The 72089-nt window shown below is 40.4% G+C and overlaps 1 pseudogene; it reads left to right on the top strand.

Annotated features, from left to right (window-relative positions):
* The first annotated feature begins 30893 nt into the window (after window positions 1-30893).
* Window positions 30894-31255, top strand: LOC102836869 (annotated as a pseudogene).
* Window positions 31256-72089: the final 40834 nt, after the last annotated feature.

Genomic DNA, 72089 nt, shown 5'->3' with positions numbered 1-72089 from the left:
CAAATTCCAGGTAGGACATCAGAGTTCCTCTGTAGCAGATAAGAAAGCACAGATCGCCGTTCACTTTGTCTCAGAACATCTCTCAGGGTCTTTCCCAGTTCACAGTTTGGGATTGCATGCCTGACTCCTAGACCCTTATCCCCCAGCACTGCTCTTTGCAAAATTCAAACTAGCTGCTGAGACATTCTGGGTTTCAGAGATTCACAGGAGGCCCAATTGGTACAAGAGTACCACAGGGATGAAAGTTCTTCCATCAGAGCTAGTCACTGAGACCATGTACAGATGTCAGATTTGGCCTAGGTTTTCTGGGAGTAGCATCTGGTTGGCCTTTCCCCAGCCTGTTACTTCTCTCCACAGCTGGTCTTCATGGAGGATGTGAGCCTGCCAGGGCCAAGGGGCGGGGGAGGGGTGGGAGAGCTGCAGGATTATCTGGATTCTGGGTTGGCTCACCAGTAGGGCTTTCATTTGTCTCTTTACGTCTATCTGATGTGTGATTTAGATGCATGTGGTGCCATGTATCTTTAGCCTTCCTTTCAGAAGGATCTTGCCAATATAATGAGAATCATTGGCTAAAGAGATAAAGATGAACTGACATGATTCAAAATGAATGGAAGCCGAGTAAGTATAAAGGTTTAAAAATTTGCACAGATCTTGAGGCCAAAGATGTGCATCCTGATCAAGGTAAAAAAAAATTAAAAATATGCTCCATTTGCCCAAAACAGTAGCGATTTTCACCTCCTGTCCAAACATAATTTTTAATAGCACCCCCTTTCACTCTCAAAAACTTTCTAGTTTGGATAACAAATTATGTGGATACCCTAACTAAGATATCAGATCAAAGGTCACCAAATTATGGGTTTTATAAACTAAAAGGCATGCCAAAGACCTTTTAAGCTCAACCTCCCTCCAAGGCCTAGAATCCCTTTTAAACATCACCTAAGAATTGAAGTTCTCTGAGGGGCCTTCAAAAAGTCAATGAAAGTATTTCCATTATCTTTTCATTTCATTTTCCACAAACTCTTTGAAACCGTCTCATATTAAGTGCCACATTTGGGCCTGCTTCTTTATAAAGATTCTTAAGTCACTTCATATGTGTCTGGTTTTCTGTGGTAGGACACAGCCTTAGTGAAGGAGAAGACAATGCCAGAATAACTTGATCACACTTGGTACAGAAATACAAGGGTAACTCAGAAAGTATTACTACTAGGGCTCTAGGTCACACATGTGTGGGTTTATCCCTAGCAAGATGTGTATAAACATGTCTCTGCAATCAGTGGACGGCTGCAGACAAGCTCTCTCAGTTATAAATTTGCCTTAGTCTCATTAGAGTGTCTTCAAAAAGAAGGGCTAATTTAAAAAAAAAAAAAAACCTGACTTCTAAGAGAGTTTGCTGAGCCAGTTCAATTCAAAGCAGACAGGTCAGCTCAGAAGGTTATGGTGACTATTTTGGGGGACTGCAAAAGGATAATTTTAATAGATTTTCTCTAAGAACACAGGACGATCACAGGGGCTTATTAGGAAGACATTAAAAGAAATTTAAAAACTGAGTTGGCGAGAAAAAGACTAAGAAAGTTGTAACAAGGAATTTTTTTTCCCATCACAGCAATGCACTTGCTCTTTCTTTGAGGTTAGCAAAGACTATCCTATCAGAATTTCACTAAGAAACATTACCCAACTACCCTACAGCTCTGATCTTGAACCTTCAGACTTGCTTTTGTTCTCCAAATTTAAAGAACATTTCAAAGGAATAAGTTTGGGTCCCTTGAAGAAGGCAAAACTGCCCTTTTGACATCATGTACATTGAAGAACACAAAACGCTTCCGAGAGAGATGTAAACAGCGGCTTCAGAAGTATATAGACCTCGATGTAGGATATGGTAAAAAGCAGTAGCTTCACATTTTAATATTGTTCTTTTATAAAGGTGTCTATGATTGTAGACAAAGCTCTGGTAGTGTAGTGGTTACGAATCGGGCTGCAAACCTCAAAGTCAGCAGTTCGAACCTACCAGCCGCTCCGCAGGAGAAAGATGAAGCTTTCTGCTCCCGTAAAGATTTACAGCCTCGGAAACCCTGTTCAGGGTCGCTATGGGTCGGAACCGATTCTACAGAACTTAACAACAACAACAACAATGATTGTATAGCAATACTTTAGACTTATGCTCTTATTTAGCAAAAAAGTGAGGGGAACTCCCCCCCCAAGTGACTTACTGGGGTCCTGGTGTGGATAATCACTGAATGAAAAGGTCGATTTGAACCAAAAGGTGGGTGGGTCAAACTAACCAGCCGCTCCTAGGAAACCCTATACAGGGTCTTTCTGAGTCAGAGTGGACTCTACGGCACTTAAGAATAACAAAGTAACTTACTATGTGTCCAGACAGACCCTCAGTGAGATGGTCTGACACAACGATTGCAACATTGGGCTCAGACATGGCAACGATGATGAGGATGACACAGGACAGGACAGTGTTTTGTTCTGTCGTGCATACAACGGACATGTGTCATAATGGCTCGACAGTGCCTAACAAGAGCAACAACTATATACCCAACACTGTGATAGTATTGTATCACAGAATACTGTGATACAATAGTATACAAGAAAAAATCGTATTTTTTTCTCTAATATATCCTTGTTGGGAACAATGTCTGAAAATACATATTATTTATTTTTTCTACAGGCGAGAAAATTGAAAAGCAGAAAGATTAAGTAAGTTGTTCAAGATCTTAGAGCTGACATTGAGAAAGCTGGTATTTGAACTTCTGTAGGATAAGCACTGGGCTGCTAACGGCAAGGACAACAATTCAAACCCACAAGCCACTCCTCAGAAACATACAGGGGCGGTATGGTTCAGAACAGACTCGATGGCACTTAACACCAACAACATCTTTGGTAATGAAACCCATGAACGTGGCTCCTATTAGAAGCCCTAGCCTCCCGCCTTGCCTCCCTATACCATATATTCTCCCTTCTCCACTGGTGTTTGATGTGGCTCTCACTTCAAGTCAAGCTACTTATCCCACACTTCTTCAATGAATTTTAGAAACAAAACACTCTACTGAAGAAACCTGTGGCTGACTATACCTCCATTTTATAGATATCTACTTATGTCCTGGTCCAGATCGAAGGCGAAATTACAGAGTGGTGCTTGAATGGTATCAGTTTTCTCTTTCCTTTTGAGAGAAAGGGAACGCCGGGCTGCTCTGGTGCTCTGTGATGATACTGCCACGGACTCATTTCCTGCCTGTGATATGGCTTCAGAGCAATTGTTTTCTTCCTTGGAGACACTTCAGAGATTCTCAGAGACAGATGCTCTTGTGATTGGCCAGAACAAGTATCAAAAGGCCTGGGTGAAATTACGGAGCATGTCTTCTGCACTGTATAAAGTGCCTCACAGCCCTGTGGCAGATGTGAGTGGGCAGAGCAGTTAGAGAACTGCCCCAAAGAAGGTAGCAGGGGCAGCAGCAAAATAGGGGCTGGTTGGCTGGCCTGCCACAGCAGGGCAGCTACAATGGCTGGTTATTAAAGTCCACAGATAAAACCAAAGGCTAGAGGTGATAGAAAATTAGCATCCTGACATTTAATACAGCATGACATAAACATGAGTAATCAGGGCGGAATCCAAACACTGGCTGGGCCACTAACTTCAATCTCAAATGTGTGTACATGTGTGCTTGTATGCCCGAGTTCTACATTGAAGCAACCAATAATTACGACGCAACTACCATCTGCTGAAGAGTCCTGGTGTGGCGCTGTGGGTTAATGGCCAGACTGCAAAGCCATTTGAACTGCAAGATCAACAGTTCAAGCTCACCAGCTGCTCCTCAGAAGCCCTATACAGGGTTGCTATGGGTCAGAAGTGACTCAAAGGCACTTCACAACAACAAAAACTATGTTGGGAGTCCTGGTATGGCGCTACAGGTTAATGTGCTGGACTACAAGGTCAGTTTGAACGGCAAAATCGGCTGGTGTGTTGCTGGAGGATCAGCCCTGGACTGTGAACCACAAGGCCGACAGTTCAAATCCACCAGCAGCTCCTCAGAAACCCTATACGGGGTCAATACGAGTCAGAACAGATTAGACGGTACTTAGCAACACCACCACCACATGTTGGGCACTATAGACACTGGTCACTGTGCGTTGGAACCGACTTGATGGCACTTAACAACAACAGGCATTAGTGATGAGCAAGACAAGTTTGGTTCCTGCCCTGACGCCTTGTCCTCTGTATGGTCCCATGTTTTGAACCATACGGTCAAATGGAAAAGACAGAACAGCTGAGTCTCCTTGTTCAAGTTCCATCAGTTGTCAGGGTCTCAGACAAGGCTTTCCACAGCGCAGTCCTTATGGTACAATGGGGTGAAGGTGTTTTGCTCTCATTGCTTCATTATTATTTAATATGTGCAAGTATTGCATCAACCCAACTGTTGTCATGAATTTTATGGCTTAAGACAAGGCTAAGTAAAAATAATGAGTCTGTTAAAAGCTAAATAATAATAATGGAAGTGTTACAAATAAATATCAAAGATTGTGAAAAGGCAACTCAGACTACTAACATTTGTGGCTCCCAGAGATAAAATCTGAGGAGATAAAAGTGCATGAGAGCTAGCTCTAAAGTGTTAGAGGAATCCAAGAGGTTCTAATGACCCCTCAGTGGGCATTTGCTCCCTCACTCACCCCAACAATGATGTATGAAGCAGCTACCATGAAAATAGCACCATTCTAACTGCATATGCCCATGCTGACACTTAAGTCATCATTTCTAAGACCATAGGGAATCACCACGAGGGAGACCTAGACCCTGGCCTAAAGAAAGTACAATTTAATAGAAAAGAAAAGGCAAGCACACAAATAACTGTAAAATGGGATAAGCCCCACAAAGGAGGTATAAAGTCCCATGAAGGGACTCAGAAGAGGGATAAATCACGCCTGCTGGGTGAGGTCAAAAAAGACTTCATGGGGATTTGAGATGGCATTTGAGATAAACCGAGAAAGATGGATAGAATTTCAACAACTCAAAAAAGGTGGGGGGAATTGGAGACATTCCAAAAAGGGATAAATGCTTGAGCAATAGTACTGCCCATAAAAAAAGTTAAAAGAAAAAAAAAAAAATCCAGGTCAAGTACACTATTCTGTATCTACTTTCCCCATCCACAAAGTCTACAAGTTTACAGCATGTTAGTTCATTAAAGGTACTTAGTTCTACTGTTAATAAACTTACTTGATTTTAATTAACCTCATCTTTTTCAAACTTCCTGGATATTCACTGACACTTTAACATTGGGCAAAAAAAAAAAAATTATTGTCTGTCATAAAGAGCTTTCACATTGTTTCAATGCAAAAGAGATGGTAAGTGCTTAATAATTGTGAAGGTAAAAATAATACCCACCCCAAAGATGCCCATCTCCGCAATCTATAAATACGTTGCCTTACAAGCAAAAGAAACTTTGCAGATGTGATTAAGGTCTTGGACCTCGAGATGGAAATATCCTGGATCAGCCAGTTGAGCCAGTGTCCTCACATGAGTCCTTAAAATTGTAAAACCTTTCCCAGTTGGAGTCAGAGAAAGCGCCTGATACCAGAAGGGTCATAGAGATCTGATGATGTCTCTGAAGATGGAGGAAGGAGGCAAGCAACAAGGTCTAAAGGCAGCCTCTAGCAGTTGGAAAAACAAGAACATAGATTCTCCCCTAGAACCTCTAGAAGGAGCACAGCCAGAAGGCACTCAAATCTTTCTGTTGTGCATAAGGTCGCTATGAGTCGGTACTGACTCGATGGCACCTAACAACAGCAACAACAACCATGCCTACCTTCTCTATTTTCTAGTTGCATCATTAATGGCCTGCAAAAGTTGTTCAAACTCTCTGGGCCTCCTTGTTAAGTTCCTTTGAGTGGGTACCGACTCATAGTGACCCTATGTACAACAGAACAAAACACCACCCGATTCTGCACCATCCTCACAATTGCTGCTATGCTTGAGCCCTATTGTGGTTGCTAGTGTGCCTATCCATCTCATTGGGAGTCTCCCACTTTATTGATGTCCTCCATTTTATCAAGTATGATGTCCTTCTCCAGGAACTGGTCCATCCTGATAATATGGCCAATGTATGAGAGAGAAATTCTGGCCATCTTGGCTTCTGAGGAGCATTCTGGTTATACTTCTTCTAACACAGATTGGTTATTTCTTTTGGCAGTCCATGGTACTTTTAATACTCTTCTCCAACACCATAACTCAAATGCATCAATTCTTCTATGATCTTCCTTATTCATTGTTCAACTTTAGCATGCATATAAAGCTATTAAAAATACCATAGTTAAACACACCTTAGTCCTCAAATTGACATCTTTACTGTTGGACATTTTAAAGAGGTCTTGTGCAACCTCCTTGTTGCCATTGAGTTGGTTCTGACCCATACCGACACTGCATAGGGTTTCCAAGGAGTGGCTGGTGAGCTTGAACTGCCGACTTTGCAGTTCAAACAGCTTTGCAGTCTGGCGCATTAACCCACAGCACCACACCAGGACTCCTTAGCCTCATCTAAAATTGAGTCAATACCGCCATGGATGGTTGGGAGGATCAAATCTCAAATCTATACATCGTTGCCTTTCTTTGCCCAGACGAGTCAGTAGAGGTGTCAGTGCTTCTGCAAAATTAGCTATTTCATCATTTACTTTCTCTGATCAGGTCCCTTCTTAGCTCAGTAGCCTCCAGAAGATTCCATCCCACTCAGAAAACAGCCTAAAAGACTTGTCCTCTTCTCAAGGCTCTCCCTCTGAGCTTGTGTCCTCTCGACTCTATCTCTGTCTCTTCATCCCCTTGCTCACTGTGTTCCCACCACACTGGTCTCCTTGCTGATCCTGGGGCATGCCAGGCAGCTTCCAGCTTCAGGACATTTGCACTTGCTGCTTTCTCTTCCTAGAACTTTCTTCTCTCATATCTACATGACTCGCTCCCTCAAATCTACCAGATCATCACTCAAATATTACCTTCTTCCTGAGACCTTTCCTAACCACCCTGTTTAAAAGTAAAATACCGCCCAACATTCCTTACCCAACACTACTTTCATTTCATCCTTACTAATTTCACCTTCTAATATATTACATATATTACTTGTACTTAATTATTTTTATTGGAATGTAAGCTCCATGAGTCCTGGTGTGGCGCTGTGGGTTAATGTGTCAGACTGCAAAGCCGTTTGTACTGCAAGGTTGGCAGCTCAAGCTTACCAGCTGCTCCTAGGAAACCCTATTGCTATGGGTCGGAACCAACTTGACGGCACTTAACAACAACAACAAAGCTCCATGGGGGTTCCTGGCATATAGTAGGTGCTTAATAAATATTTGTTCGATGAATAAATCAGTGTGTGCACAATTCTAAACAAAAAATAAATTTCAGTATTATCTCCTGCTAAAACATCACCTTCTAGTTACAGGTGGAAACGAGAGTCAAAAGAATAATAAACAACCTCTCATTGAACGATGAAGTTGCAGCTAAGATCAAATTCTTGATTGACTTTGCTGAACCCATCAGCACAAAGGAAGAATGTAAACATGGTAAAGATTTCCAAGACCCAGCTCCCCTCTCTTATACAGAGAGAACCTACAGAAAACTGCCTTCCGGTTTCCAGTCCTTCCTGGTTTCAGCCAGCCTCTAGAAACCATAAAAAAAAAACTATTTGTCTCAGTATTGTAGTACTTCTGCTTCCAGGCCCATGGAAGAGCAGGAAGTGCAGGGGCGTGTGAAAATTGAGAGAAGAAGAATTAAACTCCCTGCACGTAAGAGCTCAGACTTCCTCTGTAGCCTCTCACAGCACATGGGTTTCAATATGCTTTCACTGTGAGTCTAGGGGGACCGTTCTCAGGCAGAGACCAAAGACCAAAATGCTAATGCTCATTTACCCAACACAGATTTATTCAGGGACAACTGTGTTCCAGGCAGAAAGGAGACTTGGTTTCTACTCTGCTTCTCAGTTTGTGGTATCAAGTTAGAAGATTAAACTCATTTCAGTATTCTACCTACCCAATATCCATACTGAGCAGACTGAGATTCCAAGGTCACCAAGGTATGACTAATACTTTGAGTAACTGTTGATGTAGGGTTTAAGGCAAACTTTAGCATCAGATCCTAATCTTGATTATGCCATACTTGTGGTGGTGGTGGTGCACTTTCAAGTGTATTCTGAATGCTAGTGACCCTGTATAGGGTTTCCAAGAGTGGCTGGTGGGTTTGAACTGCTGACCTTGTGATTACCAGTCCAGTGCTTATCCTACACCACCACACTTATTAACTAGATGGAAACTTCCAGAAGTATTCCTTTCTCTTACCACTGTATCTCCAGTACTTAGCACAGAGCCCAATAATCTTCAAAGTTATCAAAAAGTTAAACTCTCAGTCTCAGTCTCATTTGTAAAATGGAATTGTAAAAACCTACCCGATAAAACTTTGATGAGAATTACATGAAATCAAGTATTTAAGGGCTAACACAGTGCCCTGAATGTGATAAGCATTCATGGAACACAAATGGTCATTTTGAGGGTAATGATGGTGTAGCTAGCCTTAGGTAAACTGGGACACTTCCCTATCTTTGGCCTAAGCCTGGGCTTGATGAATTGGGTCTTAGGGTCATCCATTTCTCTTGGAAAAGTCCTGTTATGCTTGAGCCAGAAACTCTGGAAAGGGGAAGGATGTGTTTTACATTCCAGCTACTAGGGTGACTGGCTGCAGAACTGAAACAGCATGACTAAGCACAGCCCCTCTTGATTCACTACAGGGGTGTTGGGCGCTGAGATCACTCCTGTCTGCAGCTGGGGGCTGAAGGAGGAAGGGTACCTGGTTTAATTGCGTCTGATAGATGGACAGTAAAGAGTAAAGAGGAAGCAATTCCAGCATTTTCCCAGCCCTTCTTCTGTATGGACCTCAAAGTTTTAAAAATGCTAAATGTCCTTTTCCCTGATTATACAACAAATGTTAAACCCAGCTCAGCTTCCCTTCTGATTGGCTAGCCCATATCCTCAGTAGATCTACCAGGGGCCCACCTACCAATGTACAGGTTAAATGCAGCCTTTTTCTGAAAAACAAAGCAAAACAGAAACAGTTGCCATCTGACTCATGTAGATCCCAATTCAGAGGGACTCTGTGTTGGAGTAGGTTAATACATTCAACCACCAACCTCAGAAAAAAGTGCTAGGAATGTTATTCCTGCTGTGGCGCCGTGGGTCAATGCGTCAGACTGCACAGCTGTTTGAACTGCAAGGTCGGCGGTTCAAGCTCACCAGCTGCTCCTCGGAAACCCTATACAGGGTCGTTATGGGTCAGAATCAACTCGATGGCACTTAACAACAACAATGTAATTCCGAAACAATCAGTCATTAAAAACCCTAGAGAGTACAGAATCCACTCTGATATAAGTGGGATCACCATGAATCAGAAAAAACTGGGAAGACCTCTCTGGAAGCTAAAGAAAAATCTAGGACTCCCTCAGCACATTGGAGATTCAGCTTAACGTGGACATAGTTAAGAGGCATGGGTCTCCCCACTTCAAGCGGCGCCATCCTTATTTTAACACTGTGCTTTTTCCCAGTATTTATTACTACTGTGGTAATAATATAAATGAGATGTCTTCCAGAAATAAAAGCAAAGAGCCTCGAACAGAGTGCTAACGATGTTTGCCACAATTCTACAGGAATGGGATATTAACAGCCTCATCTGCAGTCATCATTTCGGAAGTGTTGCTGGATTGCTGATACAGGTGGTTTTGCCATCAGCAACCGTGGTGGAAATGAAGAATGTCTTCTCAAAGAAACAGAAAATGCAATGACTCAAATGATTTCAAGCAATTGCCACAATTACTGGATTGAGTCATTTGTGTTACCTTTTCCCTATTTTAAACACTAAATTTAAATTAAGCGTTCTAATAAGCAGCAACACTTTGGTTAGGAATGGGTTCCTTTGATTGTCTTTCTTTTTTTTAGGGGTATGTGGTGAAGGAGACTCCTGAGTTCCCCTTCTCTATTTAACCAGAATATTCCTCACGGTTCTTCTGTAAAGGCACCACAGTGATGGGGGAGCAGCCAGGGCACTGTGACAACTGAAAAACTTCTCATAAGACAAGCAGCATCTTTCCCTCATCCTGTCAGTGAGGGTGAACTATGTATGTGTTAGTCATTGTGTTAGGTATTGCGAATGCGGGAATGGATGAGAAATGGTCCCCAACACCTTGGAGCTCACAGCGCCACACCAGGAATGACATTGCTATGACTTTTTACTGAGGTGTCTCTGGGTGGACTATCAGTTGGCAGTTGAATGGAGAGAGAAAGAGAGAAAGAGGATCTCTGGTAGCATAGTGGTTACGAATCGGGCTGCGAACCTCAAGGTCAGCAGTTCGAAACTACCAGCTGTTGATGAGGCTTTCTGCTCCCATAAAGATTTACAGCCTCAGAAACCCTGTACAGGGTCACTATGAGTCAGAATCGACTCCACAGAACATAACAACAACACACACAGACTGGCAGAGCACACCTGATGTAAACAGTAACATACGCTAAGTGCAGTTAAAGAAACCATGCGTGAGCAAAGTGGCAAGACAGGCAGAATCAGTCAGGAGGGAAGAGCCAGTGCAGGCTTCTTGGAAAGTGACATCCAGACCGTGTCTTAAGGATGACTAGGAATCTACCAGGGGTCTCTGGGTGGTACAAAGAGCTAAACCCCAGCCTGCTAACCAAAAAGTTGGAGGTTCGAGTCTACCTAGAGTTTTCTTGGAATAAATCCCTGATGATCTACTTCTCAAAAACTAGTCACTGAAAACCCCACAGAACATAGTTCTACTCTGACACACATGGGGTCTCCATGAGGCAGAACCGACTTTAGGGTACCTGGTAGGAATCTGCAATTCAGAAAAATGATGTTGCAGCAGGCCAGGTACATGATCTCAGCCTCATTTTGGGCTTTGTTTTACTGCAACATCCTGCCTAAACCACTTTTGGAGATTCATAGTTACCTTTAAAAGTGCAGAATGAATGGTACACATCTCTCTGTGATGTTTCTTTGTAAACTGCTTCGAGAGCCAGAGATTATCTTTTTCTCAGATGCCTCCTATGTAGTCTTTCTAGTCAGTTACTTCTGAGGATATCAATATTGCTACAATCTGACTGAAAGAAAGAAGGGCGTGAAAACATCAGCAAAAACCTTGTTGTAAGCAAGGTGACTTCACCCCCTCCCCCAACCTTAGGTTTGAAATTGAGAAACCCAGAGATGACCACAGCTCTAGACCACTGTGAGCAAAAATGGGAAATGTCACTCAACAGGCCCTCCCCTATGTTTGACCAGAATCAACAGCCTATAGATTCGGGAACTGAATGACTTGGTCATTTTGCACGTAAGCCACATGCATTGGTCCAACGGAGACCAGTGAGCAACAATTCAATTTAGAGTTCACTGAACCCTCTGGTTTGGGAAGGAAATTGCTGGTAATCAATTGCAGCAAGCACACAGGCTTGAGGCCAGGAAGAGAAAAATCACTTTAATAGGCAAAGCAGATGTTGCTAAAGTCATTGCAAAAGTAAGATGGGCACGGAGCCAGACCTTGCATGAGAGATGCTGATCTGGTCTCCTGCATCAAGAAAACAGAGACACTTCAAAAGAGGGAGTCTACCAAGGGAAGCCAGAGGTCTGTGTACACATTAGAGTGAATAAAAGAAAATATGCCGAGTTATTCATGTCTCCATACCATCACAGTACTTAAAGCTGTTGTATCTCATAAAGATTTTCTTCTAAGACAAAAATGAATCCAGAAAACTAGCTAAAAACGGCCTGTTCTGAAGAGAAAATGAGATATCCTAGCTAGAACAGGGACTTTGTCATCATACTTGGTTCTTTGTGTATCACCAAGTAATTGTATGAACTGGTACAAAGTTCTTGATCTCTTGTCTCAGTTTCTTCAGCTGTGAAATGGCAACAATCTCATTTATCCTAGGAGACTAATTGTGAGAACTAGTGATAAAGTCTGTAAAGTACATTTCTCTACTATACTTTAAGCAGTAACAGGTTTTCATAGCCAAGACAAAACTAGTCCCACCAGGACACAGGGAGAATTGGCTAGCGATAGATGAGGAGTTGGGGGTGTGTGCAGGCATAAGGATTTCTGATCCAACACTCATTAGCTTTGCCACTGGCTCTCACTGAAGGGTTCCTTCGTAGGTGACATGTTCCCTTGCATGTATCCATCAAGCATATGAGAGTTCAAAGAATGTGGTATCTAGATCCAAAGAGGATCACAGTGTTCTGTACAAGAATTTCCATGAAGTAACTTCTAATGTAAGCTCCGTATAAAAAAGGTTATTCTGATTCCCCAAATCTGAAATGTTCTCTATTTATCTCATTTCTTCTAGGGCCAATTAGAATCTTGTCTCCTCCAAGAATCATCCCAAATTCCTGTAAGACTTCACCACTTCTATCTACCAGACATTTCCCAGATTTATAGCAGCTGCCTTAAATCCTTCTGGAGCAAAACAGGCTTTCCACTAAACTCATTCATTTAAAACTTTAAATGTTACTTGCTTCATTCTTTGGCCTGTAATTCACTGCTCTCTACCTGAATCATGTGGGTCTCCCCAAAATATTTTGTAACTTCCTACAGTTCAGATATTGATCATAAACTAATTAAAAACTCCGAAGTGGGAGGAAAAAAAAGATCAGAGGGCTTTGTTACTTGACTTGCTGTATGAACCTGAGCCAAGTTACTTACCCTTTTTAAGCCTTAGTTCCCTCATCTGTAAGTTGGAGATAAAAAGTCCAGCCTCCTAGGACTTGTGTGAGGATTACATGAGCTCAGTCGTATAAAGTGCTTAGTACCACTATGTTAGCTGAGTAGTAACAGCCATTCCTTCAAAAGCTTCATCACCCAGATGGACTAGCTCATGCCTAAACACTTGGAATGTCAAGTTGCATTGACACCCCAGAGATTTCCAAACCTCAACCTCTTTCCATAGAGTGGCTACTTTCCAGAAACCTTTCTTTAGTGGGCTATATCCAATGTTTGCAAGTTGCCATCAGCTTTAGGCTGCTCCTGATAAGTTAAGCTAGGCTGCAACCGACTTTGGCAGTGTTTCTGGGGGCTGGTGAGAGGAGGATGTTTACCAAAGCGCAAAGGCCAGGTCCTGAGCAGAGAACATTTTGGCCCAGATAGATCCCAGAGAAGGCATTTTTGCCAAGCACAGACTCCATTCTCAGGTCCTGAAGTCAGCATTACAAACTAAACAAACCTTCCCGGGTTCACATTTGTTTACTTTTGGCAAAATGCAACTTCCTGTTTGAAAGGAAAGGGGCAGTAAAGCTTGCTATAGCACTCTTGGATATAAAGTCTTTCAATGAAACAATTGATTTGCTAAAAGCATAAATGACCCAAACATACACAATGGGGAATCTCCCTTCCCTTCAAAATGTTCACCTTTTAATAGGAAAAGTGTTCAACAAAATCAAAACAAATATGTTTTCAACTGTTGACCCATGAGAATTGTTTAGACCATTTCTTCTCCTGAGAGCAAGAAAAACAGACATCAGGAGAGAGCCAAGTTACATGTGCTGTGTCAGAAAAGTCACTTCAACACACTTGGGGGTTGAGATTTCAGTTGCTCAGAAAGTCAAAAAGTTAAAGTTCCCACAGCCACTCAAACCACATTCCCCAACACAAATACAGAACAACTGGGTCTTTCATTATATGACTATGTTCCCCAGCTACACCCTTCAGGGTCCTAGAAATCTCTTGGATGGCCCATTACCCTGTATCCAGATTTGAAAACTGGCCACTTCTCACCATACAAACAAACACACACACACACACACACACACACACACACCCCTACCATATGCCTTTTACATTGATCCTAAGTAATTTACCCTGTTAGCATGTATGGGGTGTAGAAGCTAGAAGTTTCTGTAACTACTTTTTTGACCATCTAGTAAATTTCACATAATGTGTAGACCTTAACTTTGAGTCTGTTTATAAGTCAAATGATCTCTTAAAATCTTGGATCTTTGTATCATAAAATATTAAATTTGTAAAGGACCTAAGACATCTTCTGATCAACCCTTCCCTATCCATCCATACATACACATTTATACATAAATAGTTAAGAGGAAAGGAATTCTAGTAGTGTAAGAGTTAAGCACTTGGCTGCCAACCAAAAGGTTCTAATCTAAGCAGCGATTAGAACCTACCAGTCTCTTCATGGGAGAAAGCTGTAGCAGTCAGCTTCTGCAAAGATTGCCGCCTTGGAGACTCTATGGGGCAGTTCTGCTCTGTCCTATAGAGACACTATAAGTTGGAATCAACTCAACAGCAATGGAATTTGGTTGTTGTTGTTGTTGTTTTTTATCTTGAGGAGGAGCATAGCAGTCTGGAGAGGTTTACTCCCTAGACTGTTCGATTCTTGCTTCTTAGAGCCTGAACTATTTTGCGTATCCTTGCATCCTCTAATACAGTACAATGCACACAGTAAGGACTCCAAGGAAATGGTGAATGTGGCACAAGTTAAAGACATGCCCTGTGTTGGAAAGTCCAGATCAGCACACAGAACTCCTGACACTCAGCGCTGTGTGTTCCCACAGTGTCTCCACTAGCTTATCTCTTGTGTAATTATAAACTCCTTGAGAGTCAAAGAATCAATTTAAAGTTATTTTTATCCACATACCCTAGAAATTTAGCATTGCAAGCATTCAATAAAAACATTTTGAATGAGTAAAGGAATTAATGAATGACTAAATGTAAACAATTACATAAATGCTAGAATCAAACATATTTCTCTAGTGATTTTAATATAAGTTCACATAATGTGTAGAATTAGAGACACAGAGAGCAGGGTGCGTATACTTCTCCCCAAGCTAAGGCCAGGAAATTTCAAAAGCTACTAATCTTGCCCCTCAGTAAAGCTGTAACCTGGCTGGCTGCATTTATAGCTTGCCTCTTCCATCTTTCTAGCTTTCTCGCCTTAATTCAAATAGTTACTGAATAAATTCATAGAGCACTTGATCAATAGAGAGAACACAGACACACTGGAGAGACAATAAATTAGCCAGATCCCTCTCATGCAAGACTAGAATTGGGAAAAGTGTCCGGGAAGAGCACTATGGAATCAGAGAAGGCTCCCAGAGGAAAGATATTGAAGCTGAGGTCTGAAAGCTGGCTAAGGAGGGAGGAGAGGAACACTCCATGATGAGGAAACAGATCTTTTGGGGTTTTGAAGACATCAACTTGTTCCCACCCACCCTTTACACTTTCAGTTCCTTCTACGTGGAATGGTCTGCTCCCACATCTGACAGTGATGGCTTCTCATCATTTAGGTCTCAGCTCAGAGCTCATCTCCACTGAGAAACCTCTATAGCCATCCAAGGAGTCCAAGCATTCTCTCACATACCATGCCCTAATAATAACAGGAGAGCGTGTTCAAATCCAGATTCTGATTCTGTAGGTCTGGAAAGTCTCACAGGTGATAGGATCCCAATATGGGAGGTTCTATGACCCTGTCCTTCACAGAAGACTCTGGAATAGAATTTGAAATCTGGCTTTGAGGAGCGCTAGCTGTAGCAGATTGCCAGCTCTGATTTTCTTCATAGTTCTATCACTATCTAAAATGATCTTGTTCATTAATTTTTCTAGTTATAGTTCTCATATGCACACTCCCCACCCTCACCAGAATACATATTCCATGAAAATAGGATTATTATGTTGCTGTTATTAAGTGCCATGGAGTCCGTTCTGATACATAGTAGCTTATCCTACAAGACCCAAGCATTGTTTCCCTAGGAGTTGGTAATTGCATATCAAATATAAATAAATGTATGAAGGAATAAATGAAGGGTCAGGGGTTTAGCCTTCTAGCCCAAGGCTACACTGAAGTCCACAATCTAGGCTTCTAGGAAAGTCCACCAACACTTTACATCCAAGACCATGATAGGAAATTTATAGGATCCAGCTATTCCTTGACTGTAAACGTATACACAGCCAGCGTTTTGCAGTTCCTTCCTCTTCATTTCACCACAGTAGTCATCATGAGCTGACCCTAGCCCTGAGAACACTCTTGGCTCTCCTGCTCAGTTTCCCATACAAGCCCTTGGTCATTCTGTCAGCTTTTCCTCTCCACCAGAACAATGACTCACCGGGATCCTCGTTCAATGGAATACTTAGATTCATCACCATCTTTTCCTTAACCTTTTTTGAATTTTTGTAGACCCTTTGACTTAAAGCCCAGCACTTCTCTGTCAGTTTGTTGTACTATGGTGGCTTGGTGTTGCTATGATACTAGAAACCATGCCACCAGTATTTTAAATACCAGCTGGGTTACCTAAAGTGGACAGGTTTCAGCTGAGCTACCAGACTAAGACAGACTAGGAAGAAGAGGAGATGGGGTGTTTCTGAATGTTTAGCCATTGAAAAACTTATAAATAGCAACAGAAAACTATCAGATATAGTCCCATAAAATGAAAATATTAAGAATATCACATGAATACTGTCATACTATAGTGCCAGAAGACATGCACCCAGGTTGGAAGCCACTCAAAATGTAACTAGGGAAAAGCTACCCCCTCAAAGTAGAGTTGACTGTGATGATGCAAATGGAATAAAAATATGCAGAACCTTCCTTTGCAGATGGAGCACAATTCAAAATGAGGAGAAACATCTGTAAACATCAATTAATAATCGGAGCATGAAATGTACAAAGTATGAATCTAAGAACATTGGAAGTTGCCAAAAATAAAATGGAACACACAAAGAACGATACTCTAGGCATTAATGAGCTGAAATGAACTGGTATTGGCCATTTTCAATGTGACGATCATCTGGTTTACTATGCCAGGAATGAAAATTAGAAGAGAAATAACATCACACTCATCATCAAAAAGAACATGTCAAGATCTATCTTGACGTACTATAAGAGTAGTATCAATATGCCTACAAGGAAGGAAAGTAAATTTCCACTATTATTCAAACTTCTGCACCAACCACTAAAACCAATGAGGATGAAATTGAAGAATTCTATCAACTTCTCCAGTCTGAAATTAATCAAACATTCAATCTACATATATTAATAATTACTGGTGACTGAATGTGGAGGGTGGAAACAAAGAGGAAGGATCAGTGGTTGGAAATATGGCCTTCAAATGGAAATAGCTTGGCAGAATTTTGCAAAACCAATGATTTATTCGGTGCAAATATCTTCTTTAAACAACATAAATAATGACTATACACATGGACCTCACCAGACGGAATACACAAAAATCAAACTGATTACATCTGTGCGAAGAAACAGTAGAAAGCTCAATGTTATCAGCAAATCAAGACCAAAGGCATCTGTGTAACAGTACATCATTGCCCATATACAAATTCAGGCTGAAACTGAAAAACTATCAAATAAGTCCATTAAAGCCAAAATATGACCTTGAACATACCCCACCTTAATTTAGAAATCATCTCAAGACCAGATTTGATGTATTAGATACTCATAACCCAGCCTAGAAGAATTGAAGGATGCTATCAAGAGTATCATATAGAAAGAAGGCAGAAGTTCATTAAGAAGACAAGAAAGAAGGAAAAGACCAAAATGGAGATCAGAAGAAACTTTAAAATTTGTTTTCCATTGTTCAGATGCTAAAGCAAATGGAAGAAATGAGGAGTTAGAAAAGTTAAGCAGAAAATTTCAAAGGGCAGCTCGAGAAGATAAAGTCACGTTTTATAAATGAAATGTGCCAATACCGGGAGTTAGAAAACCAAAAGGGAAGAACACTGTCAGCATTTCTCAAGCTGAAAGAATATAAAAACTCCAAGCCTTGATTTGAAATATTGAAGGATTCTACAGACGCAATGTGGACTCCTGGTGTGGTGCTGTGGGTTAATGCACTAGACTGCAAAGTTGGTTTGAACTGCAAGGTCAGCAGTTCAAGCTCACCAGCAACTTTTCTGAAAACCTATACAGGGTTGTTGTGAGTCAGAACTAACTCGACATCACTTGACACCAACAACAATGGACATCACACTGGATGATGCAGAAAGCATCAAAAGAAGATGGAAAGAATACACAGAGTCACTGTACCAAAAAGAAATGGTCGATGTTCAACTATTTCAAGGGAGTTGGTGGTACTGAAGTCGATGATACTGAAGGAGGAGGTTCAAGGTGCACTGAAGGCACTGGCAAAGAACAAGGCTCCAGGACTTAATGGAATACCAATTGAAATCTTTCAAGAGGGTCTGGAGGCCCTCTCACTCATTTATGCCAAAAATTTAGAAGTCAGCTGCCTGGTCAACTAATTGGAAGAAATCCATATCTGTGCCCATTTCAAAGACAGGTAACTCAACGGAATGCAGAAATCATCAGACAATATCATTAATATCATGTGGAAATAAAATTGTGCTAAAGATAATTCAAAAACCACCGCAATAGTGCATAGGCAGGGAACTGCCAGAGGTTCAAGCTGGATTCAGACAAGAATGTGGAATGAGGGATATCATTGATGATGTCAGATGGATCTTGCCTGAAAGCAGAGAATACCAGAAAGATGCTTATCTGTATTTTATAGACTGTGGAAAGGCTGTAGACTGTGTGGAATATGACAAGCTATGGATAACACTTTGAAGAATAGGTATTCCAGAGCACTTAATTGTGTACATGAGGAACCTGTACATAAACAAAGAGGCAGCCCCTTAGAACCGAACAAGAGGACACTGAACGGTGTGTGTCAGGGTTGTATTCTTTCACCACACTTATTCAATATGTATGCTAAGTAAGTAACCCAAGAAACTGGCATCAGGATTGGAGGAAGAATCAATAACAATCTGCAATAAACAGTTTACACAACCATGCTTGCTGAAAATGAAGAGGACTTAAAATACTTACTGATGAAGATCAAAAAACACAGCCTTCAGTATGGGTTGCACCTCAATGTAAAGAAAACAAAAATTCTCATCACTGGATCAATAAATAACATCGTGATAAATAGAGAGGAGACTGAAATTGTCAAAGACTTCGTTTTGCTTGGATCCACTATCAACACTCATAGAAGTAGCAGTCAAGAAATCAAATGACTTATTAGGCAAATCTGCCACACAAAGTGTTGAAGAACAAAGATGTCAGATTGAGGAGTAAGCTGCGTCTGACCCAAGCCATGGTATTTTCAGTAGCCTCACATGCACATGAAAGCTGGACAATGAATAAGGAAGATTGTGGGGAAATTGATACATTTGAGTTATAGTGTTCAGAAGAATATTAAAAGTACCATGGACTGCCAAAAATAAATAAATAAATAAATCTGTGTTGGAAGAAGCACAGTCAGGATGCTCCTTAGAAGTCAGTATGGTGAGTCTTCATCTCTCATACTTCAGACATGTTAACAGGAGAGACCAGTCCCTGGAGAAGGACATCATACTTGATAAAGTGGAGGGTCCACAAAAAAGAGGAAGACTTCTAATGAAATGAATTCCTGTGGTGGCAGTAGCAATGGGCTCAAGCATAGCCACAATTGTGAGGATGACCATGCAGTGTTGATTTTGTTGTGCATCAGGTCACTATGAAGGAGCTCTGGTAGCATAGTGGTTACAAACCAGGCTGCGAACCGCAAGGTCAGCAGTTTGAAACTACCAACTGTCCCCCGGGAGAAAGATGGGGCTTTCTGTTCCTGTAAAGATTTACAGCCTTGGAAACCCTGTACAGGGTCGTTATGAGTTGGAACCAACTCCACGGCACATAACAACAACAAGAGGATCACTACAAGTCAGAATCCACTCAATGGCACCTAACAACAACCATAACATGACACAGAGCTGATCCGTGCTCTTAAAAAAATCATTCTTCAAAGGCTTCCCTCTGCTTAGTGTATCTCATTATGCTGATCAATGGAGCACACCGCCCAATTGTCCTTGTTTTTTCAAACCATCTTTTTTTTCTATATATCCTCTTTTTCCCCTTGACCCTAGTGAGTACAGATTATTATTGTCAAGAACTTAATGAAGCATCACCTCTGAGTAAAGTGCTGGGCCTGGTATGGGGAATTCTAGCAACTGGACCTCTAGAGATCCCAGTTCCTGAAGATCAATGGTCTCATCACAGTAGGAAAGGGGGCTGTACACCTGAAGATAAATAGCCTCTCAAGGCAGGATATGTAAAGTCCAAGTGGGTGCTACAGAACACAAATGTGCTGTGGGAAAGGGGGATGAGCTCAAGAAGTTGTAGTCACTTACTTGACATCCTTTTCCCTCTTGATGCTTCCCCGCCCCGCCCCCCCCATACTCTCTCTCTCAGTCTCTTCCCAACTCCTCCTTCTCCTCTACTCCCCTCTAAATGTCATTGTGTTCTGAGGTTAGCCCTGGGCCTTTTTCTCTTCCAAATCTACTTTATTGCTCTAAATCTCTTCCATTTACATGACTTTAGATCCCACCACATTGCTGACAACTGCCAGATTTCTATCTCTATTCAAACTCTTCTTTGAAAGACAGGGTCCTATAACCATCTACTAGGATGTCTTACAGATAACTAGAGCTTAACCTATCTAAACTGAAGTCTTAGACACTTGGGTTCCGTCTCTCTCTTTCACATACATACAGACTTGAACACACCAACACATATACATACACACACCACCCCCATTTAAAAATCATTTCTCATACAGTCTTTTATTTAAATAGCTGTTCTGATGTGGTAGTTGGGGTGTGGTCAGGATAATCATAATTCCTCTCTTGAAACAATTAGAGATAAATTTGGTGGGATATAACCACAATTTCAGGCAAAAAGAAGGGGATGAGCAAAGGCAAAAAAGGCCTTCCTCCATTGAATCCACTTCCTTTTAAAAAGCTTCCCAGAAGCACAGCTCAGAAATTCCTTCTTACATCACATTGGCCAAAAAGGTGTACCCCAGGGTCATCCTTAGTTGCTAAGGAAAGGGAAAAAGGGAAATATAGATTTGGGGTGGTGGTGGCACATTGTTGCCCACAAATTGCATTTATGTTATAAATTTTATGTAATTCATATTACAGAGTTGTGTATTAGGAGCCCTGGTGGTGCTGTAGGATAAACACTGGACTGCTAACCTCAAGGTTGGCAGTTCAAACCCACCAGCCTCTTCTCACGAAAATGATGAGTCTGTCTGCTGCTGTAAAGATTCAGTCTCGGAAACCCTATAGAAGGGTCACTATCGACTCAGTGGTAGTGGGGTTGGGTTATATATTAATGAAGAAGAGAATGAAATATGGGAGAGCAATTTGAAGTACCTGCCACCAAATCCAGGAGCGAGTCCTATTATTTATACCTCCAAAATATAGCATGAATTCATCCATTTCTCTCCATCTACATTGTCACCTGATGTGGCGCTGTAGGATCAATACTGGACTACAAACCACAAAGTCGGGAGTTTAAACCCACCAGCTGCTCCTTGGAAACCCTATACCAGGTCACTATGAGTCAGAACTGACTTAACAGCACTTAACAACAACAACACTGTCACCTGTGCCCCTGGGTACTGCAAACAGTAACACTAAGCTGTAACTGAAAGGTTAAAAGTTTGAGAAGTGCTTCAGAAGAAAGACCTGGTGATCTATGTCCAAAACATCTTCGAAAATTCTATAAAGCACAGTTCTACCCTTACACATATAAGGTCACCATGAGCTCAAGCTGACTTCATGGTAACAGGTTTTTACACTGTCACCAGTCCTGCTCTCCCTGTGTTGTTCTTGCTGTTAAGTGCCGTCAAGTTGGTTCCAACTCATAACCACCCTGTATAGAGTTTTCAAGGAGTAGCTAGTGGGTTTGAAATGCCAACCTTATGGTTATCAATCCACTGCTTATCCTACAGAGCCACACCAGAACTCCAATAACCCTTTAAATTAACTTGATTCCCCAATTGTTGACCCCACTACTTTCTTCACCTTAAAGTCAGAGTGATCTTCAAAAGCATTCATCAGATCATTTCTGGTAAAAATTCTGTCATTTCCCTCTATGTAAAAAATACAATCCAAGCACCCATCATAACCCACCCAAAACCCACTGTCATTGAGTAGATTCCAAATCATAATACACCAACAGAACAGATTAAAACTTCTTGACAAGGCTTCCAAGACGGAAAATCTTTATGGGAGCAAGCAGCCTCATCTTTCTCTCACAGAGCAACTGGTGGATTTAAATCTCTGACCTTGTGGTTAGCAGTTCAATGCTTAGTGCACTGCATCACTAGAGCTCCTTTCATGAACTACACAGGCCTTGTGTAATCTCATCTCTTCCTTCTTCTCTAATCTCCTTTCATTGCACTGTTTATTCATTCATTCATGTTCATTCACTCACCAATATTCAGAGTGCCTACTATGCTTGTTGCATTGTTTCAGGCACAAGGGATCAAGTGGTGAACAAACTAGCAAAAATTCCTTCTTTTATGAAGTTTGCATTCCAATGGAGGGAAGCAGAAAATATGTAAGTGAAATAGTATGTTGAGTGGTCATTAGTCATTCATTCTGTTCATGTCTCACTGAACTTCATTCAGTTCCTTCAACTTTTCTAACTTAGGACCTCCTCTGCCTCAAATGCTCTACACTCATCATTTCTACAGTCCTCTACTTACAGCCTTTAGAGATCAGATTGAGATTACTTCCCTGAGTCCCCATTCTAAACTTGGACCATCTTAGTATTCTGTTTCCCAACACTTACCTACGTTTGCAATAGCTAGCTAGATAACACAGGAATGAATAAATTGTTTATTACGTATGATTCTGTCTCACTGAAGATTGACCTACTGAAGTGCAGATATCATATCCACTTGGGGCACCATTCTACCCCTAGGCTAGTTCAGTGTTGTGCCTGTCACATAGAGGCATTTCATAAAGATTTGTTGATGGATGAGCGAATCTGTGACTGAATGAAGTGAATGTGACCTAGGCCTCTGAAAGACAATATCATACTTTCATAACAGAAAAAAGAAAGGAAAAAAGATTTCCTGGGCAGAATAAACAAAAACCAGAGATGTAGGAATTGGCTTTTCTGTGTTGACTAACAATATTCTCACATTACTATTTCTGAGTATAAAAGCAATACAAGTTTAGCATGTGTTGATTATAGAAAAAGTGGAAAGTACAGAAAACTATGAAGGAAACACTAAGTACCAATACAGTGACCGTGAAAGCAGACTTTTCAGCAATACACAAACCCTTTACTCACATCTGGGGCTCTGCATATAGAGGGGAAGCAACCATCCTAAAGTCACATCAACAGCTGGGGTTACTACAGGAAAATAAGGGCTCTTGCGCTCGAATGAGTCCCTGGCATGTGACCTTGGAAAGTCACTTTACTTCAAACCCTGAGTCTCCTTATTGGTCAAAGGGGAAACCTTCTGATCAGTGGTTTTCATCAGTGGTTCCTTGGGGCTTCATCAGCAGACCCATTTTAGTGGAAACAAGACTTCAAGGTCCCCCAATTCTTCTCTAGGCAACAAAGATTTTCCATATTAGGTTTTAGTCTAAATCATGCTGTTTGCTTTTTTTTTTTTTTGCTTGCCTTATTTGTTTAGCTTTTAACAGCAGAAGGTGGAACTAAGAAAAGACTGCAATTCATTTTCCTATATGTTCAATAAAGTTACTTCCAACTCTAACTTTTAATGACAATTCTAACTCCCTTCTGTATAGTTATAGCCTGTGACTGTAAACTCCTTTTCCTATGAGCCTAAATGAATTTTCCTAAAGTTTCTAAAGGTGTTAAGGCATCCTAAATGGAATAACTGCAAAAGTGAAGGTGATAAACACATAATTTGGTCATTCCAATTCTGTTAGAGATTTTACCTAGGTAAAATCCATAGAGCATGGAGCTTAGAGACAGACAGCCTGGGCCCAGTGCCCGAGTCATTAGCTAAATTACAAAACCTTTCTATACTTCAGTTTCCTCATCTGTAAAGGGGTAGGATGAAAGGGTAACTATAGCACCTGTCTTAAAAACTTATTGCAAAGGCTAAATGATTTAACCCACAGAAAGTCTCTCCCACGGTGTCTGGCGCAAAGGAAACTCTCAATAAGTGTCATCTGTGGGGAGTTTTCCATCTGAGTGCAAAGAGAGTAGGTAAAAAGAAAGCATCATCCTTTGAATCTAGACAGTCTCAGCTTAGTCTGACAAAAGAGGCACCATGAGGTGTCACGCTATTCAAAATGAGGCAAGACCTCCTGTGGGACAACAAGTGACACCTTGAGGCAGGAGTTTAACTGCCATTTCCAAGAGTCTCCTTTACAGCAGTCTTTATCATCTGCACTGCCTTTCAACCAGACATTCCCTCAAGGATGACAAAGCATGGCAAAGAAGTGCCCAAGTAAGGGGCAGAAGAAGAGTAGTGTGTCAAGGGCATTTGAGGTAGAGCAGGGGGCACACCTTCACAGACCCTCTCACCCCTATCGCCACTTCCTGCCTTTATGGCCTGTGTTCACTCCACTTGGAACTCCTCTCCCTTCTTTCTGCATGTAGCCAACCCTTGTTCTTCATCCTTTAATTATCACGTTAGGCCATGTATCCCTCCTCCCAGCTCCCAATGAACCCCACATTTATAGAACATGCAATTCAATGTATCTGTTTATATGAAGGATGTTCAAGAAGTTTGTGGAAAAAGAGAATTGAAAGATCATAGAAATTTTCCACAAACTTCTTGAAGCCCCGGCATATGTATGTATAAAGAGCCCTTGTGGTGTAAAGGCTAAGCATTCAATTGCTAACTGAAAAGTCATCTGGTTCAAACTCATCCAGCAGCTGTGTAGGAGAAAAGATCTTGCCATCTGCTCCTATAAAGATTTGTTGTCGTTGTCGTTAAATGCTATAGAGTGGTTCCAACTCATAGCAATCCGAATAGAGTTTCTGAGGAGCGGCTGGTAGGTTTGAACCGCCGACTTTGTGGTTAGCAGTTCATTGTTGGACCTTCAATGCCACTCACTCCAGGACTTCTGGAAAACCCTATGGAGCTGGTCGACTTTGTCTTAGAGGGTTACAGCAAGTCAGAATCAACTCAAGAGCCCGACAAATCTACCAAATCCTCAGGGCAGGAGAAACCGGGGTTCTATTATTGTCTGTATCCACAAGCCCGGGAGTGCAGTGGCTCCATAGGATAACCACTGAACACAAGATTGGCTGTTCAAGCCCACCAAGATGAGGCTTTCTGCTCTCACAGAAATGGCTCAGAAACCCTATACAGGCTCAATATGTGTCCAAACCGACTTGACAACACTTAACAGCAACAACATCCATGACCCTTAGAATAGTGTATGACAGATAATAAGCACTCAATAAATACTTGTAAAAGGCTCCAACCACAGCCAGTATGTGCACTTTTAGCATGCTGGTAACTATTATTAGCCCTCAGCGAACTCTCTGGAGCTGGAATGATTATATGAAGCAGCTAACATTAAACATTTGCTCTTCTAAGCACTTTACCCAATTTAATCTTCACAACAGCCCTATAAATTAAGTGCTTTCACTGATCCCATTTTAGAGATGGAAATACTGAGAGAAATTGGACAACTTTTCCAGGTGCACAGATCAAGTAAGCACCAGAGCTGTGGTTTGACTCTGACCTCCAACACTGGCTGTCAGTAGACAAGCATATGTTATACAATGGCAGCCAGAGATGCTGGTGCTATATACCTAGAGGCAAAACTAAGGGCCTAACCCAGGCCTGGGCTTTTATCAGTCTACGTGGTCAAAGTTTTCATAGCTACTGTCCGGAAGAGAAAGACACAAAGAAAGACACAAAGAAAGACTTAGGTGGTGGTGGTGGTGTTTGTATGCCATCAAGTCAGCTCCGACTCAAAGTGACCCAGTACAGGATTTCTGAGGCTATAAATCTTTACAGGAGCAGAAACTGCATACTCTCCCAAGGAGCAGACAGTGGATTCCAACTGCTGACCTTGCAGTTAGGAACTGGCTATGCTACCAGAGTTCCTCATGTACTTAAATAAGGAATTAAAAAAAAAAAAAATTCACTGCCATCCCATAATGCTGAAGGCAGAATTTGTTTTACTAGTTAAGCTAAATTATTGTTTGGTTTTAAGAAGACTTCAGGAATGCTTTTGGTTTAAGGTTTAAAGATTATCCCAGGGCAATAATTTCAGGGGTTCATTCAACCTCTGTGGCTCCATGACAATTGGAATTTCTGTTCTGCATTGCCCCACTTTTTATTAGGATTTCTCTGTAGAGTCCTTGATCAAAATGTTCGGTGAGTGCAGCCAGGCACCGTCAGTTCTGGTCTCAGAGTTCATGAAGGCAGTTAGTCATACTGTCCATTTCCTTGTATGGAAAAATGACTTGCGCTCTACAGTCGTTGTTAAACGCTGTCAAGTTAGTGTCAACTCATAATGACCCTGTACAGAGTTTCCGAGGAGCAGCTGGTAGTTTTGAAGCATCACTTTGCAGATAGCAGTCCAGTTGTCTCTCCATCCCTTATCCCTTTATAATTTCTCTTTCACGTTTTCAGTTACCCACATGGTCTGAACATATTTAAATTGTGTGTTATTCTGAGTAAGGAGCCCTGGCCGCGCTGTAGGTCAGGCGTTGGGCTGTAAACTGCTCCCGTAAAGATTCGCAGCCTCAAAAACCCTACATCCGGTGGCTCTGAGGGGGAACAACTCCATGGCAGTGGGTGGGATGCGCTGTCCCAGAGCCGGCTTTCTCCTGAAAAACACAGCTGAGCGAGTAGCGGTGCTGCACACAGCGTCCGACTGGTCAACACTGCCCACCTACCATATGCACATAGAGGAAAAAGCAGGGTGTGTAATACCGCCATTATTTGAAGCTTCAGGCATCCACGGGGGTCTTGAAAAGTATTCCCCATGGATAAAGGGGGATTACTGTACTCAAGAATGTAAGATTTGCAAAGGTCAAGGATTATATACGCACCTCCTTGACTCAAATGTAATAATAAAAATCGCTAAAATTTCTTGAGAATTTATTATGTTCCAGGTTCTATGCTAAGAGCATTTTACATATGCTATTTTATTTAGTCCTTTAAAACCCTGTGAGGTAGGTAAAATTATTATAACCATTTTATAAGCAAGGAAATGGAACCTGAAAGAGGTTAGGTAACTCATCCAAAGTCACACAACTAGTAGGAGGAAAAGGTAAGTTTTAAATTGGAATGTTTTGAAATCCACTCTAGTACTCTTAACCTAGAATTTTCTACTATAATCAACTGAAAATTTTCTACTATAATTTACTGTCTTATAAAAAGAGATTGACGTCAAACTAGGTGATTATATCTAAGTGCCAATATCTTTCAGATAGGTTCTAAAGTTAAAAGTCTACCCAGGAGGCTTTCTGTCTTACAAAATCTGCACCCACAGACTGAAATGTGCAGAGGTGTGTGGCCTGAACGCCCACCAGAAGCCTGCCCTGGAGTCGGGGAGGCGGCACTGCATTTGGTCTCAAAGACTGCTCAGCCCGAGATCTGTTCTGCCCTGTCTGTGCATTCCTGCCATCAGAAGCTGCCCCTTGCAGTTCGGTGATGTGGCAAGATGGAGATAGATACCAGATGTAAGTTTCTGTCCTAGCACCGTTTTTTCAGTTTGTTTTGAGCTTTTCAGCTTAAGCATAGGAACATAATTTTAGTAAATGACAGTGCCAAGACAGGTGGTGGGCTCTGAGTTGTAAACAACACTCTTATCCAGCTTCAGGCTCTTGTGGTGTGTGGGGTCAAGCTGATCCTGACTCACAGTGACCCTATAGGACAGAACAGAACTGCCCCATGTGGCGCTGTAGGATCAGCACTAGACGGCGAACCACCACAAGGTTGGGGGTTCAAACCCACCAGCTGCTTCTCAGAAACCCTAAACAGGGTCTCTATGAGTCCGAACCTATTTAAAGGCACTTAACAACAACAACATAGGGTTTCCTAAGCTATAACATTATGGGAGCAGATCACCAGGTCTTTTTTCCCTCGGACCTTGGAGCTGCGGGTGGGTGCAAACTATCGACCTTTGGTTAGCAGTCAAGCACTTAAGCATCGCCCCACCAGAACTCCTTAGCTTTCGGGCAGCATTAGTACAATTCAAACCACTGAATAATGAATCAGAGTAATTCCACATGCTCTTTCCCTAGAACCAAACAATACTACAGTGGGTTCTTCTCACCAGTGGCCAACGAGTCAATTCTGACTCACAGTGACCCCATGTGTGTTAAGAGTACAACTGTGCTCCATAAGATTTTCAAATGCTCATTTTTTAGAAGTAGATTATCAGGCCTTTCTTACAAGGCACCTAGGTTGTTGTTGTTGTTGTTAAGTGCCATTGGGTCAGTTCTAACTCAAAGTGATTCTGTATAGGGTTTCTGAGGAGTGGTTGGTGGGTTTGAACTGACAACCTTGTGGTTAGCAGTCTAGCACTTATCCTACAGTACTAAAACAGATCTCCAAGTCACCTTAAGCAGATTAAAGCCTCCAAATTTTCTGTTAGCAGCAGAGCTTGCTAACTATTTGCACCACCTAGAGTTCTGGTAGCGTAGTGGTTATGAATCGGCCTGCTAACCTCAAGGTCGGCAGTTCAAAACTACCAGCTGTTCCGCAGGAGAAAGATGAGGCTTTCTACTCCCGTAAAGATTTGCAGCCTCGGAAACCCTGTGCAGGGTCGCTATGGGTCGGAACCGACTCCACGGTACTTAACAACAACAAAGTGATCCATCCAGGTGTTTCTTAGTGCTGCTATGATATGCCATGGCACTGTAACATGCCCCATCTCATTTAATCCTCACAACCAGCCTGTGACACCGATGAAAAAGCTGAGGTCTAGAGCAGGTAAGGAGCACACCTGCTTACTGCCAGGATTCTAACCCAGGCAGTCTGACACTCCTGTTCTTCCTATTTTACAATTATTCCATGGCCTGTGAGAAAATGACGTAGCCAATGTCTGAGTCTTGCAACATGGCCCAAAGTAGTTATTTTCATCAAATGCCCACTGGGCTTCCTGGTGGCAGCTGTGTTCTAATTGATTCCATTTATGAATTTGCCCTGTTTGCTGTGGTTCCATTTTCGCTTCTTTTTAAGAAGCTCTTGCTGGAGGAAGACCCTACAAAAGGGATTGAACAGTGCAGCGGTGGGTGTCAGAGGTCAGCTACTAAGGATTTGTTGGGTGGACAGTCCTGGCCCTCCATTTAGAAGAGTTGTCAGAATGAGTGATCCTTTCCATGCATAACTGGACATGCAATAGTGAAGTGACCAGAACACTGGGAACTAACAGAATATTTTAGTAAGTCAATGAGGAAATTCCTTCCTCACATATCTCTGGAAATTTATGGGTTTTTAAAAAAATTACAAATACCACAGAAAAATCAGTGAAGAAATTGGAGAAATGGAAAACAGTATTTTCATTTACCTGAAAGAAAGCGTAGCAATCAGCACAGACATTGTTGGTATGAAGGAATCCATTGATAGCAAGTAGAAACCACATGAGATATGCAGTCAAAGACTGAGGTCCACGCTTCCAGGAATTGGAACAGGAACATACAGAAGAGACGAGGTCCTGATGTAAGGAGGCGATCTGACTTGTAGATATTATGCTATGTGTATCTATGGTCCTGTCATTTCTGAAAAAATAATAATAATAATATTGATTAATTTTTAGAAAAATGAGGCTTTCTGCTCCCATAAAGATTTACAGTCTCAGAAACTCTATGCAGGGTTGCTATGAGTCAGAACCGACTCCGTAGCACATAACCAACCACCACCATATACATCATAAAAATCCTACGAGTGATATTCCAAATATAAAAAGTTTGAGAGCAAAAAAGTATTAACTTGACAGTTTTCAATGTGTGATTCTGTATTGAGCTATTAACTTTGCTAGGAGACGCAATGTTATGCTACAAAAATACTGCTCAATAACATTTGCTAGATTTTCAAAGATTTAAATATTTTCTACAGACAACCAAATGTGGCATCAGGACTGGAGGAAGACTCATTAAAACCTGTGATATGTAGATGATACAACCTTGCTTGCAGAAAGCAAAAAGGACTTCAAATACTTACTGATAAAGATCAACGACCACAGCCTTCAGTATGGGTTATATACTGCATTAGGTTTCTCTGTTGTAAAAACCTCTTCAAAGAGCAAAGATGTCAGTTTGAGGGCTAAGGTATGCCTGACCTAAGTCATGGTATTTTCAATAGCTTCATATGCATGTGAGAGTTGGACAATCAATAATGAAGACCATAGAAGAATTGATGCATTTGAGTTATGGTATTGGAGAAGAATATTAAAGTACCATGGACTGCCAGATGAACAAACAAATCTGTGTTGGAAGAAGTACAGCCAGAATACTCCTTAGAAGCCAGGATGATCAGATTTCATCCCTCATACTTCAAACATATTATCAGGAAGGACCAGTCCCTGGAGAAGAACATCATGTTTGGTAAAGTGGAGAGTCAGCAAAAAAGAGGAAGTCCTCCAATGAGATGGACTGGCACAGTGGCAGCAGCAATGGGCTCAAGTGTACCAATGATTGTGAGGATTGGGCAAGATCAGGAAGTGTTTTCTTCTATTATGCATAGGGTTGCTATGAGCCAGAACCACCTCAACAACACCTAACAACAATGATTTCTTATTTATTAAATACATTTTCATATATAAACATAATAATATGTCAGAAACGTAAAGAATGTTGGAAGTATTTTAAGAATAATCCAAGATTTAGGGAATTTCTAAGAATTCCTGGCAATTTTGATTCTCATTGCCGAATCATAATTTTATCTGTTAGAAATTTAGAAGAACAAGAATTCTTAAATGAGAAGGTTGAAGCAAAATACATCCTTTTACATGCTCGGGAGCTCGCTTTTTTTTGGCTTTTGGAAGCAACATGGACCACCCAAGTCATCTCATTAGCTGATTGCTAACATACTATTATTGATGTGATTTCTCTCAAGCAAGAGATGAGTTATGAACTTCAGAATGCTCACATCAGTGCATGGGACTTAGTCAGAATTTGATGAAGCAATCTGTATGTGTCGATACTATCTATCCACAGATTATTGGTGGCACTTCACAGATCAAGAAAAGCAAGAGAAAACCACCATCCTGAAGTCAAAAAGAAAGCAGAACCAAGCTCTATTTTCCAGGAAAACCTGGTGGGTCTCAAACAAGATTTTCCATTTAAATTTGTGCAGCAGAGGTCTAGAGAAAAGTCTATTCTAGTGGCTCTGGCAAAGAAGAAGTCAGAACCTATACAACAAGGGATGGAAACCACAAAGAACATCCCACAGACAACGAACAATAAGGGCCCTTGAGTAATAGGTAAGACTCCAGTGGATAGAGGAGAAAAGAATCTTACAAGCCTCCTCTTTTCCCTTATCCATTTACCTCCTATTTGTGGCCGACTTTGAGCCTTAAAATACCTGTCATAACCCTCTCACTTGGATGAAAAGTGCCTGTTCTTTAAGAAATGGTATTACTCCCATTATATATTCCACATGAGCTTCTCTTTTGCATCTTTTGTATCCTTTCCCCCATTGGACTTGGGTAGCCCACTAACTCACTTGTATACCTGCATATGCAAATGAAGAAGAAAAAAAGAATACATATATATTGCAAAAGAAGCAAGTAATTTGAGGACAACAATTTACCAAGAAAAGTTAATTATTGCAGAAGGTTAATATTTGGACTGGACATTTTGTCAAGGTTCTTCATTTACAAATGCACCCAACTCACAAAACTAACTTTTAATGTTCTTTTTCATGTCATAAGTAGTCAAGTTATCTTTGTGCAAGACCCTGTGCCAATTTATTTCAATTCATTCAGCATGAGTGTATGCAGCCAAAGTGAGGTCTTGTGCAGTTTCGTTTTATTTATTTTATTTTACTTAAATAAATTCAAGTTTTTCTCCAGAAATGTTGTCACAGTGGCATTTTTTTTTTAAGGCACAAACAAAAGGTTTCCAAGACAATTCCCAATTATAGTAGCAAGCAGAGACTTAATTAGACACAGACCCTCTCCACCAAGAGTGACATGCAGAATAGCCTGGCATGCATAGTCTAGGCAGAGAAATGAGGGCTTTATTCCATGGAAATGAGGGAGTACTTGGAGGGTTGGGTTTGGGGAAGATGCATTTGTCTCCCTTGAATGGGATGATAGAGTCATCTGTCAGTCCACCCATTACCAAAAGTATCTCTCTGGAAATCAGTACTGTTACACAAGTCAGGGTGTTTTCAATAACCTCATATGCATGTGAAAGCTGGACAGTGAATAAGGAAGACCGTAGAAGAATTGATGCATTTGAGTTATGGTGTTAGAGGAGAATATTGAAAGTGCCATGGGCTGCCAAAAGAACCAACAGATCTGTGTTGGAAGAAGTGCAACCATAGATCCCCTTGGAGGCCAAGATGGCCAAACTTCATCTCTCATACTTCAGACATACTGTCAGGAGGGTCCAAGTAGCTGGTGAAGGGTATCATGTTTGGTAAGATGGAGGGTCAGAGAAAAAGAGGAAGACCCACAGCAAGATGGATTGGCAAAATGGCAGCATCAATGGGCTCAAGTGTGGCAACAATAATGAGGTTGGCCCAAGATCGGGCAGTGTTTTGTTCTCTGTGCATAAGGTCGCTATGACTCAATGGCACCTTACAACAAACAACAACATACACTACTTTTATACATTGCTGAGAAGTAAGAGACTAGATGGAAGCCAAGGACTTGGTGGTTAGAAGGATGTAGGGTCACATTACTAAAGTTGTCTGAGCCTCAGTTTCCTTATCTGTAAAATGGGGATAAGATGCCTAGAATTTGAAACTAGGTATAAAGTACTCAACACAAGTGTCTATCACATAAACATTAGCCCTCGAAATGTTTGATCATGGACATCACCACAGTCATCTTCATCAGCCTCGGTTTTCTTAGCTTTGCAGACTGCCCACCCAGGACTTCGAGAACAGGCCTTCTCACAGTCTGTTGAAAGCAGACTCAACAGGCGGCACCTTGCTGCTCATCATGGGAGTCTTCAACGTATTCTTCTCTAGCCCGGGAAAGCTGGTCAAGGACAGGGTCTGAGAAATGATTTGTTTAAAAAGTTTTAAATAATTAAGAAAGCTTAGGGAAGCAAATTGTTAATTCAAGTACAATGGCCATCGCCAAAAAATGTAAATTAGTTGGATATCCTTTGTGTTACTCAAATAGTACTCCTGAGAGAAACAAATTCTCCCAATTTGGACCCCTTTACAAGTGGTAACTGCCAACACCTATCCTGAGTTAAATCCACCTTAAGAGAATTGTTCAGATATTAGCATGCCTTGTGTTCCTCCGAGCACCAAGTTAAGATAATTTGTTCCCTACTCAATTCATTTTTCACCACCACCACCACCACCCCAACACATTCTCTAGGAGTAATCTTCCTCTTTAGAAGTTCCTCTCTTGGGTTTTAGAGAACTTTTTGGCTTGAACTCCTTCTAAAATTAAAGCCAACTGCTGTTGCTTTCAAATGCAGTGATATTTCACTCTGGCTAGAGCTGACTATCACAGACGCCTCCCAAACCACATAAGTTCTTATTGTTTAAACTGACTTAAACAGCTGTTAAAACATACCCTAAGATATCAAAGCCACTCTAATTAACTTCCTGCTTCTCTGGGACTTCAAAGTCTTTCAAAAAGTTTTAAATAGGGTTTTTATAGAGAATTTGACCTAATATTTAAAGAAAATTTTGCAAGCTTACCCAAGGGGTTCTAACTTCTCCTTCCCTACTCCACCCCTACCCTGTCCCCCCACCCCACAGAATCTTAGAATCCTGCAATTAGTTGTGAGAATTGCAGAGAAAACAAAGTATCTGCCAACCAAAAAGGTCAACTTCTATGTGCATGCACACCTTCTCTTGGCAGCTGTTGCCATCCTCACTAACCCAGTTACCATCTTCCCTGCCCCAGTCCTTCTCAATATGGCCACCTCTTCTTGCCCATCCTTCAAGACACACTCAAAAGCACCTTCTCAGCAAAGTGTCCCTGACTCTCCCAGGGGAAGGGTGCCGCTGAGATCTCTGGCGCCCACACAATCCCCACATCTCTACTTAGCTCTAAGCACGTTGAGTTGTAATTTATCCGTTTATGTGTCTGTCTCCCTGTCTAGACTGTGAGGTCCATAGGGCAAGAACTGTTTAGTATTAAGCTTTATGCTCCCACGGCCTAGCACAGGGCTCTGTGTGTCCATGGTAAAGGCTCAATATATGGCTGATAACGAATGAATCCCAACCCTTCTGTACCATTCTGTGGAAGGTAGGCTTGGAGTTTAATTTATGTGCTCCTTATGGGTTCTGATCTCTGTTCCTAGAGTTTCTATGAACTTCTTTTTAAAGATGTTATACCTGGGGATCCTGGCTCTGAGAAGCAGGATTATTAAAAACAAGTTGAAGCATAGAAATAAGACCGGGGGGGTGGGGGGGAAATTAAATGGTGCATCTTTTCAAGGCTACGGCTACCAAAGGATTTTCTAGAAGAATGTACTTAGTCATTCTCACTATCTACTATTGGCAAAGATCCCAGACTTAGTGAACTTACCTGCTAATTTGTAGATTTGTGTCCAGTAGAGATGTAAATAAAGAAGAAATGTATATCTGTAATCCTTCCAAAGGAATGTGATCAAACAGAATGTGGAGATTATCAAACAATATTATTAATATCTCACTCTAGTAAAGTTTGTTGAAAAAACTACTGTTATAGCAATACATCGACATGGAATATTCAGAAATTCAAGGCTGATTCAGAAGATGTAGAATGAGGGGTATTATTACTGATGTTGATGGGTCTTGGTTGAAAGCAGAGAATACATGAAAGATGTTTGCTTGTGTTATATTGACTATGCAAAGACATTCAACTGTGTGGGTCATGACAAATTATGGACAACACTGCAAAGAATGGGAATTCCAAAACACCTAATTGTGCTCATGCAGAACCTATACATAGATCAAGAGGCAGTTGTTCAAACAGAACAAAGAGATACTGTGTGGTTTAAAATCAGAAAAGGTGTGCATTAGGGTTGTACCCTTTCATCATACTTACTCCATTTGTGTGCTTACTTCATATATTACAGCTTTTCAGGTATGCCAAGGAAATAATCTGAGAAGCTGTGATATATGAAGAAGAATGTGGCATCAGGATTGGAGGAAGACTCATCAACAACCTGTGATATGCAGATAACATATCATTGCTTACTGAAAGTGAAGAGGACTTGAAGCCTCCAGTATGGATTGTACCTCATCATAAAGAAGACAAAAATCCTCACAACTGGACCAATAAACAACATCATGATAAACAGAGAAAACATTGAGGTTGTCAAGGATTTCATTTTACTAGGATCCACAATCAATGCCAGTGGAAATAGCAGTCAGGAAATCAAAAGGACATAAATGCATTGGGGAAATCTGCTGCAAAGGCTTCTTAAAGTATTAAAAAGCAAAAATATCACTTTCAGGACTGAGATGCACCTGACCCAAGCCATGGTATTTTTCAATTGCCTTATATGAATGAGAAAGTCTGACAATCAGTAAGAAAGACCAAAGGAGAATAGATTCCTTTGGATTCTGGTATTGGAGAATATTGAATATACCATGAACAGCCAGATGAACAAACAAACCTGTCTTGGAAGATGTAGCACCAGAAAACTCTATAGAAGCAAGGATGGTGAGGCTTCATCTCACTTCCTTTGGATACATGGCCAAAAGGAACCATTGTTTGGAAAAGGGCATCGCCCTTGGTAAAGTAAAAAGTCAGTGAAAAAGAGAAAGACTCTCAAGGTGATGGATTGGCACAGTGGCTGCAACAATGGACTCAAACATAGCAAGAATTGTGCAGATGGCAGAGGACTAAGCAGCGTTTCATCCTGCTGTACATAGGGTAAGTATGACTTGGAACCAACCGGATGGCACCTAACAACAACAGAGGTGCAGATAATTTCTGCTCAGTAGAATAGATAATCCTAGAAATTAATGGCATGTTGGACGTTAACAGCTTATATCTAGCTCACATCTTATCCTAACATGTCTTTGTTAGATTCCTATAACTATCCTGACTTCTTAGATGCTTTTGAACAAGCTAGACATTTTACTGGTTCCTTTATTAATCAATGAGTTAAATAAAATATTTGACATGTGGTGATCTTTCTTTTTTTTTTTCAATTTGTCTTTAGAATCAAGATTTTGCCTTTTTGAAAATATTATAATTTTGCCTTTAGTAAAATTATTCTTCAGTAAATGTGTCAGAGCCAAAGGCTAACAAGGTGGGTAGCATGTAGCAATTTGTCAAATGGGGAGAAGATCCTAATCTCCTTTACAGAGTTATTGAGCTAATGAAATGGGACAGTTTACTTCAAACTTTGGAAACATCTAAAGCATCAATTGGACATGAAGTACTTGCTATAAAGAAAGTTGAGCTTTTCTTCAGAAAACAGGGAAGGTGTAGGGAAGGGGACCCATGGAAGGGAACCCAAGAATAAACACAGACAGGAGGGAGCTGTGCTGCCCCCACTGCCTGGACGTCAGCAAGAGCCTTCCAACGCTTCCATTCTTCCTGGTTCCCATCCATCCTCCACACAGCAGTCGATGTTCTTGCTAAAACATAAGATAGATCATGCATGCCATACCCCTGCCTCAAATCCTTCAATGGTTTTCCAGTTCTCTTAACATGAATTCAGACTTCTTTTTGGGTCTCCAAGGTCCTTCATGATGTAGCTCCGTGGGTACCTTTCCAAATTCATCTCAGGTTTTGCTCTCAACCTCGATCACTTTGTTCCAGCTACACAGGTGTTATTCGGTTCCCTAAACATGTTTATCTTTCTTACCTCAGGGCTGTGGTATTTGATTTTTGTTCTGCCTGAAATCTCATCTTCCCCTCTTTCTTCACACTACTGATACTTTCCTGTAACATAAAATTTCACCCTTATAGAGAGTTGTTTGAACAGAACATGGGAACACTGAATGGTTTAAGATTAGGAAAAGTGTGCAACTGGGTTGTGTTCTTTCATCATACTTATTCAACCTGTATGCTGAGCAAATAATCTGAGAAGCTGAGTTATATGAAGAAAAACATGGCATCAGGATTGGAGAAAGATTCATTAACAACCTGCAATATGCAGATGATACAACCTTGCTTGCTGAAAGTGAAGAGGACTTAAAAACATTTACTGATGAAGATCAAAGACCTCAGCTTTCAGTATGGATTGCATCTCAAAGTAAAGAAAACAAAAATCCTCACCACTGGACCAATAAACAACATTCTTATCAATAGAGAAAAGAAGTGGTCAAGGACTTCATTCTTCTTGGATCGACTATCAACACTCATGAAAGCAGCAGTCAAGAAATCAAACAACATATTGCATTAGGCAAATCTACTGCACAAGACCTTCTTAAAGTGTTGAAGAGCAAAGATGTCAGCTTGAGGACTAAGTTGTGCCTGACCCAAGCCATGGTATTTTCAATAACCTCATATGCATGCGAAAGCTGGAAAGTGAATAAGGAAGACCGTAAAAGAATTGATGCTTTTGAGTTATGGTGTTGGAGAAGAATATTGAAAGTACCATGGGCTGCCAAAAGAACAAACAGATTTGTGTTGGAAGAAGTACAACCAGAGTGTTCTTTGGAGGCCAAGGATGGCCAAACTTCATCTCATACTTCAGACATATTGTCAGGAGGGGCCAGTCACTGGAGAAAGATATCATGTTTGATAAGGTGAAGGGTCAGAGAAACAGAGGAAGACAAAATGGTAGTATCAATGGGCTCAAGCGTGGCAACAATTGTGAGGTTGGCCTAGGACCGGGCAATGTTTTGTTTTGTTGGGCATAGGGTCGCTATGAGTTAGTACTGACTCAATGGCACCTAACAACAACAACAACAACAGAGAGGCCATAGAAGCGGTGGTTATACAACAGTTAAGCCCTCGATGCTAACAGAAATGTTAATGGTTTGAACCAAATCAGCAGCTCCTTGGTGTTCTGCTCCCTTCAAGATTATAACCTAGGCAATCCTACAAGATACTGTCACATGGGATCATTATATGTCTAAGTGGCACCTAATAACAAAAAGAGAGAAGCCATATCTGCCCACTCATTGGAAAATGCATCTGTCATTATTGTCTCTCCTGTTTTTGTTTTGTTTTTGTTTTCCTTCAAAGCATTCCCTAGAATGTGAATATGAATATTTATATATGACTGTTTCCTCCTCTAAAAGTCACATCAGCAAAGTCCACATGTTTTTGTGTTCACCCTGGTGCCTGGAACAGAGTAAGTACTTGTCCGTATTTGTTGAATAAATGAAGGCAAAGTCATAAGAAACCCAGCCATCTCCAAGTAAAGACACTCCGCCTATCTGCTACATTTCTAAACCACGGCAGTGCAAGTTCCTCAATTCTGAGCACATGTTTCAAAACACTGGAGTCAAGAAGAAAAATTCCCAGCCTCACAAGGCATCAACTCAGAGCTTCTTTCAAGAACAGCACTCCTCAGAAATTCTTTGCTTACAGAACAACTAATAACCAGTCCCTCTCACTATTTTGTAACTCCAAAGATACGGAATCTCTTCATGAGACTGGAACAGCCCTTCCAACCAAGAATTAAATGCCACCTTAGAAATCAAATGCATCTGCACCAGAGGTCTAGGTTTGAAGCAAATAAAAGACACAACCAACTGGAAACCAAGAATATTTCAACAGCACAAAGGAGAGAGAGAATCCTAGGCCGCCTCACAGAACTCCACCCAAGTTTGCTTCATGATATAGAATTACAGGGCTCCCTCTAAACAAGTTTGAGTTTCTCAATCAGAGCCCAAGGGCACAGTTTCATTTAGGGGTCTTAGGGTTTTTAGAACTTCTGTGATCACTTTGCAAGCACTCCAACCACTTAAGCACAGCCCTTCAAGATTATCCCATACGCCCCTGGGCTGTGGTTGTTGGCAATTATGCCTCTTCTGACAAGATACCTTCCATTGGTGATGTTCTTTAAGAGTTGCTGCTTGATGGTGTGCTTGTCTATTTTTTCCTTTCTTGTGTCAAAGATATCAAACAGCAGTAAAAGAAGTCTATGGCAATTTAAAAAAAAAAAAAAAAAGCTGTTTCTTGGATAGGAATCTGGTGGGGGCAGGGCCCATAAAAATAAAATTCACTCTGTAGGTGGCTCCAAGAGAGCTCTGGTGCCACGGTGATTAAGTGCTCAGCTGAAAACCGAAAGGTTTTGAACTCACCAGCCACTCAACAAGAGAAAGAAGTGGTGATCTGTTTCTGGAGAAATGTACAGCCTAGAAACCCTAAGGGACACCTCTATTCTGTCCTATAAGGTGACTGTGAGTTGGAATCAACCGCACGCTAATGGGTCTGCTTTGAAGGTCAGATGGTGCTCAACATTTGGCCCTGGAAGATCTTCCCCAAACAGGCTGTGGACAACTGTAACTTTGGACACGGTGCCAATAGGAGTGTCTTGCTTTGGGGGATAATCTGCTACTTTAAAACCCAAGATAGGTTTATCACAGGCAGAAAATACATTATCTTCAACTATTTCTCTTTTTCAGGTGCAAAATGGTTTTGTTTTGTGTTTTCCACAGCAGTCAATTTGCAAATAAAGACCAAGAGACACAAGACGAGTGCTCAGCCTTTCTCTACCCACAACCGATAAGTCCGCAGCCTGAACACAGAACTCCAGATCTAATTTTCCCTATCACACCAAAAACGCGGCATGCAAGAAGCTGCACTCCTTCTCCCAAATGAATTTAACTCTCAAAACTTCTTAAAACTTGGGAAACTACACATATGAACTGTTGCCGTGCTTTGTTTAATTTTTTTCCTCAGAAATATTCTTGTGGCCAAAAATAGAACATTTTCCATTCTGAGGAACAGGCAGCATCCATGGGAATTAAAGCAGTGCTTCGTGTCTCTCCAGAACATTCCTGCCAAGCACGCACATGGGTACACCCATGAGCTGTTTGCACGTTCTAAGAAGCTGCTTTCTGTAGGCACAGCAGTGGTCAGGAGCCAAAGTCCTCTGTTTATTTTCTAGCCAAGAAAGATACCAGAAAGAGGACTCAAGAGCACTTTATAGGAAAATGCTCAATGAGTTTGAAAATGACCCCACCATCCACCCCATTTCCCACCCACAATCATCCCAGAAGTCTTCTCAGGACTTACTCCTCTAAAATTCCAAAGCTTCCGCAGTACAAAGTTCACGGCCTCTGTTCTAGTGAGCCATTGCTTGTAGATTAGTCGGAAGATCTCCTGTAAAGTTATTTTGATGATAGAATCAGAAGTGGCAAATTTAGGAAAGTAGTCTCAAACTTAAATACTGACCGATGTGCTGGTAAAAAAAAAAAAAACAAAAAAAAACTTGGGTAAAATGTCAGAATAAAAGTAATCGAGAAATCATGCTACTAGCATAAAATACAAGGGCATTTTGTACACTCTTAACTGTTTGAAAGGGACTCCTGGTGGGCACTGTAGGATAAGCACTGGACTGCGAACCACAAGGTTGGCAGTTCAAACCCACCAGCTACTCCTTGGAAACTCTATGCAGCGTTCCTATGAGTTGAAACCAACTTGAGTGTACTTAACAACAAGAACAACAACTGTTTGAAAAGTTCATTATTTTCAGCATTTATATAATCCTCCTCAATGGAATTTCTGTGGCTGCAGTGAGATTTCATATTTTATAGCTCTATTTGAACATGCATTCCACTATATGTCCTATGGAGTCCTGGTGTGGCACTGCAGGTTAATGTACTGGACTGCAAGGTTGGTTTGAACCACAAGTTCTGCAGTTCAAGCTTGGTGGCCACTCCTCAGAAGCCCTATACAGGGTTGCAATGAGTCAGAACCAACTCAACAGCACTTAATATACGTCTAATAGCTCTTCCCTTCAGCACTCCCTTCCAGTCACCACCCCCCAAAACAAAGAGATTGGGTTCGTTATAAGGTCTACTATAAGGTCTTTTATATGAAGCAAGTGATAATTTAATTACTGTAAGAAAAAATTAAGAGTCATATAAAATAATTGGATTCATGAAGGAAATACCACCACACCAGAGAGAGGTTGAAAAGACCCAGGAGTAAAGCTAGAGGGAGTGAAGGTGAAGCTTTCTGCTCCCGTAAAGATTTACAGCATCAGAAACCCTGTGCAGGGTCGCTATGAGTCAGAACTGACTCATACCACACAACCACCACCAAGGGGAGAAGAGAGGAAGTTAGAGATAGAGATTAACCAGGAGGAGTGGTGGAGAGACACACAAGAGAGAACAAGGGGAAAGGGAGTGGGCGGCAGTATAGTCTACTGGTTAAAGGTCAGTAATTTACCAGTCAGATTATGTTGGCTCAAGTCTTCACTCCAGCCTCAATTAACTCATGTTGTAAATGGAGATCATAAACTTTCATCGTGCACAGATTAAGTGAGTTAATACATAAAGTGCTTAGAACTGTGCCTTGTGCTGAGTAAACATTCAACAAACACTGGCTATTATTATGATGGAAAGACTAACACAATGCATATTTCCCTCAGAGAACATTTGCTTATGAGTTAGAGAGCCAGTTATGCTGTCCTTGAGTTCTTCTGGTACACACAGAAGCACAGAAATTATGAGATGGCCAGGAGCCCAAGTAAGTGTTGGTGAAAGGAGGAACTGCAGGGTAGCAGTCTGATGTTGGTGACTACTTGGAACATAGAACAACTATGGAGCCCCTGAACGGTGAAGGAGAAGCAGTACATAACTGCCAATTAGTCCCAACCATTCGTTTCAACTTCATTAGCTCATGTCTTCAGTAAACATGCTTCAAGCTACTCTTTTTAAAGCACCACACATTTAGTCTTTCCCAGCATATCTTTCTAACACCAACTTGAGCATCTTCCACCCCATTTTGAAGATGCATTAGGATAATCATTTAATATATATACCTTGCCCTTAGGATCTTGCCTTCTGCCTTTGCTCAAACATTTCACAGTGTGGAACTTTCTTTCCTAGTTCTTCAGCCTAACAAGATACTACTCATCCTTTCAGCCCAAATGTTATCATGTTGGTTTTTGTGCCCTCTTTCCATCTCCCTCATCATCCAGCAGGCTGCATCTCCCTCTCCTACTCAGTCCCCTTGGCATGCACACAGTAAATACCCCTCTATCACAGCATGTGGAATAATAGTCTCTTATTCCTCCAGGTTTCCTAGGAGTTCCCAGAGGTCAGGAACTGAACCCTATGTGCATTTGGATCCTCAGGCCTTCTATAGCATTTGGCAAGTGAAGGGCTATCTAAACTTTAAATTTTTGCCAAGGAGCTCTGGTAGCGTAGTGGTTACGAATCGGGCTGCGAACTGCAAGGTCAGCAGTTCGAAACTACCAGCTGTTCCGCGGGAGAAAGATGAGGCTTTCTGCTCCCGTAAAGATTTACAGCCTCGGAAACCCTGTACAGGGTCGCTATGAGTCGGAATCGACTCCACGGCACATAACAACAACAACAACAACCCTTTAGGAATCCATGGTTTACAACAGGGGTTGGTAAACCATGGCTCATGGGTCAGATCTAGCCTGCTACCTATCTTGGTAAATAAAATTGTATTTGAACAAAGCCACACTCATTCATTTATGTTTTGTCTATGGCTGCTCTCTTGCTATAGCCACAAAGTTGAATAGTTGCAACAGACACCATATGGCCTGAAAAGTCTAAAATATTTACTCTCTGGCCCTCTGCCAAAAAAGTTTGTTGACGCTTGGTCTAGAAGAAAAGAGCTATAAACCAAGCATATAAAAATAATTGGTAAAGAGAGGCATTGGTTAAATAAGTCTTCATAGAGAAGGTGACATTTTAAAAATGAGAGATATGTGACACAAAAAAGGCATAAGACTTAATTTCTTCACTCTACTATGCCCCCTATACTGATAACTGTTGTACTAGATCACAGTGCTTAAAGATTGGAGTTGTAGGACTTGTTTTGTGGTTGTTGTTGTTGTTGTTAAGTGCCTTCGAGTCAGTTCCGACCCATAGCGACCCTGTACAGGGTTTCCGAGGTGCCATCAAATTGGTATATATATATATATACTATATATCTGGAGTCCTGCTGTAGCGCTGTGCGGTAATGCACTGGACAGCAAAGTCCATTTGAACCACAAGGTTGACAGTTGAAGCTCACCAGCTGCACCTCGGAAACCCTATACAGGGTTACTATGGATCGGAACCAACTGAACGGCACTGAACCACAACAGCAACATTCTATATCTAAATTCAACAGGGCTGACATTTAATCAAGTATTTATGATCCAGTCATTCCTTAGACAGCCCAAGCAATGAAACAACGAACTTAAAAGTGACAGGTTTTAAAGCGATCACAGCTACACATTTTTACTATTTGCTCTATGCCAGTTGCTGTGCTAATTACTTTACACAAATTCCTTCTTTTGATCCTTACTAAAACCAGCACTGGACTGTGAATCACAAGGTTGGCAGTTCAAACCCACTATCTGCTTCTCAAAAACCCTATACAGAGTCACTATGAGTTGGAACCAAATCTATGGCACTTAACAACAACAAAACCTTATGTAGTGAACACATCATACAGTATAATCTATGTTTTTTCACATGAGGAAAGTCAGACTCAGAGAGGTTAAGTATATGCCCAAGGTCTTACAACTATTCTTGTTGTTGTTGTTGTTGTTGTTGCTGTTGTTAGGTGCCATTAAATTGGTAACAACTCACAGAGACCCTATGCACAACAGAATGAAACACTGCCCGGTCCTGGGCCAACCTTACAACCATTGCTACATTCAAGTCCACTGCTGCTGCCACTGTGCTAATCCATCTCATTGGGGGTCTTCCTCTTTTTCTCCAATGCTCCACTTTACCCAGCATGATATCCTTCTCAAGGGACTGGTCCCTCCCAATAATATGTCCAAAGTATGAGAGATAAAGTCTGGCCATCCTGGCTTCCAGGTAATACTTTGGCTGTACATCTTCCAACACAGATTTGTTTGTTCTTTTAGCAGTCCATGGTACTTTCAGTATTCTCCTCCAACACCACAACTAAAATTCATCAATTTTTCTATGGTCCTCCTTATTCACTGTCCAACTTTCACATGCATATGAGGTTATTGAAAATACCATGGTTTGGATCAGGCATATCTTAATTCTCAAACAGACATCTTTGCTCTTGAACACTTGAGAGAGTAAAAGAAGGGATCATGGAAGAGGGAAGAGAAGGGAAAAGGAATCAAAGTCCATCTTTGCTAAGTGTGTACTCCGCCAACTGTTATACTAAGAACTTTACATACTTTGTTTCATTTAAGATTCACAACAGCTGGGTGTGGAAGAGAATACATAAAAGAAATGAGCTTGAAGAGGTTCCATATGATGCCCCAAATCAGAATGCAGTGAAAAACTTCTTGAAGTTTGACATAGAAGTAAATGAAACATTGTTGTTATTATTAAGTGCTGTTGAGTTGGTTCTGACTCATAGCTACCCTGTAGAGAATTTCTGAGGAGCAGCAGCTGGTGAGCTTGAACCGCCAACCTTGAGGTTCAAATGACTTTGCAGTCCAGTGCATTAACCCACAACACCACACCAGGACTGCAGTGAAACATTAGGCTATTTGAATGTATGAGAACTCTAACTCAGTACTGATATTATGCAAAATAAGCCCAATGTTTCTAGGACTTGTGGTAAGCACCTCTGACTGTGTAACCTTCATAGCTCCCTGAAGGTAACCTTCCAGTGTTAAAAGTGGATGTTTCGAAGCACACGAAGCAATCTGGAGAGCAAGGTATTCAGTACATGCTTGTTACACAGGCAATGGAACTGAGATTTAACTTCCCATTTTCAAGGATCACCTCCTCGATTTCAGAGCATTGTTCTGCAAGGGTTTTACTAACCTGCTTTATATAGCTCCAGGTGCACTCCCAGGTTGCTCTTTCATACCTTCTCCCTGCCTTCATTCATATATTTATTCCAGAAACAAGAAAGACACCTCAATGAAATGCAGGTGATATATTCTAGCGAGCACGTAGAAGATGATCTTGAAATAACTGAGCGTGCTAAAAACCAAAAGGAAAGCCCTCTGCTTAAAAACAATCATGTCCATAATACCTGATAGAAGGTAAGGAAACAGATTACTTTTCCTATGGTTCTAATTAAGGAATTGAATTCTCTGTTGTTGACTATAAAGAACTAAAACTCTTGAGCCCTGCTAATGGTAGTGCTCATTCCTTCTTGGAAAAAAAAAAAATTATATATAAGGTCATTATCACCATAAGCCAAGTCCTTTGACCTTGGAACTCTTTTTTCTTAGTAGACAGACTAGGAAAATCATCAGAAAAGCTGGTGAAGAGCCTGTATTCCAGTTCTCGTTGCAAAACCATCTATGAGCTACCTAAACCCTCCGGGTCTCAATTTCCTCATCTGCAAAACAGACAGAATAATAAGCTCTGCTTTACAAGGGTTGTTAAAGAGGATTCAATAACTTCATAAGTGTCAAATACTTTGTATATATTTCTCAATTATTTCCCATAAAAAACTCCAGAGGAAGGCAAGAAAAATATCAGCTTCACCTGGTCAGTAATAAGCACTCAATTAAATGTATCCTATCATTACCAGTCAAGGAGCTCTGGTAGCATAGGGGTTACGAATTGGGCTGCTAACCTCCAGGTCGACAGTTCGAAACTACCAGCAGTTCGGCAGGAGAAAGATGAAGCGTTCTGCTCCCATAAAGATTTACAGCCTCAGAAACCCTGTGCGGGGTCACTATGAGAGTCAGAACCGACTCCACGGTACTGAACAACAACAACATCATTAGCAGTCACTCATTAGGAGAAAGCTGTGACAGTCTTCTAGAAGGACAGACAATCTTGGAAGCCTTATGAGGCAGGTTTACTCTGTGCCCTACAGGGTTGCTATAAAGTTGAAATTGACTCAAAGGCAATGGATGGATGTGGGATTTTTGCTATATCATATACATTGCAAAGATAAAGACACACACATTACAAAGATGTTCATTGCAATATTATTTTAGTGAAAATTTAAATGTTCATAAATAAATCAAAAATTAAATGTTCAACTATCTCAGAATAGTTACATAAGTGATAATTCCACATGATGCTTTTAAATATTGAAAATGTTGTTTCCAAACAAAAGTTAATTCATGAAATGGTAAAACTTCCTTAAATAATGCTAAGTATAAAAGTAGGCTACAAAGTTGTGCATAGAGTTTGATTCCAGTTTTGATGTGATGCTGTGGTCACTGCCGGTAATCCCTCTTCAGAAAGGATTGCTGACTCTCCAGTTGCTGGGAATATTGGCTGCTGACAGCTAATAGCTGCATTCCTATTGGAAATTGATTTTGGCCATAGGGAACAGACCCATACAAACTTGCCACCCCACATCACGGACTGGCTGATGCAGGAACTCAAAGGCCCACACACTTACCCTAATTTGGAACACCTCTGAGAGGTTATCCAGTTCCAGAGCTCCCCATGATGAGATGGAGTCGCAATTTCAACATTTGGAGTCAGCGTCTCTCTCTGCCCAATGCTGAAAACTCCCTCCTGGTAAATGTTCTGCAGGCTGCTCTTCATCTCCGAGCCTATCAACAAGGAACACAACCTAAGATATTTTTATATCAAAATACCATGAAGTATTATTTCTGAGTGATGAGATTTCTGGACTTTCTAATTTTTCTATAGTAAGTTTGTATGGCTTATTTTAAATGAATAAAAAGAAACTGTTTAAAAAGAGTCAGGATCCTCCTTGGATTGTCCTAATTAATTAAGCCCATGAATTTAAACACATAGATTTGATTTTCTTCTTTATCACAGACTTGACTGTTCTTAGGAATAAAAAAAGTAAACACTTCAACTTAAACTGTATCTCTAGTAAGTAAATAATAAGCTGAGATCAAATACATAAACACACACACACAACTTCTGAGTCTGTCATGTCACAAACTGACCATCAACTTGGATCCACATGTCCTAGTGTTGCTGTGGTTCAAACTGAAACTCCTCCCTCTTCATGCACCACGTCCTTTACTAGTCATACAAGAAAATCTGTCTCATTGGTCTGTAGAAGTCCATCGGGTTTTCATTTTTTTAATCTTGTCCATCTGCCCACTTACCCTACTGGCAACTCAGATTTCATTTTGAATACAATTAAGAGTCTCAAACAATCCAATTCTTCCTCAAAGAATTAAAACTCTTCTTCATTGAGGATCTTAAAAAGAATATACCACAGACTCTGACAGCAGTTTCAAAAGATGAGGTCTAAAACACACCACTGGAATAACCACCTAGTCATCTAAAGCAGCTGCTTGGCGAGGACAATGCTTTGAATGTATAAGCTTGGGGTATTTACTTAAAATAAAATCCACCACATGACTTTTACAGCCACATTTATGTTCAATTTAATCCTCTAATGCTAATACCATAGGTTGTCTATCAACAGCTTAGATTAAAGGATAACAATAAAACATTGGAAGTAACTGAGTCAGACTTTGTACATGCAGGTTACAATAGTACATCAATCCCTTCGGATAAATGCCAAATTATCATAACAAGACCAAGACCAGGAAACACCATCAAGATTCACAGAAGCTGGAGGTGAAAGAAAGCAGCTTGTGGAAAACCTCCAGTCTCACCTCAGATAAGTGTTACAATCACAGCTAATAAACACAGTCAGAACAGGCAAAGCTTTCATTGAGATTTGCAATATTCTTACATTAGTAACAATTATGTTTTCCCCACCAGAAATGTCAAGTCTAGCCTGATATGACATAGGATATCAGAACAAAGAGTTTCCATAGTTAGCATGAAGTTACTGCAAGGAGTCTAGGTAAATAGCTTAATGGAAAATGCTGGTTATTCTAGTAATCCCAATTGTGGGAGTCTATCTCAAGAAAATAATCAGAAATGTCAGAATCACTTCATACATGAAGACGTAAATCACAGTGTTATTATGAGCACAAACTAAGCGTTCAACCCTAGGGAAATGGTTGATTAAATTCTACTATTATCATTTCACTGATGCTTCTGAAGACATTTAAATAATAAAGTAAAGTAGTTACTCATAATGTTGAATGAACAAAGAAAGAGATACAGTTTATATATATACTGTAATGTCTACTCTGTGAAGAGTACACACAGCTAAGTAAACCGTAAAAAACAACTAGAAGGAAAAGCAATAGGAAGTTACTAATGTCTTAGAGTAGTGAAGTTATAGGTGATTTTTTTTCTTCCTTCTACTTATCTGTATTTTCGTGACTTCCTATGGTTTATAATCTAATAAAATGTATCATCCATGGTCATCTAGTCAATTCCAACTCATGGCAACCCTATTGGACAGAGTAGACCTGTCCCATTGGGTTTCTAAGGCTGTAAACCTTTACAGAAAGTCTGGCACACTTTCTCCTGAAGAGTCGCTCTGGGTTCAAACCACTGACCTTTCAGTTAGAGGTGAGCTTTAACCACTGTACTTCCAAACCCAAACCATTTGCCATCAAGTCGATTCTGACTCATAGCAATTCTATGAAGGGTTCCCAAAACTATAAATCTTTACAGTCAGACAAACTTACCTTTCTCCAGTGGAGTACCTGGTAAGTTTGACCTGCAAATCTTGCTGTTAGTAGCTCAACCCCTAACCCACAGCACCAAGGCTCCTTCATAAATCATATGTTGTTGTTGTTAAATGCCATCTTGTCGGTTCCGACTCATAGCACCCTGTATACGGTTTCTGAGGAGCAGCTGGTGGGTTTGAACCAGTGATTTAACTACAACACTACACCAGGAGTCCAATAAAATGCATAATTGAATGAAAATGAAAACTTTGGGATTATAAAAAGAAAGGAAGAAGTAGGAAGAGAATGGCCAACCTTTCACCCTGACTCCTGGACTGATGAGAGACAGTCAGTGGTAGAAACACGTGGGGAATCATTGAAAGCAAGCAGAAAACCAACAATCTAAGAAATGGAACTAAAAGAACACTTGAAAATAAGTATGGAAAGGTAGCCACAGTGATAACTTGCATTAAGATAATATTTTGAAATAATAACCAATAGGATTTACTTGTCCTCCTTTTCACCTGCACTTTTCTTCCTCGATATTTTGTTAAGAAAGTAGAGAAAACCATGAGTCCCTTCGTAGCCTGAGTTTAAGAGTCCAAAGCCTCTGAGAAGCAGGAAGAATTTGGGAGAGGCTTGGTGCCCTCAAGATTTGCAAACATCCTGCAGATCAGCCTGAAAGGGAGAGGTAGAGAAGTTAGAGGTTGGACACTGAAGGGTCCACAACGTGGCCACCTCCCCCTGGCCATGTGGTGGTGTCTGAGTCCCTTTTCTGGGTAGAGCCAGAGTAGAAAATGTGGTCTCATAGATGTAAACAGTAGGACTCAAAACAACCTGCCTGTTCTCCCCATTCCAAAGTGATGCAGAAGAGAAGTGTGAGGCCTAACGTCTAAGGGTAGTATGGGGAATGAGGCCCTCCTAGCCCCCCATCACCCAACAGAGTATGTAGGAGCAGAATACCCTTTATCTTCCCAAAAGTCTGTTGGGTGTCACAGGTTATGACTAGGATTACAGGGGGTCTTAGTTTCCTAGTGCTGCAGTGTGTGATTTTACAGCTCAGAAATATATTCTCTCATAGCTCTGGAGGTTGAAAGTCCAAATCAGGGTCTCAGTTATGTTGTGAGCCTCTCTCCTAGTTTTTGGTGTCTGCCAGCAATGCTTGGCGTTCCTTTGTTGATGATCTTCACACGGCATCTGTTGTTTATTGGTCCAGTGGTGAGGATTTTTATTTTCTTGACATTGAGATTATTCCATACCGAAGACTGTGCTCTTTGATCTTCATCAGTAAATGTTTTAAGTCTTCTTCACTTTCAGCAAGCAAGGTTGTATCATCTGCATATCGCAGGTTGTTAATGAGTCTTCCTCCAATCCTGATGTCATGTTTTTCTTCATAGAACCCAGCTTCTCGGATTATTTTCTCAGCATACAGGTTGAATAAGTATGGTGAAAGAATACAACCCTGTCGCACACCTTTCTTAATTTTAAATTTAAAACATTTCAAATAGCAACTAAATTCAACTTGAGTATTGCCAACAACACAAGTAACTCAACTGAAGGGACAACAATGTAGATAGTGACTTATGTCCAAGTTTACACATGAGCAGACAACGTCAGCTCTGCCATAACTCCATTCAGCCAACAGCAATTAGACGTTGTCATCAGTTACAAGATCCTGATTTCAGATTATTTCATAGGAAAAAGCATGTATTAGAATTCGTGAAACACGATCATCTGAGTTAAAGAAAAAATTTGAGTACATTTCTTGCATAACTGTGCTTGCAGAATAAAGTATGCCCATTACACAGATGTAAGGTCTTTTCTATACAAGGGGGATTATTGCATGTAGTTTAAAGGCATCCAGTTAATACTTCTATAAGCAGGGGTATCTACAGGGTAAAGTCCAAAGTCCTGAGTCCAATGTGGTCTTGTAATGTCAGGCAGGAATTGGTTAAACAGGAGCAGCCCCCTGGAGCTGCTAACATGAAAAGGGAAGTTTTATGGGAAGTTTAAGGGAAGTTTAAGGGAAGTTTTCACACATAAAATGGAAATGTCGCAGCATCCATTTCTGTGTTCAGTCAAGGAATCTGTCTTCAGCTTGGCTCAATAAGGCCTCCCGACAAAGAACAGATTATTACTCTCTTCCACAGCACGGCTGTATCACGATATGAAGAGAATCTGACAGATAAGGGCTCTAATTTCTCTGCATCTCACCAACATTTGTTATGTTATTTTCCATTTTTAAAAAATCTGAGCCAACCTAGTTGGTGTCAAATGGTATCTCATTGTGATTTTTTTTTTTTTTTTTTTACTGTTACTGTGAATTGAGAGGTTTGCAGAGCAGATCATCAGTTATCATACACTTTATTTCATCTCAACAATTGCAATCCCTGCTATGTAACATCACTTAGACCACTTCCTCCCTCTGTTCCTTGTTTCCATTCCTCCTTCTCTCCCCACCCTTCTAAATGAGGTTAATGTTGCACTTTTGATCTCAAATGGTTGACCATTCTATGATGTGCATACCTTACTGGAGTTGTTTCCCTCACCCTCAACCCAAATACACCTTTCAGTTGCTTGTCTGAAAATTGAGCTACAGGGATGAATTTGGTTTCAAACCTGAAGTGTGACTAAGGGCCATAATCTTGGGATTCCACTAGACTTTGCCCAACCAGTAAGCTTGATTATTCTTATGATTTTGAGTTTTGTTCCACATTTTCTTCCAATTTATCCAGAACCTTCTAATAGGATCTCTTTCAGAGCAGTTGGTAGCAATAGCTGTGCACCACCTGGTTCTTCTGGTTTCCAGGTCATGGAGAATGATGTTCACGTGGTCCATTAGTTCATTAGACTAATTGTTTCCAAGCATCTTCAATTTTCATAACTCTTCTTTCTTCCAGACACAGAGAGACTAATAATTGCACCTTACATGGGCTGTTCATGAGCTTTTAAGATCCCAGTCACTACTCACCAAGGAAGGATGTAAAACATTGGCTTTGGGGACATAATTATGCCAATTAACTATGGTGTCCCCCAAGACCATTTTCCTGAGCCCCCAGACCCAGCAAGTCATTCTCTCAAGGTGTTTGGGGATGTCTAAGAAGCCTCCATCATTTTACCTCCTAAATTTTTCACCACATTCATGGCTATATTTGCAGAAAAGATAAATATTCATGTACAAATATCCTCTGTCAAACCTTTGAATATTTTGTGAGTATCCTCCCACTATCCCTCCTGTACCCATTCATCTTGCTTATCTATCCATGTATATGCCCTTAGATCATGTAGGATTTACCTCTGTTCCCTTTAACTCTTGAATTCCTCCCTGTATCTTCCACCGCCTTCATCATTCTTCTGCCAACTTCCTTCTTGTTATATATTGCCTTTCCCATCACCCAAGTTAACACATCTCTACCCTCTAGTCACTGAATTATTACCCCTCAAATAATATTTCTTTTACTGTGAAAACCTTTTCTTGACTTTTTACATACCCCTCTAGTAACCCTCAAATAATATTTCTTTTAGTGTGAAAACCTTTTCTTGACTTTTTACAATAGTGGGCTCATTTAATAGCTGTCCTTTGGGGATTGACTAATTTAACTCAGCACAATGTCCTGTCCATGGGTTCATCCTTATTATGAGGTATATCACAGATTCATCTTTATTCTTCAGTGTTACTTAGTACTCCATTTGTGTGTATATACCAAAGTTTGTTTACCCTTTCTTCCATGAGCATTTAGGTGCTCTCCATCTTTTTGTTATTGTGAATAGTGTTGCAGTGAACATGCATGTGAATACATATATTCAGATCATGATTCTTATTTCTCTAGATATACACCAAGTAGAGGGACCCAATGTTGCTCACAAAAATTCAAGATGGCTGCACCAAGTTAAGCCAGCCAACAGGTCTCCCATCTGTCTCCTTTCTCGTTGCCTCTGTTCAGCTTCTTCTCCTAGTCAATATTCCATTTACTTCTCTATCCTGTCCTCTGCAGCTCAAGGTTCCAGGATTATCATCTGAATCTGTTTGTTTCATTTGATCTCTTGTGTCTTTATTGTAAAGAGTCTGTTAATGCATCTGCCTAGTCTACCATCTTGTCAGAAGTATTGTGGTTTTGATTTGAATATCTCAGATGTCTAAGGATGTTGAGAATATTTTTCATGTGCTTATTGGCCATTTGAATAGTCTCTGTTTAATAAACTGTCTGTTGAGATCCTTTGCCCACTTTTTTTTTTTTTTTTGGAATTTTTTTATTGTGCATATATTGAAAGTTTACAGTGTTTCTCTCTATCTTTTTCAGCTTTATCTTTTTTTTGGGGGGGGGGGTCTTTTCCTTATTAAATTATTTGAATATTTTATATATTCTGGACCTTAGAACCTGGTTCCTGACTGTCATTACTGATGGTTTTAACAAAAACCTATTCAAATTCTATAGAAGAATCCTGATCAAAAGGAAAAAGAATGGAATATAATTTCAAATTCTCAATGGAATCCAGACTTTATGGAGCCATTGAAACTGGGATGAACCCAAAAAAAAACTATTATTCTAAAGTAACCTTTACATTTTAAACCTTGAGCTAAGCTATGTTCTGATGTTTCTTTTAACCAAAATATGGATGTTGCTATTGTTGTTCTGGTAGCATAGATATTACGAGTCAAGCTCCTAATCTCAGGCCAGCAGTTCAAAACTACCAGTGGTTCTGTGGGAGAAAGATGAGATTTTTCTGCTCCCGTAAAGATTTACAGCCTCAGAAACCCTATACAGGGTCGCTATGAGTAAGAATCAAGTCCACAGCACATAAGCACCACCACCATTGTTGTTAAGTGCCGTCAAGTTGGTTTCAACTCATAGCCACCCTGTATAGCGTTTCCTAGGAGCAACTGGTGGGTTTGAACCACAAATGGAATATGTCTGCCTTGAGCACTGTGTTCTTTTAAAAAATTATCCACATGAGATCAAATTGAGCCAAACTATCTTCTGATGTTTTCTTTAAAGCACTTCTAGGCCTGAACTCTAACACCTGCTGTGATCCTTCACCTTCTCTCTCCTTTCTCTTGTCAGCTACCATTAAGATTCAGAGGATCCAAGGGAAGATTCCAAGGCCCTTGAAGTTGACAATACTTCTATATGGGAACAGCCTGAATCTCTGAATAACTGTGTGGAAGAATTATTCAGAGATTAATTACATGTTCCACACATGGGCAAGAAATAAAAGTTTGCATATTACAGTAATTATCCAACTCTATTTGATCAATTATTTATGCCTGAGCTTCATCATCCAAGGCAAAAATTAAATTAGTTACTTAAAAGGCTCAGCACCATGCCTGTAACACAGCAAGTATCAAATAAACAGTGGCTCTCTTAGTATCATTTTGATATTTTCATTGTTATTACTGTGGCCAAAAAAAATGCAGATTTAGATTTCAGACAGGCAGATTTTTACAATCTATATGAAAGGGAAGTAAAACTATAAATAGCAACTAATGTAGACTGTATTAGAAGTGAAATTTGAGCAATCATATCTTCAGAGACTGAGAATAATCTACAAATAGTATGTAATAAAGACCCCAAAATAAGGAAGTAACTGACTCCCAAGCAGGTTGAGTAGGTGAAGGACCAGCATCAGACTCAGAAGGAAGTCAGCAGAAGCTGGGAGAAGGCAAATCCAGGGCAGACCAGAACAGAAACTGCTCTTCTGATCCACACTGGGCAGTGGTTCTCAGCAGTTCCTCAGAGCAAGTGGTCATTGCCATCACTATTCACTCTACATCCCTAACTAACCCCTCCTCAGATCATGGCTAATATGAAACAAAGCAGATGCGTCTCTTAGTTTAAAGTTCTGATGCTCAACTGCTAATCAACAAGTTGGCTATCTGTACTCACCCAGCAGTTCCATAGGAGAAAAGATCCAGTGATCTCCTCCTGAAAACATTACAGTCTAGGAAACCCTCTTGGACAGTTCTATTCTGGCAAATGGGGTCACTAAGAGTCAAAATCGATTCCATGGCATCTAACAACAATACTTCTTTCTTACCCTCGTGGTTCAATATCCCCAGTTGATTCCTCTATTGGTCCAGTTAGTAGACCCCTTCGAGAACTGCTAGGAACTCATACCCCCTCCTGTCATTTAGAATTGATTCTAGTAAAGCAACTTCTCCTTTGTTAAGTGTTGCTTTAACAAGCTTTCTACAGCATTTGAGACTTTCCACAGTCAGTCCTGTCATTTGTTTATTCATTCATTCATTCATTCATTCAAAAACAAAACAATTCTTGAGCATCTACTATGTACCAGGCAAATAAATCCACAGCATTCATCAGTCAGTCCTCACATGTAATAGGTGCTCGACAAATTCATTGATGAGGTGGCTATCTTCTCCTGTTCCAGAGAGTATCAGTAAGGTGTGAGTTTTGAGCTTGACTATTCCTCTTTTTTTCCCTCCATGTGTTACTTTAGCTTTTATCAGCAGATAAGCAGGTGGCCATAGTTTTCTGTGGTCTTACTCTTTCGTAGGTAGGACTGACTTTTCTGGTTTCAGAAAAGCTGGCACATGTTTGGGAAAAATCCTTTTCTCACACACTGGTCTTTGACCACATCTCAGGGTGGTGTTCAGGATTTTTGCCTCTTGAGGAGAGTGGTCTGTGGCTTATTTCTTTCTTTATCCACTCTCTTAAAGTAAAGAGATGCAAGAGTCAGAGTCATTACTAAAGGGAAAAGTCAAACAGCAAAAATGCTCCAGAGACACCAAAAGTATGAAAAGGAAGTGATTAAGTGGAAAATACCCAGCTATGGAAATAAAACTGCAGGCATCTGAACCTAAGTATGAAAACCAGCTAAAGGATGTGAGAAAGAGTGAGAAGCGCTTTTGTCATTGGGTCAAATCTCTGGCAAATGATCCTTGATGAATCCAAATTTGCACTGGGATTTGAAACTTTCCATGCTCTTGTATTTCATCAGCTGCTTTGAGTTACTTTTAAAAAGAAACACATATTTAATGAGAAATTTTTGACAGGGAATGAAGTACAGATGTAATTCTTTGGAGCAATTATTTCCTCTGTTGCTGGCCTTTCTTTTTTTTTTTCCTTCTTCACAGTATCCAGTTGCAATTAAGCAATAACAATAATTAGAACATTAAATTCTCTCCGAATTATTGTCCCATCAGCCACATCCAGAGATCTTTTAACTGTCATTGTGGAAATAATGTCTTCTCACAGATGCAATGCGCTAAGATACAAAATCTTAGGTTTGGTTTTGTTTACTTTGAAGTCATCAATTGATAACATTCAGGAATCTTTTTAAAAAGAAGAGAAAATTATCACAATGAAATAAAAATCCAAGTCTATAGGTCATATGATTGATAGCTTAGCCCTCTTTAGAAACAAACAAACAAACTGGGTTTCAGAATTTTTTACACAAATTACAAACACATTGACGGATTTAATGACATATATGTCACAGACATAGACTAACACATTTCTCCCTATGTAGACATGAAACATTCACCCTAATTTAGCCATGACATAAATGTATCTTTCTGGGTCCCTCACTAACCAAGATAGGGTGTGTTTAAATTTAAGGATAATGCATCAATTGAGTCTTTGAAGCTTCTTAAAGAGATGCAGGAATGAGCTCTCCTCCTCCATTTCCTCCCCCTCCTCCTCTGACATTCCCGTTATCCTGAAAGGCACCATGACTTTTCCAACCCATCAGCACAAGCCGGCAACTTCCAAGGTCAACTCAAGTTGTTTCTTTTCACGATACACTTGAGTCAGTCATTTGTCATTTCTTTCTCATCTTCACTCTTGTTCTCCCTTTATTAACCCTGCCACTGTTCTCTTACTATCTTATACCAGGTCTCTTGACTTCCACTACCTCCTCACAACACACTGAATCCAGGCTAATACTCCTAAAGGCAATTAATAGTCACTACCTTGTTGGTTAACCTCTGATGTTCACTTTGTCTAAAGAGCATTGCAGAGTTTGCCTTTAGTATGCATTTCCCCACTTCATGAATCCTAACACCCAGCCAAACTGAACTATCCTCATAGTTAAAAAGCCAGTGCTTACCCTATAACACCACACCAGGACTCCCTGTACAAGGGGACTTGGAAAGATTTGTAAACTTTCATTACCTTTCAATTCCATCTTTCCCATGAACTTTTTGTAGCCCCCCTTACTTCAGACTTTATAGCATACTTCACTTCTTAGTTCTCTAGAGTTGCTATAACAGAAATCCCACACGTGGATGACTTTAACAAACAGATAGTTATTTTCTCACAGTTTAGGAAGCTAGACGGATGCATTCAGAGCACCAAGCTCTAGGGGAAGACTTTCTTTCTGTGTCGGCTCTGGGGAAGGTCCTTGTTTCCTTTTTAACATTTGTGAGCCCAACATTCCTTGGAGATCTCCATGTATCCTAGCACCAATCTTCCCCTGAGTCTAGGCGGTTCTCAGCACAGGGACTATGGCGGCAAGTGATGTGCGCCACTCCCAGCTCTTCTTTCTGGGTGACACTGAGCCTCTTTCACTCAGCTCCCTCTCTCTCCCTTTATCTCTTGTAAGATAAAAAGTGCTGCAGGTCACACCCCAAGGACACCCCCATTGTTACATTAGATCAGAGCCCTGACCTGAATATGGGTGCTGCATCCTACCCTAACCCTGCCCCATTAAATAACAATAATAACTTTGTTCTGATTAGCATAAGCAATTCATGCTTCGTTAACCTGTAGAGTCAAGGATTGGCAACGCATCACAAATAGAGGATGATGACATGAGATCACATCTTAGGGGGGTTATTACATCATTACATAACTGCCAAATTACATTATAACACAACTGCCAAACTACAAAGTCAAGTATTATAATGACGTGTGCAAAGACCTGGAGTTAGAAACCCCAAAGAGAAGAACAGGCTTAGTATTTCTCAAAGCGAAAGAACTGAAACTGAAGAAAAATATTCAAACCTCAACTTACAATATCAAAGGATTCTTTTGAAGGATTCTATGGGCAAAATGGAGTGCAGGTGTGGTGGTGTGGGATAAAGCGCTGGACCTCAAGGTTGGTTTGAACCATAAAGTTTGGAAACCCTATACAAGGTCACTATGAGTCAGAACTGACTTGACAGCACTTAACAACAACAACAACAACATTGGCAAAATATTGAATGATACAGAAACCATCAAAATTTATATACTTGAGTTATGTATGGTGTTGAGAGGAATATTAAAAGTACCATTGACTGCCAGAAGGACAAGCAACTCTGTATTGGGAGAAGTCCAACCAGAGTGCTCAGTAGAAGTCAGGATGGCAAGATTTCTTCTCTCCTACTTGGAACATGTTATCAGGAGTTACCACCAGTCACTGAAGAAGGGCATCGCAATTGGTAAAGTGGAGGGTCAGTGGGAAATAAAATCCCTAGTGAGATGGATGGACGCTGTGGCAGCAGCCATAGACTCAAGCATAGCAATTGTGAGAAGAGTTGGAGCGGGAAGTGTTTCGTTTTGTTGTGCGTGGGATCATCGTGAGTCAGAGTCAACTTGCACCTAACAACAACAATAAGCCAAAATACATTAGGAGTCCTGGTGGTGCTGGTGCTCTTAACCACAGTATCGGCAGTTCAAATCCACCAGCTGATTCCTAGGGGAAAAGATGAGGCTTTCTGCTGCCCCAGAGATTTATAGTCTTGGAAACCCACTCCAGGGTCATTATGAGTCAGAACCGAGTTAATGGCACACAACAGTAACAATCAAACTCCACTACATAACTGCCCAAATCATTGAGGATCCTGGACCAGCCAAGTTGGCCTATAGGAGGGGCCTTCAAAAAGTCCATGGAAAAATGGAATTTAAAAATAATGTAATTTTTCCAACATTTTTTTGAAGCTCTGTTGTATTTTTGGCAACACAATGCAATCTGTGACAACCTTCTCCACAATCTTAGTCCATTCCTTTTGTGTCTGCACATCCAAAGGTTATTATTGTTGTTAAGTGCCCTTGAGTTGGTTCCAAGTCATATATTATCTGTATAGAGTTTCCAAGGAGCAGCTGATGGGTTTGAATCGTCGACCTTTTGGTTAGCAGTTCAGTGCTTATCCTACAACACCACACCAGGACTCCATCCAAATTCCATCCATCTGTTAAATTTCTATGTTAAATAGATTAGGTTATTGTCTTACTTTTCTGACGTTTCTGTAATACATTAGGTTTGTTTTAAAGAACAGAGATTTATTTTCTCTCAGTTCTGGAGGCTAAAAGTTCAAATCAAGATCCCAGTCCTGTAGACTCCCAGGCACTCCTGGGTTCTTTGGTGAGCCTCACATGGCATCTGTCTTGTTCAGTGTTTGCATATGTCTCTGTGTCTAATTGGCTCACTCAGAAGTGATTAAACTTAGGTTTAATCACTACTCAGGTAAGATCTAATTAATATAACAAGGACAACCCTATATTTAAAAAGGATTAATTCTACAGGTATAGGTGTTAGGATTCCAACACACATTTTGAAGGACACAATTTGACCCACAACAGCTATGATGCTTACTTGTTTGGTCAAACACTAGTCTAGATGTTGCTACAAAGGCATTTATACAACGTTCTTATCAGTGGAGAAAAGATTGAAGTTGTCAAGGACTTCATTCTTCTTGGATCAACTATCAACACTCATGGAAGCAGCAATCAAGAAATCAAACGACGTATTGCATTAGACAAATCTGCTGAACAAGACCTTTTTAAAGTGTTTAAGAGCAAAGATGGCAGCGTGAGGACTAAGGTGTGCCTGACTCAAGCCATGAAATTTTCAATAACCTCATATGCATGTGAAAGCTGGACAGTGAATAAGGAAGACCATAGAAGAATTGATGCTTTTGAGTTATGGTGTTGGAGGAGAATATTGAAAGTACCATGGGCTGCCAAAAGAACAAACAGATCTGTTTTGGAAGAAGTGCAGCCAGAGTGCTCCTTGAAGGCCAGGATGGCCAAACTTCATCTCTCATACTTCAGACATATTGTCAGGAGGGACCAGTCGCTGGAAAAGGATATCATGTTTGGTAAAGTGGAGGATCAGAAAAAAAGAGGAAGACCCCCAGCAAGGTGGATTGGCAAAGTGGCAGCATCAATGGGCTGAAGTGTGGCAACAACTGTGAGGTTGGCCCAGGACAGGGCAGTGTTTTGTTCTGTTGTGCATAAGGTCACTATGAGTCAGTACTGACTTGATAGCACCTAACAACAACAACAACAACGTTTACACTCAGTTGACATAAAATAAATTATTCTCCATAATACAGTGTCTCTCATCCAATCAGTCAAAGGCCTTTAAAGGCAAAAATGGAAGTTTCCCAAGGGAAAAGGAATTCTGCCTCAAGACTGTAAAATAAATATCCTGCTGGAGTTTCCACCCTAGCTCCAGGCCCACTGATTTGGGACTCAATGCTGCTAAGGTTTCCAGGGACTTTGTATTTGCCAGACTCCACAATCACATGAGCCAGTTTCTTTTTTAAAAATTAATAAATACAATAATATTTTTTTTTTAATACACACACATATATATTGTAATGTTTCTTTGGAAAACCATGAATAATACACTACTCTTCGAGTCCCAATTCAAGAAAAGTTACTCCATGAATCAGGCCTGGGAGGATGGCTGCAGATTCCACGAGAATCTTGGAATGTTCAGAAAATTCCTGGGCAAACTTATCACTTGGGCTTCTTTATCTCAACTCAGCTGATTACAGAAATATTTCCTAATATATTCACTCCCTACAATTACTCTTCACCTTTTGTTCTTTTGTTTACCAACGGATTGGAGACGTGTCACCAAGAACCCTTCTGGAGGTGCAAGGGGCCTGTGGGAGATAGTCTACTTAGCATAATTTATCAACAGTTGTCACTCATGGCTCTCAAGCATTAGTTTAAACCTCCTGGAGGTGGTAGATCTCCATGCCTCTGAGTGAAGACAAACGTGAAGATGTTTCAGTCCTGCCAGTACATGTTGAATCCTAACACTCTGGACCTTCCTAGCCTGCACCAAGACATGTATGCTCCAATCCTACAGGGTTTTCAATAAGGAGACTAGAAAATAAGGAACAATTGGTTGGAGTTTAAGGTAGACTTTTAAAGTTTCCATTAAGTGCATAAAGGTAAATGTCCACAAATTGGCATTTTTAAAATCAGAGTCTTTTGATTGCAAGAACACTCAGGCTAAGCTTTATAAAGGGTAGGTCAATCTGAGAGTACATGGGGATCTCACAAAAACCAACCACTGGAGTCAGGAGAGAGAGCCTCAGGAGCCAAAGCCATTTTCTTACTCAAGGTTTCTCTGCTTTTCTCAGCACACCTGTTCTGTTCTCTTTTTCTCCACCTACTATTGTCTATTTTCTCATAATTTTACAGCCTTGCTTGATGGAAGTGAAGAGGATTTGAAATACTGATGAAGATCAAAGTAAAGAATGTAATTCTTTACATTCAATGTAAAGAAAACAAAACTCCTCACACTGGACCAATAAATACCATCATGATAAATGGAGAAACGACTGAAGTTGTCAAAGGCTTCATTTTTCTTGGATTTATAATTAACACTCATGGAAGCAGCAGTCAAGAAATCAAATGATGTATTGAATTAGGCAAATCTTCTACAAAATGCCTCCTTAAGGCATTAGCCTGTTAAGACCTCTCTTGTCCCAACTTTAGCTATGATCTGGTTTAGTCTGTGCCTCAAACCCACTTTATAAGAGAGCAATTCATCCAAAAACATGTTGAACAAGGTCACTGACCAGCCGACTAAATTATGTATATTTGCACTGGGGTGGTATATAGATATATAGAACCAGAGCTCTCCGCATTCAGCAGGGCTCTGAACAAGCAAATTCCTGTAGAAGGGAGTTGTGACGAGGGCAGGCAATGAAGGTCATCACTGAATCGATTGGTCAAGGTGCTGGACGTCTTGAGTGTGGGAGCCTGAGAGTAATTTTAGAGCATATTTTTGAGTAGCAAAAAAATTCCTGAATGCTCTTCCACAATTTAGGTACCCACCCTACTAAGCCCATCTTTGGAGCCTTCATTGTTTTATGCTGATATCTGAGCCTATGGTTAATACTAAGAAAGAACTTTGCAATTACACACTCATGGAAAGATGGCTCATTGTTTATGACTCTGCTGACTGTACACTTAATAAAAAAGAAAGCAAGAAAAGAGCTCCCACACATAATTCATTAGCCTCATACTTAGTTAGAAAAGTCCAGAATGTACCTTTTGGAAATAATTGCAACCATAGAAAATTATTGAGCACATTTGTCAAACAGTATTCACAGGAAAAACATTTGTCCATAGTCCTTGGAAATCTTGACTTGAACATTCCAGAAAATCGCCAAGATAAAGGACTTCGGAATCAAATCCCTCAATCCAAAAAACAACTAACAAAATGGGGAGGGGGAACAAAATCTATATTGGAGACAGTCCTTGCATACACTTTTGTTATGTTGAACTCACAGGAAGAAAGCCTGTGAGGTGTGTGACTGGTTATTTTATTGGTTAAGACCCAGGGCTATTTCTATCCTGTTCTCCAGTTGGCTTTCTCTGGTCCAGTGGCTACAGTGTTATCTGGTACCCTAGCCAGGAAGCAGACTCTCAGCAGGCCCTTGTTCTCTTTGGGGATGGATTAGGTTTTTGGAGCTTGATGAGAATTTATAATCATCACTGAAAACAACAACAACAGTAACTGGAGAAGCTGATGTATCCTGACAGGAGACTTGTCAGGGTCTTCCTGCTCATCCTGCTATGCTATGCTAATACAGGATGATAAAAGAAAGCCAAAGAGAAAAGGATGACAGTGGCTTCCCTTGATTTCTTGATGGTGTTAGGTGTCATCAAGTTGGTTCCAACTCATAGTGACCCAATGTACAACAGGATGAAACACTGCCCCGTCCTGTGCCAACATCACAGTTGTTATTGTGTTTAAGCCCATTGCTGCTGCCACTGTGCCAGTTCATCTTGTTGGGGGTTTTAGGAAATTTGTTTATTTTGTTGAATCAAAGTGGGAAAAATGGTCTTCTGAATGAAAATAAATGAGAGATTTGATTAAAAATCCAACACCAATATCTAATTTTTCAAAAAATGTTCTTGGTAATCTAGAACTAGAATTCTGTTATTATTGTTGTTGTTAGGCACTGTTGAGAGAATTTGGACTCACAGTGATCCGATATGACAGAGTGGAATCCCCCCATAGGGTTTTCTTGGCTCCAATCTTTACATAAGCAGATCATTAGGTCTTTCTCCCAAGGGTTCAAATAGCCAACCTTTCCATCAGAGGAGCTGCTTATAAATAGGAAAGAGAGAGATAATTCAAACTAGGTAAGAACGATCTACATAAAACTGATATTACTATACATGCTGGAAGATGAGTCTTATTTACATCAGAAATAAGATAAGGATGCCCTCTCTCACCAGGAGTATGAAATGTCATCTGGAATTTCTAGCCAAGGAAATAAGACAACACAAAGTCAAGAAACATGCAATTTTTGAAAAGAAAACAAAATTAGTATTTGTATATAATATTATGGTCTAGCTAGAAAACTCAAGATCATTAACAAAAATAACTATTGGTATGAAAAAGATAATTTAATACAGCAGAAAATTACAAAATAGGTCAAAAAATTTTTTCCTAAATACAAAAACAGCAACTATATTTGAATTGGATTGAGATGATAGACTAAACACAGATGACTGCTAACTCTCCCACCCAAATCCTTGTATTATAACAGGAAAAAAAATTTTTTTAAGGACAATCCCAATAAGCCCTGGAAAATGGAAGAAAGTCTGATCAGCAACTATAAATCATGTGTAATTCTTTGAAAATAGAAGCACACACAAAGAAAAATACTTCAGTGTGGAATAGAATATAATGACCTCCCCTCAGAGCAATCCCCAAAGAGCAACAGGGAGGCTTGGTATGTTGTTGATAGATGCCTTCGAATTGGTTCCAACACATAGCAACGTTATGCACTACAGAACAAAACATTTCCTGTGCCATCCTCACAACTGTTGCTATGTTTGGGGGCATTGTTGCTGCCACTGTGTCTATCCATCTCACAGGCGGTATGCTCTTTGTCGCTGACTCTTCACCTTACCAAGCATGATGTGCTTCTCCAGGGACTGGCCTTTCCCGACATGTCCAAAGAGTGAGAGGCAAAACCTCACCCTCCTCATTTCTAAAGGATGTTTTGGCTGTACTTCCAGGATGAAATTTGTTTGTTCTCTGGCAGTCCATGGTCCTTTCAATATTCTTTGTCAACACCATAATTCAACTTCATCGATTATCCTCCCAACTTTCACATGCATTTGAGGCGATTAAAAATATTATGGTGTGGCTCATGCACACTTTAGTCCTCAAACTGCTGTCTTTGCTTTTTAATGCTTTAAGTAGGTGTTTTGCAGAAGATTAGCCTAATTCAATACTTTATTTGATTTCTTAACTGCTGCTTCCATGCTGTTAATTGTGAATCCAAGAAAAATGAAGCCTTTGACAACTTCAATCTTTTCTCCATTTATCATGAAGTTATTTATTGGTCCGGTGTGAGGACTTTTGTTTTCTTTACATTGAGGTGCAATCCGTACTGAAGGCTGTAGTCTTTGATCTTCATCAGTATTTCAAATCCTCTTCACTTACAGCAAGCCAGGCTGTATCATCTGCATATAACAGGTAGTTCATAAGTCTTCCTCCAATCCCTATGCCGTGCTCTTCTTCATATAATCCAGCTTCTCAGAATATTTGCTCAACATATAAACTGGATAAATATGGTAAAAGGATTCAACCCTGAAACATACCTTTCCTGATTTTAAACCATTCAGTATGTCCTTGTTCAGGCCATGTTATCTATTGTTTACTATATATAATCCATGCTATCACGTACCTTTGCATTGTCAACAAAACACAAGTAAGCATCTTCCTGATATTTTCTGCTTTCAGTCAAGATATTTCTGACGTCAGCAATGATATTCCTCATTTCATGTCCTCTTCTTAATCCAGCTTGAATTTCTGGCAGCTCCCTGTCAATGTAATGTTGCAACTACTTTTGGTTTATCTTCAGCAAAACTTTATATGCATGTGATATAAATGATATTGTTTGATGGTTTCTACATTCTGTTAGCTCACATTTCTTTGGAATGGGCATAACTATGGGTCTCTTTCAGTCAGTTGGCCAGATCTTCCAAATTTCTTACCATAGAGGAGTGAATGCCTCTAGTGCTGCACCAGTTTGTTGGGACATTTAAATTCTGTCAATTCCAGAAGATTTGTTTTTGCCAGGGTCTTCAGTGCAGCTTAGACTTCGTCTTCCAATACCACTGAATCTTGATCACATGCTATATCTTGAAATTGCTGAATATTGACTAATTTTTTGTGGTACAATGACTCTGTGTATTCATTCCTTCCATCTTCTGTTGATACTTCATGCATCATTCAATATTTTGCCCAGAGAATCCTTCAATATTACAAGTCTAAACTTGAACTTTTTCTTCAGTTATTTCAGCTTGAGAAATGCTGACCATGCTCCTCCCTTTGGTTTTCGAACTCCAGGACTTGGCACATTTCATTACAATACTTGGCTTTGTCTTCTGAAGCTGCCCTTTGAAACTCTCTTTCAGTTCTTTTACTTCATCATTTTTCCCAATCATTTTAGCTTCTCTATGTTCAAGAGCACGTAGCAGAGTCTCTTTAGACATCCAGTTTTGTCTTTTCTTTCCTTCAAGTCTTTTTAATGACCTGTTGCTTTCTTGTATGATGTTCTTGATATCATTTCACAACTCTCCTGGTCATTGGTCATTAGTGTCTAATGCATCAATATGGTCTTGAGTTGGTCTCCGGTGGGATCTACTCAAGGTCATATTTGGCTTTCTTGGACTTGTTTTAATTTTCTCCCACTTCATTCTGACCTTGCATATAGGCAATTGATACCTTGTTACACATTCGTCTCCTGGCCTTGTTTGGGATGATAATACTGAGCCTCTCAGTCATCTCTTTCCACAGATGTAGTTAATTTGATTCTTGTGTATTTCATCTAGTGAGGGTCACATGTATAGATACCATTTATGTTGTTGATAACAGATATTTACAATGAATAAGTCGCTGGTCTTGCAAAATTCTATCATGTGATCTCCAGCATCTTTCTATTACAAAGGCTTTATTTTCTAACAATAGCTTTTTCCTCTTTGTTTCCAACTTTTCATTCCAGTCATCAGTAACCATCAATGCATCTTGATTGCATGTTTGATCAGTTTAAGACTGAATCAATTGATAGAATTCCTCGGTTTCATCATCACTGGCTTTAGTGGTTGGTTCATCCATACGAATGATGGTGGTATTAACAGGTCTTCCTTGCAGGCAGATAGATATGATCCTATCACAGACAGCATTATACTTCAAGATAGATCTTGAAATGTTCATTTTGACGATGAATGCAATACCATTCCTCTTCAATTTGTCATTCCTGAAACAGTAAACCATATGATTATCTGATTCAAAATAGTCAATATCAGTCCACTTCAGTTCATTAATGCCCAGTAAATCGATCTTTATGTGTTACACTTCATTTTTTATAACTTTCGATTTTCCTAAATTCATAGTTCACACATTCTGTGTTCCGATTACGAATGGATATTTGCAGCGGTTTCTCCTCATTTTGAGTTGTGCCCCATCAGCAAATAAAGGTCCTCAAACTTTGTTCCATTTATGTCATAAAGTTAACTCTGCTTTGAGGAGGTAGCTCTTCTCCAGTCATATCATGAGTGCCTTCCAACCCGAGGGGCTCATCTTTAGTCACTGTATCTAACAATATCACACTGCTCTTCATAAGGTTTTCAGTGACTGGCCAATCTTCTTCAGGTCTGCCTCTCCTTCTTCCTAGTTTGTCTTTTTCTGGAAATGCAAATGAAACCTGTCCACCATGGCTGACCCTGCTGAACTTAAAATACTGGTGGTACAGCTTCCAGCATCCTAGCAGCACACAAGTCACCAGAGTAAGACAAATGGCGTAATGTTGTTATGTGTCGTCGAGTCGGTTCCAACTCATAGTAACCCTGTATAGTGTTTCCAAGGAGTGGTTGGTGGGTTTGAACCATGAACCTTTCTGTTAGCTGTCCAGTGCTTATCCTACAGTACCCACCAGGACTCCACTGGCACAATTGTTGTTGTTGTTGTTGTTACATGCCTATGAGTCAGTTCCGACCCATAGTTACCCTGCATAGGGTTTCTGAAGAGCAGCTGGTGAGCTTGAACCAGCGACCTTGCAGTTCAAACCGACTTTGCAGTCCAGAGCATTCATTCACAGCGCCACACCAAGATTCCAACTGGCATAATAGTGGTGCTATAATAGTCATTCTATGGGAATGTGATTATCTACATAAAACCTAGAGGAATAAAACTCAAAATATCTGGAATTCATATGACAGTAAAGTAGCTAGTACAAAATCAATACATACTATGTAACAGAATCTCCAAATGCTGGTAATAATCCACTAGAAAAGTAAAAGAATAAAACGTAAGAGCAGCAACTGAGTAAATCCAGTAAGAAACATTCACGAATAATTTAACATAAAAAGAAAACCTAAATAAAGGGAGACATGCTATTGTTTTAAATTGAAATATATATATATATAAAGAAATTAAGTTCATCAAAATCACAGTAAAAACTTATCTGAAACATGACAAACTGAAAATACATGAGAGAAGCAGACATTTTCTTAAGTCAGTAAGCTAACAAAATGACTAACCTAAAATGTTATAGTTCTAGTTAATCCACAGAAAGCTCACTGAAAAAATGTTTAAAACACACTATGTGTATATAGGAATTTTACATATAAATAAAGGTGGCATTTTCAAATGGAAAGAGGTTATTACCCCATAATATTGTTAAAAATGGATATTCACTAGATCATTATCTCAGCCCTACTGAAAATAAATTCCAGATGGATTAAAGAACAAAACATATAGAAGTTAAAGTGTCTTTTTATAATCTTATGAATGTTTAGTGTGAGACAGAAAACTCAAAAGCCAAAAAGCACATGGTTACATAAGAATTGTAAACATGTACATACTAACATGCTGTTGTTGTGTTAGGTGTAGGTGCATTCGAATTGATTTAGACTCATAACAACCACGTGTGACAGAATAGACCATCCCCCAGAAGATGTTTTTAGGCTGAAATATTTCCTAGAGCAGACTGCCTGGTCTTCCTTGCATAGACCCTCTGGGTCAGTTTGGACCACCACTCTTTTGGTTAGCAGTTAAACACTTAACCATTGGGCAATAAACATGAGATTTGCTTAACCTCACTAGGAGTCAAGAAAATGCAACTTAAAACAACAAAAATTTAAACATTTTTCCTAAGATGATATCAGCAAGGCTGTAAGGAAACCTTAGAACTGGAAGTAGAATTAAAATCTTAACCAAATGCTTCTGTAGAGCATTTTGGAAGTATGTGACTAGCCTTTCTACAATTAGTGAAAGCAAAAAAAAGATTGTCTAAAGAGATGAGTGGAAGCATGTTTCTACCATTATAATACATCCATTAAACAGGGTCGCTATGGGTCGGACCCGACTCGATGGCACTTAACAACAACAATTAATGGACTCAAGTCTGCTGACAAGTCCTGCCCTTGATCGCTCATGACTGGATGGCGTCCTCAAGGCTATACTGTTCCCGGGTCTCACTGAGTCCATTCTGATTCACAGTGGCCAAATAGGACAGAGAAGAACTGTCCTGTAGGGTTTTCCAGGCTGAATACAACTTGAGCAGATGGTCAGAGGGTTGATTTTCCAGTTTCCACTGGAGACAGTGAAGGAATCAAAGGCATAGAAATACAGGCAGCCTCACAACCACCCATCCCATTGTCCAATCTCAACCACAGTTGGAATATTCCAAGGATCCGTTCAGACAGCCTGTGCCAACCAGCATGACTTTAACGTGAAGATTGTGTAATGGGATGTTGGTGTCAATCATACTTCCAGTGGACAGCAAGAAATTGCAAAGTGAAGCTCAGATCTTCCATGTTTATTGGAGTTCCTCACTTTGGATGCAGCTTGAGTGTTTAAGTAGAGCATGTATGCCTCTCAACTGGATTTGGTGCTAGGTCTACAAGAATATGCTAAAACAGGATTCTCAACCCCAAGGATTTTCTGTTTCTGTTTTCCACTGCACACACATCCTGATAACTGGGCACACGCTAAGGAACCCTGATGTGGCGCTATAGGATAAGCACTGAGCCTCGAGGTAGTTTGAATCTCAAGATTGGTGGTTCAAACTCACCTGTACAGGGTCACTATGAGTCGGAACTGACTCGCCAGCACTTACTAATAACAACAAAGGGCCCTTGATGGCACAATGGTTAGTGTTTGGCTAACTTGAAAGTCAGGGGCTCGAGCCTGCTCCTTGGGAGAATAGACGTGTGAAATGCCTGCCGAGTTGGTGCCGACTCAGCGATCCTGTGTACGGTTGCCAAGGCCTAAAATCTTTGCGGGAGAAATATGAGGCTTTCTGTTTCCAGGAAGATTTAAAGCCTCGGAAACCCTATAGAGAGACACTATGAGCAGGAAATGATTCCACTGCACTCAACAGCAACAAATCTTGCAGGAGCACTGGGCACCAACCGCTGGCCTGTGACTCGCTGTCGAGTGCTTATCCAACAGACTCACCTAGGAAATCCTGTACGGCGGTTTTACTCTGTCATATAGGGTTGCTATGGTAGCGTAGTGGTTACGAACCACAAGGCCAGCAGTTCGAAACTACCAGCTGTTCCATGGGAGAAAGATGAAGCTTTCTGCTCCCGTAAAGATTTACAGCCTCGGAAACCCTGTACAGGGTCGCAACGATTCGGAGCCGACTCCAAGGCACATAACAATAACAACATAGGGTTGCTATGAACTAGAATCAGTTGTATGATACACAATAACAACAAGCGACAACTAGCTACTCTAAATGAGGTTCTCAACGTGAGGTCTTGAAACTAGTGGCATCAGCATCTCCTAGAAACTTGGTGGTGGTGGTGGTTGTGGTTATGTGCCGTGTAGTCTGTTCTGACTCATTGTGATCCTGTACAGGGTTTTCCAAGCTGTAAATCTTTACCGGAACAGAAAGCCTCATCTTTCTCCCATGGAACAGCTGGTAGTTTCGAACTACTGACCTTGAGGTTCGCAGCCCAATTCGTAACCACTACGCTACCAGAGCTCCTTGTGCAAATTTAGATGCCACCCCAAAACGACTTAATCATAATCTGTAGGGGTTGGTCCATCCAGTTGATCCAATGCACATTAAAATTTGAGAACCACTGCAGACTAATCCATACTAAGTACTAAGCAAGAGCTACATTATTTTCCTTAAAAGCATTTTGGTTAAGATGCCTTTTGGATACAAAGGAAACCATTGAATAATTTGTATATGCTATTTGATTATAAAAATGAGATACACTTTGTACACACGATTTTCATCAAATGTATAGAATAATGCTTGACCCGTAAGTAAATTAATATTTTTAAATAATTAATTATTCTTTCCTGGGTTTCTTGCTACTTACCTGAACATTCTCAGTATCCTCCCACTTCAGTACTAAACTAATGCTCAGCTTCAGCTTTGAAAAGACCAAATAGCCAAGTACCAATTTCTTTGTTATTTCTGGTGTGGCTGAACGTGTGCCTACCAATAATCAGATATGATGGTAAACTTGAGCATATTACCATCGTATTTGATCATGCCACAGTAACAGAACATGTCATTCAGGTTTATTGTCAATACCCAAATGCTTACTTTCAAATGTAAACAAACATTCTAGATGTAACTGGATTGGAAAACCTTACTGCTGTTTATGCAGAAATTCTATCAATTAGTTGAAAAATATTTAATTATCACTACAAGGGCAAAATTCTGAAATAATTAATAATAATTCTGAAATTAGTGTATTTCCTATACATAAAGAATAAAAGCATTCAAATAATTAAATAAGGAAATATATTTCAGTTACTGAACCATCAACCTTGCAGTTCCAACAGACCTTGCAGTCCAGCGCATTACCCTGCAGTGCTACACCAGGACTCCAAATATTAGGAGAACATAAGTTAGCACTCTTTAGCCAGGATACTATATCCTTTGAATTAAAATTTTGTAAATTTTTAATTAAATTTTTAAAAAATCAAAATAGTAGAAATAACCTATCATCATTTTAGTCTTTGTGGGGTTTCTAGGTATGTTACATTCACAAAAATAAACAGAATTTCCTTTAAGAACTATACTTAACTTTCAGCTGTTTAATTGCACTAGACCATGAGTCTTTCAGGAAAAAGTTGTACTTGGGAATCATTGCCTATGTTACCAGGATAAATTAAAAGCATAAATAATGTCAGCTTTGTTACCTCCAAATTGCACAAGTTGGGAGCACTAAAAAATATCTGGGTACAAGATCCATAAATTATATTTGGGGCAAATACAATAAAGAATATAAAGAAAAGAAGAAAATATTAGAGAAAACTAAGACTAAAGAGAGGTATCTTGATCTTCTACCAATCTCCCCTGAAAGTAAACAATATTGTACGTGTACAGTCCAGGGAACCCCCAGAGAATCTAGCAAGAGACAGCACTGAGCAGTGAGCATTTCGCCACTTTAAGATCAGAGTCTTCAAATTTGACTACTCAATTTTTAAGTCATAAAGAACAGTCGTAATAATTACATTTTAAAATCTAAGACTTCAACTTTATTCTTGTGTGCCAGAACTGCATTCTGTGATTATACTACTGCCTTTGGCCAAATATCAATCTCGTGCAGCAAATTGTACATTTATAAGCCCCTCTTTCTCTGATGACTCCTTAAATACTGATGTCTTTATGAAAAATACAGTAGAGAAAGAAATGTGTTAAATAACAGCACAATCATCAAAATTCAGACTACTGGACAGGCAAATTGCCTATGTTTAACAAATACACTTATTAATTGTTGTTGTTGTTATGTGTCATGGAGTCAATTCCAACTCATAGCGACCCCATACAGGGTTTCCGGGGCTGTAAATCTTTACGGGAGCAGAACGCCTCATCTTTCTCCTGTGGAACAGCTGGTAGTTTCGAACTGCTGACCCTGAGGTTCGCAGCACGATTCATAACCACTACGCTACCAGAGCTCCTTGCACACTTACTAATTAGAACAGGATGAAAGATGAGTCCATAGAATAACAGATTTAATAGTCACATTAACTAGTCCACTATGCAGACTTTATTAAAATTATGACTCAAATAAGCAAACGGTAAAATAAATTTGCTGTTGTTTGTTAGGTGCCATAGAGTTGGTTCTGACTCACAGTGACCCTGTCCACAACAGAACTAAACACTGCCTAATCCTGTGTCATCCTCACGATTGTTATGCTTGAGCGGATTGCTGATTCCACTGTGTCAATCCTTCTCGTTGGGGGGCTTCCTCTTTTTCTCTGACACTCCACTTTACCAAGCATAATATCCTTCTCCAGGGACTGATCCTCCTGATCATATGCCAAAGTGCAAGTCTCACCAGCCTGGCTTCTAAGGAGCATTCTGGCTGTACTTCTTCAAACACAGATTTGTTTGTTTTTCTGCC

The sequence above is a fragment of the Chrysochloris asiatica genome, unplaced genomic scaffold (genome assembly GCF_000296735.1).
Source record: "Chrysochloris asiatica unplaced genomic scaffold, ChrAsi1.0 scaffold00003, whole genome shotgun sequence".
In the NCBI taxonomy this organism is placed as follows: Eukaryota; Metazoa; Chordata; class Mammalia; order Afrosoricida; family Chrysochloridae; genus Chrysochloris; species Chrysochloris asiatica.
Note: the sequence above shows the minus strand (reverse complement) of the source record. Positions and strands in the feature narration are given on the sequence as shown.